Source organism: Hibiscus syriacus, unplaced genomic scaffold (genome assembly GCF_006381635.1).
Source record: "Hibiscus syriacus cultivar Baekdansim isolate YM2019G1 unplaced genomic scaffold, ASM638163v2 tig00111565_pilon, whole genome shotgun sequence".
Classification (NCBI taxonomy): Eukaryota; Viridiplantae; Streptophyta; class Magnoliopsida; order Malvales; family Malvaceae; genus Hibiscus; species Hibiscus syriacus.
This window is the reverse complement of record NW_024063121.1, coordinates 210,493-282,581: the sequence shown is the minus strand read 5'-3', so window position 1 is coordinate 282,581 and position 72,089 is coordinate 210,493. Positions and strand designations below refer to the sequence as shown.

General features: G+C 33.7%; 5 protein-coding genes, 1 long non-coding RNA gene and 1 pseudogene across 6 annotated transcripts in view; 2 read left to right on the top strand and 5 right to left on the bottom strand.

Moving 5' to 3' along the window:
• Positions 1 to 23,252: 23,252 nt before the first annotated feature.
• On the bottom strand, positions 23,253 to 26,215 carry LOC120164989 (PAP-specific phosphatase HAL2-like). The gene is made up of 3 exons (XM_039174601.1): positions 25,887 to 26,215; positions 24,074 to 24,758; positions 23,253 to 23,926 (listed from the first exon to the last, which is right to left on the bottom strand). Exons 1-3 carry the CDS (start codon positions 26,044 to 26,046, stop codon positions 23,623 to 23,625), a joined length of 1,149 nt encoding a protein of 382 aa, XP_039030532.1. The 5' UTR covers positions 26,047 to 26,215; the 3' UTR covers positions 23,253 to 23,622.
• Positions 26,216 to 27,536: 1,321 nt separating this feature from the next.
• Positions 27,537 to 27,785, top strand: LOC120165003 (annotated as a pseudogene).
• A 9,238-nt stretch (positions 27,786 to 37,023) lies between these two features.
• On the top strand, positions 37,024 to 47,213 carry LOC120165001 (receptor kinase-like protein Xa21). The gene is made up of 6 exons (XM_039174608.1): positions 37,024 to 37,936; positions 38,396 to 38,467; positions 39,106 to 41,058; positions 41,142 to 41,469; positions 46,107 to 46,564; positions 47,047 to 47,213. The coding sequence occupies exons 1-6, from the start codon at positions 37,024 to 37,026 to the stop codon at positions 47,082 to 47,084; spliced, it is 3,762 nt and encodes a 1,253-aa protein (XP_039030539.1). The 3' UTR covers positions 47,085 to 47,213.
• Positions 47,214 to 48,169: 956 nt separating this feature from the next.
• Positions 48,170 to 48,729, bottom strand: LOC120164987. The gene is made up of 2 exons (XR_005519770.1): positions 48,564 to 48,729; positions 48,170 to 48,470 (listed from the first exon to the last, which is right to left on the bottom strand). It is a non-coding gene; the product is annotated as an uncharacterized LOC120164987 (long non-coding RNA).
• An 18,711-nt stretch (positions 48,730 to 67,440) lies between these two features.
• LOC120164983 (probable LRR receptor-like serine/threonine-protein kinase At3g47570) lies at positions 67,441 to 68,237 on the bottom strand. The gene is made up of 2 exons (XM_039174596.1): positions 67,887 to 68,237; positions 67,441 to 67,795 (listed from the first exon to the last, which is right to left on the bottom strand). The coding sequence occupies exons 1-2, from the start codon at positions 68,194 to 68,196 to the stop codon at positions 67,449 to 67,451; spliced, it is 657 nt and encodes a 218-aa protein (XP_039030527.1). The 5' UTR covers positions 68,197 to 68,237; the 3' UTR covers positions 67,441 to 67,448.
• An 88-nt stretch (positions 68,238 to 68,325) lies between these two features.
• LOC120165000 (receptor-like protein 38) lies at positions 68,326 to 68,962 on the bottom strand. Its single transcript, XM_039174607.1, has 2 exons — positions 68,584 to 68,962; positions 68,326 to 68,384 (listed from the first exon to the last, which is right to left on the bottom strand). Exons 1-2 carry the CDS (start codon positions 68,960 to 68,962, stop codon positions 68,326 to 68,328), a joined length of 438 nt encoding a protein of 145 aa, XP_039030538.1.
• A 28-nt stretch (positions 68,963 to 68,990) lies between these two features.
• The window catches only part of LOC120164999 (probable leucine-rich repeat receptor-like protein kinase At5g63930), a 9,640-nt gene continuing 6,541 nt past the window's right edge, over positions 68,991 to 72,089 (bottom strand). Inside the window, exons 4-6 of the mRNA XM_039174606.1 lie at positions 70,423 to 71,200; positions 70,114 to 70,185; positions 68,991 to 69,889 (exon numbers count right to left, since the gene is read on the bottom strand). Of these exons, the coding sequence (XP_039030537.1) occupies positions 68,991 to 69,889; positions 70,114 to 70,185; positions 70,423 to 71,200 (1,749 nt within the window). The remainder of the gene's footprint in view (positions 69,890 to 70,113; positions 70,186 to 70,422; positions 71,201 to 72,089) is intronic.

Here is a 72,089-nt window from a genome sequence, read left to right as displayed (position 1 = left end):
TGCAAAACTGACTTTCTTTTATTTGCCAAAGATACAATCCTCACATAGTCGACATCTATATTCTAGATCCGACAGCTTCCCTTTTGAAAAAAGTGTCTTCATCCATTTCTCGCTCATATGGCCAAGCCTTTGGTGCCAAAGGTTTGATTTTCCATCAGCATCTGCTACTGCAATAATATTCTCTAAATTTGAGGTTACATAGAGAGTGCCAGTCTTCTACCACGAGCAATGACGAGTGCTCCTTTGGTAATCTTCCATTCACAGCCTGAAAAGGTTGTACTATATCCTTCTCCATTAAACTGTCCTACATAAATCAAATTTCTTTTGAGGCCAGGAATATGTCTCACTCCTGTCAGCTTCCAGGTGGTATGGTTTGGCAACTTTAATCGGATGTCTCCTTTTTCTACGATCTTCAAGGTTTCATCATCAGCTAGATGAACCTTCCCAAATCACCACTGACATAGTTCTCATGATTTCTTGGCATGGGGTGGAGTGGAAAGATGCCCCTGAATCCAAGATCCATGATTCAATCAGACTGTTGACGCTTAGAATCATTTATCACCTGTCTCCTCTATCACGTTGGTAGATTCCTATACGCCGATATTTTTCTTCGGTGCTCGACAATCTCTTTTAAAGTGACCATTCTTTCCGCATTTATAATAGGTAAAATCTTTCTTTCCCGTTCTTGATTTTCCTCTTCTGGATTTGAATCTATCACGATTTGAATTTCTTTCTGAAGTTCTCCCTCTAGACTCCGTGTGCAAGGATGTGGAGGTTGATGCTTCACCCGATTCTCTCCGTCGAATTTCTTCGCTCAATACCAGATCCCGAACATCGTCAAATTTTAATATATTGTTTCCTGATGAGCTGTTAACTGTTGTAACAGTAGCATTCTAACTGTCTGGTAGAGATGATAAGAGAATTAAAGCTCGAACTTCATCATCGAACTCAATTTCCACGGAACTCAACTGGGTTGTGATTGTGTTGAGTTCATTTAGGTGTTGAGCCACTGATGCCCCTTCTGCCATTCGCAAATTGAATAATCGCCTCATCAAGTGAACTTTGTTTGAGGCTGATGACTTCTCATACATACTGGAGAGAGTCGCCATAAGACCTGCCGTGGTATTTTCCTTTGCTATGTTGAAAGCAACATTTCGGGACAACGTCAGTCGGATAACTCTGAGGGCTTGTTTGTCGAGAAGAGCTCATTCTTCATTCTTCATGCCCTCTGGTTGCTTTCATGATAGATGTTGATATAGATTTTTCTGGTACAAAAAATCTTCAATCTGCATCTTCCAAAAGTCAAAGTTTGCACCATCGAACTTTTCAATTTTCACTTTCCCTTCGTCTGCAACCATCACTCCCACTCGAATCTGACTTTGTTTGGATCGTTTATGATAATTCTTGCAAACCACCGTGTATTAGAACACCTCCGTCGACAAATTCGTATCGCCGACAAAATTTTTACTATTCATGAAATTCACTATTCACGTGAATAATAATGAATATTAATGAATAGTAATCTCGTAAAAAATTGATAAAATTCACAACCAAAAGCTCTGATACCAGTTGTTGGGAAATAAAACAATAACAAGTAATTTCTCTATAATCAGATTTGTGAGAATGCGAAATAAAGCAAAAAAATAATACCCGAAATTGATAATGGAGTTCAGCCAATTATACCTACGTCTCCGGACAACTGCAAATATTTTACTAAGAGAGAAAATTTACAGATGTTTACAAAACACTCACTACTCACAAGGAATCTCTCTAGTATTGGGAGAAAGAAATGATTTTGGATGATTTTGAAGCTAAATGAGTTAGGGTATTTATAGTTGAAGCTTAGGGACTAATCTTGTAAATACCCTAAAATACAATGACTAAAGTTGTAATTACCCAAAAAAATTCAACAAACATTTGCCCCCCTTAGCAGCCACACATGTTGAGCCTCACATGTTGACTTTACACTCTTCTCTGGCCGATCCACTCTTTGCTAAGTTTGTCGCCATTTCTTTTTGGAACGAGGAGCATGGTTGAAACCAACATGTTTAATCCTAGAAATCGCTTGGTCTTTTTTGAATAAGCCCCATCACTTCCATAGTCAATGTAATGCTCTCACGATCCAATTTAACACTATTATTGAATCAGTCAACAAAACCAAATAGCCTCTTCCACTCCACCCTGCTTCTTCAAGAGAAGAACTAAATTGATCTAAGATTGTATGAAAGCTACCTTCGATGAGTGAACTTTTTCAGAATAGTATGAAAGAGATGGTTATAAAATTATATTATTTAGAATTATTTTAATTATCGATAACGTACACTGTGTAATTAATAGTTTTAATCTAAAAACTATAAAAAGAACAATTTATAGAGAGAGAAATAGCATAAAATACACAGACAATACATGTCTTAGGGAATCTCCATATATTCATTACAGTTTCACCAATATAGCTTTGTTTTCCCACAGCATTCAAGGTCGAGACGGAAAAAGATGGCAGCTTGGGTTACACCCGGGACAGTAAACAGGAGGTTGAAAACTCACACGTAGTCGACGAGCATAGATGTTTCTGCAAAATTGAAAGCCCAATCAATATATCCGATTACAATAGAAAAGATCTATTAATTGGAAATTACAATAAAAGCGTTGACGTTCCTTACCCTTCTCGATCGATTCCCGAGCCATAGTGAAAGTGGAGATAAAGAGAGTGGAAGCGAGGAGAATGCATAGTATCGCAAATAATGCTTTCATTTTTGATATATTTTCTGTTCACTTGCTCCGTTGGGTTAAGCATCCCCTCCCTCTCTACTGCTATTAATAGGCCATTGTTTCTGATAAGGTTGAATATCAAAATAAGATCTAAATTATATTTTTTTCGAATAAGTGTCTAAATTATTTTTGGACTCATCCCGATATCTAACGTTTTTTTCATTACCATTTTAGGTGCTTAATATTTTCTTCGTTACAATTTTAATTGTTCGGATATTAACCATTGTTAAAAACCTCATTAAGTGACACATGTCTTGTTCCGATAATTTTGAGAATTGCACTTTTTTAAAATATTTTTAAAATTAAAAAAAAAGCTTGCGCAATTCCAAACCCACCCCCACCCCGCTGCATTACCCTTTCCCTTCGCCGGTGCTCTCCCCGTCATTCCCTTCACCTGTGCTCTCCCTATCATAGTTTCATCCTCATGCTTCAATTAATTATATTTTAGGTCGAATTTAATAATAATTTTGGGATTATGGTTAGGGATTGTTCCCGAGTTTGTAATTTCTCAATATTTAAAAGTCATATAATCGTTTAGGTACCAAGACTTGGGCGTTGTCGGGTGTTCACCTTTCCCCACACGTAATCGACTCCCGAACTCTTAAAAATAAATTTTTGGTGAAACGCATATCATTTTTTGTCTTTTAATGATTTTTCTGAACTCATTAAAATGATGTTTAAGGTTTTCAACCTACATAACTTAAAGGTTGGTGGCGACTCCAAAATCAAATTGTTTTTAAAATTATATTTCATCGCCTTCCCTGAATTTAATTTTTTTAAATCTAAGGGATTCCCGAGGGAGACGTTATGAAAAATATCACAAATAAAGATTTCATTTTGAATAATATTATCACTAATCACTTTGTAGGCCAATATATAGGCCAATGTTTCGAGTAAAATGAAAACCATACTACTTTTCGAATATAATTGACAGAGGAGTGAAGAAATTTCCATGGCAGACAATGAATTCATGACCCAATTTTGTACAAGAAGATGACAAAGTAAACCCAACTGCGTCGCTTTGGTTTATTCTCTCACTTGGAAAAACTTAGAATCAATTGAGCGAAGAAAATTCAAAATATACTTGCAATGAACACCACAGTAATTTTAATTATAATTTCAAAGAAATGATATTTTAATCATTTATAAACTAATTGATGTATTTATAGTCTCATATTATTTGGCGAAATTTATCTATACCCAAACTGTTAAATGAATTGACGGAAGACGCATACAATTCACACTAAAACAGATTTTAAATTTTATCATGATCGTGATGAGCGTGAACCGAAACAAATTCAACTTGTAAAAAATACGAATTTAGTCTCTATCTTTATCAATATTTAAAATATTAAAATATATATAAAAAAGGAGAACAAATTAAACAAGCTAATAAACGAGTCGATAAATGAGTTTGTTCGTGAACATAAACGAACCGAACATACCTATTTGTAAAATTTGATTAAACTCGTTTATAATAAACGAATGTTATATGAACGGTTCACGAATAATTCATCGAACATTCTATTCATTTGCATCCTAATAATATTAGGTAAACCACCTAAATTATTTTCTAGCTTTTAAGACATTAACATTTTAGTAGAAATTTATTATTTTGGCCACCCAAGATAGTTAATTCTTGAACTTAATCCCTTCTCCCAAGATAATGTCTAGATTTTTAATTTTCAATATTATCAATACAAACTTCATTTTCAGTTTTCCAAACACTTAATTGGTTTAGAAATTTGTAGGTTTTAAATCCTCAATTTTCAATATTAAAATATCAAGGTTGAATTTTGTGTGGATTTTCCGTGTTCAGTTGTTGAATTTTTGGGTGTGGAAATTTCTGTGTTCAATCTTCCAAACCATGTCGAAATTTGGTTTCAATTTTATTTGGAATCGAATCATTTTTTTATTTTTATATAATTTTAATTTATAGTTCGAAAATTTAAAAAGTTGACATATGTTTAAATTTTCTAGATGTTTTATTTTCTAAAGTGTCATCGATAAAAAATAGGTAAAGCAGCTTGAATATTAATATATATATATATATATATATATATATATATATATATATATATATATATATATTCCACGTAATTCTTTACTTTTCTCGTGATGAAAATGTTATTTTTATTACCATATATCATAATCTTAAAACATTATATCTTCATAAATTAAGTACGAACAAAATGTTATTAATAATTAAAAGGATGATCATTATCTCTAGAGATACTAAATTCGAGCACCGACTACTATAGAATATTTAAGTTAAGGGAAGGTGTATTTTCGAAGATTTTTTGCATAAATATTTTTTTTGTATTCGATAATTTTCTTTGTTCTACGATTATTTAGTTTGATTAATTTAACCATTTTTCACTTTTATTTTGTTTTGTTTTATTTTATTTTATCTTTGTGAAAAATGAGAAATAACGTCTTTTGTGAGGAGAATCTATAGGAAAGTCTCCTAACACAAAGGAAGCATTCCCGGGGACTATTCACACAAAAAGAAACTCTTTATCCGAACACTTCTATAATTTAATATAATAATATATTTTCTTAAACTATATCATCCATGAAATTAAAGAAACACCATTTGTGAGGGAAATCTATGAAAAAACCTCCTAACTATAAATAAATTGCATTTTCAAGGATTGTTCGTACAAAATAACATATTTTCTCTTATAAAAATAATTATAATATTTTTTATTCTATAAAATATCTTTGGGCTATTTAATCTTTTGGATCCATTGCATTCCTTATTTTAAGTTGTTTTTTTTAAATGGACACTTATTTAAATAAATTTGAATAAATAGAAGGATCATAATTTAAATATTGTTTCCGAGTTTGTAATTGGCCAATATTTAAACGTCATACAATCGTTTAGGTACCAAGACTTGGGCATTGTGGGATTGCTCACCCTTCCCCATACGTAATCGACTCCCGAACTCTTAAAGAGGAATTTTTGGTAAAACGAAGACCGTTTTTCATCTTTTAATGATTTTTCTAAACTCATTAAAATGATGTTTAAGGTTTCCAACCTACCTAACTTAAAGGTTGGTGGCGACTCCAAAATCAAATTTTTTTCAAAATTATATTTCATCGCCTTCCCCGAATTTAAATTTTTTAAGTCTAACGGATCATCGAGGGAGACGTTATGACAACTTGGCGACTCCGCTGGGGACTTAGAGAGTCAAACCATAAACGATTATACATTGTTTTTATTTTTGGGAATTACAAACTTAGATTTTATTTAATTTATGATCATTTTGTTTATTTTGAGTTTCAACATATCATGCATTATTCTATTTTTAACTAATTATTTTTTATTTTAGTGGTCTTCAGATTTGAACAGATTTTTGGAACTTGTGAAAGTGTTGTCTTTTGTCTTGTTTTTCAAGTTTGTAAGTTTCTCCTCATACACAACACATGCATTTACATGCCATAAGCTCACTTACGAGCTTTGTCCCTTTTAAGTTGAGGTGAAAGCTTAGCTTACGTGAGATAATTTGTTTCTCCGCATGGGTTTTAGTAAGTTACCTTTGGGGTTTATATACCTTATGTCTACGTAAGATAAATTGTTTCTCCGGGAATATATCCTTTCGAATTGAACTCAATCCGCACGAGCCTGTAATGGGCCAAGATTGAGGGTTTGCAACCTAAGAAGACACCAACATGGACAATTCGAGTACCTTTTTCTTAGAACCCAATACCTGAACTCTGAAAGTCCAATCCTTCAAAAGCAAACTCATGAACATTACTGGTAGATGTGAAAATTGGATAATAGAGCACATCCGACAAAAGGGAGAAAACGAGTGTTTCCCGTGGCTTTACTCGAGCACATAGATGAGGATAGGATATTAGACACATGTGATCTGGCTACATACAGTCTGGTGATATTCCCAAATACTTTGTTCCACGTGGAGGATGTTGTTGCAGATTTCTTTGACAGATTGGATAGAGGTATAAATCTTGGACCAGCTGTCTTGGCATATACCTTCTAATTCTTAAATAATTATCATAGATTGGAGGGAGGTCAATTCATAGGATGCGCTCAACTACTCACCGTCTGGATTCGGGGTTATTTCTGGAAAGAAGAGAAAGTATATTATCATCGTTTCTCCACCATGTACTCTCCCTTAAAAGAACTTCTTAGCAAGGACTGGCCAGAGTGATTGCCAAGGAGAAGATGTATATCAACCTTTAGTAATCTACAAGACCAAGGCATAGCTTGGTGTGCTCCTTGGTTAAGTTACACTAGTATTTTATTCAGATGTGGAGATCTCGACTATGTCTTGTTGCTGAGATTATGGGGAGGAGTCAGTTATGCCTAGTTAATGGTCTTCAGACAGTATAGAGCGCGCCAATTTGTTCTAGTTACAAGCGGCTTGAGTAAATATGAAATCACATACCATGGAGAGCATGTGATTTATCTCTTAAAGAACCTTCGAACAAGAGCTAGCCAACGGGGCTGAGGTCATTCTACTACACACTAGTTTATCCTCTAAGTATAAAGAGAAAGTTGTTGCGGTCATGACTGAGATCATGGAGCTAAATAAAAGGGCCAAAATGTATTTGTAGATTGATATTTCTTGTAATGATGAAAACTCTTTTAGATTAATGAAACTCTTTCTAAGAATGATTACTTTTGGAAATCGATACCTTTTGCATTTACATTCTGCACTGCATTTATTTAAACATTTTTACATGCATCATTCATGAAATTTAGGAGTAATTCGTGGAGTATTCCATGACAGAGATTAAAAAAGGAAAAATTTGGAGTCAACTTGGTCTTCTTAGCGAAAGGTAAGAGCCTTGAATGGGATTTCGGCACGTGTTAATAGAATCGAGAAACTCTAAGAACAACTTGTTAAGATTTAGCAAGAAATGAATGATCAAGAGAAGAAGTTTCAGGACGAGTCAAGAAAGTAGATGTATAAATTGATGCATATGGTGATTGTTTTGATTCATGGAGAGAAGCCACCAAAGGATCCTACTGTAAAGACTTTCAATGATACTTTGAACGTGGGTTGTGCAACCAAGATAATGATAACAGATGATCAAAAACCTCTTGAGAAGTATGGTAATCCAAGTCAACTCCAACAAACGGGTGTGATTCCAGAAAATATGACAAAGATCGTGCCAGGAAAAACGAAAATTGAGGGAGAAACTTCTAACATGAAAGTTGAGTCTGAATTAAAGAAGAGAGGCATAGAGGAGGTCTAAATGGCAGTAAAGAAGGATAAAAGGAACAAGAAGAAAAAGAAAAGATGCCTATCGTTCCGATTCCAAGATCATATTCAGACTTTTTACATTTTCTCTTTGAAAGTGGCCTTCTAACACCTATTCCTCCAAGGCCTAATAGTTATTTGCGTCCAGATTGGCGAGGTATCAAAAATTCATTCAATTATCATTCTTGATATTTTAGCCACTCTACATAAACTTGTGCGATTATGAGACTAAAGGTTCGAAACCTCATCACAAGGGTTGTTATGCTTTGAAGATGAGAAGCCTAAACCCCTCGGAAGCTCAAAACTTATCGATAATGAGAGATCTGCAAACCAATGTCTCCCACAAGATGTTAGTCAAAAGTTAAACGTTCAAAATGAATATCTCAATGATTATTCATTAGGACTTCAAGATGATCATAATAGTGAAAAAGAGAAAATGAAGTCAAAAGAGCTCTTAATCAATTTTCTTTCATCTTCATACAACAAATTGTATCCCAAGTTGCTCGAAGCCCAATTGATTACTACGCGTCTGACTAAGCATCTATTACCCCCTTATTCGAGTTGGTATAATGAGAAAGTTTCATGTGAATATCATACTGGATCCCGATGACACTCAATTGAGAATTGTGGTAACTTCAAACGACAAGTCCAAGATCTTTTGGCTCATAGAGTTATAGAGGTGGATGTCAACAATCAGCCAGTTTCAGTCAAACAATTGGGAGTCGAACCATAGAATGGAGTTGATAGGGTCAAAACAAATGAAGTACATAAAGAAAAATGTAAAATCAAGGAAAGTAGGGCTTGTGAGGTAGAGTTTAAGGATTCAATTCTTGAGACTTTTTTATACCGAAAAATGAGAAAGAAGTGGGAAACAATGAGAAGGAAATCAAAAGAGAGGTAATCCGAGACGGGCCGCAAAAGATGTCTTGGAAAAATACGACCCTCAAGTTTTTTCAAGTGCTCATTTCTGACTTGTTATCTCCTTTAGTCAAGAATCAGTACCTCACTCCTAGGCCCTTGAGAATGAGGACTAGCCCATCTGCTTATGGCTATAACCCGAAAAGTGCTTGCTATTTTCATCTGGGGGCACTGGGCCATGCCACTGACAAGTGCATACCATTGATGGAAGAGATAGAAAATCTTGTTGAAAAAAGAGTCCTGACACGAGAAATGATTGAGATATGGGGAACAAATGAGGGTAAAGAACCTAATCCAATTAGACACCCAACATTCTAGGAATAATAGGACATTCTAGATAAACAAGTGGAGATTGTTATCCACTACATTTGCACCTTACGCTGAGAACGTTTTGTTAGAATTTGTTTTTGTCCTTTCTCAACTTTCTTGTAAGGATATTTAAATGAACTTATGCTACTTTAAGGATTGTGAATATTGAATCAAATTTCCAACCTTGAAATTTTTTAAATATCAACTGAATTAAAGGTTCTTTAAATAATTAAAGTTATAAATCTTTGACAAAGTGACAAGATTGAAAACTGATAAAACAAGAACCCTTGATCATACCCCAGAAGATACACTCAAATACATACCCTTCTCTTGCAGGGACTGAGCTAGCTTCTTCTCGCATGAAGAGACAGTTAAGGGCTTGGCATTCAAGTATGTGAGGACGTGGACAAAATGGGGCATATTTCATACGAGATTGCAAAGATGATTGGGTTCTACTTTCGTTAATGACGTTTAATGATGATCATGATCTTTACAGATGGAATAGTAATGCATGTGAATCTAGTTTGGGCCAGTTTCTTGGAAATTAAACTCTAACGGCGATATTTTCTGACTTTCAACAACACCTAGACTATAACAGGTTCTTTTTGACAAGCTTAAAAAATTGAATCTGTATACCCGAAATGTAATTATATATATATACAATAAAGTTGAGCTATTCTGCTAAAGAAATTGGTTATAGAGAAACTCAAAAGACCTGACTTTATGAATAGATTACATTTAAACCATGACACTGATCGGGTACTTAGTAAATCGATGTTTGCTCCACTGTGATTGTCAAGTTAAAGACTTTGTGACGACATGAATACTTCAGCTAGCCAAATAAAGGTAATTATAAAATATATATGTACAATAAAGCTGAATTCAGCTATCCAAACAATGGCAAATTAAATTGAATTTACTAAATAAGGAGTTTCGGTGAAGATAGACTAAGGGAGTTGAGGAACACCTGTTATAGTCAATTGTGCACGAGCACTCGGAAATTTCATTTTTAGACCGATATTTCTGTATTACCTTCGCTAAAGGAGTCCACGAAGCTTGAAAAAATGGAAGATTTCAAAGAACTGAAACATAAATATTCTGAAAAGTTTAGCAATTGAATATGCTAGTTGTTTTATTTTAACTTCATCGACTCAATATGCCAAATCGAGAAAGAGGGGCATATCACATGGTTCACGTGGGTATAAACAAATGATGATATCTCAATGACTGAAACCTTAGAAAATAGGAAGCCAACCTGAAGTTAACCCATCAGTCATGACTCTTGTCAAAGAAATATATTTTTGAAAATTTAAAGAGCAATTTATTTTTTTGATATTCTGTGAACTTGTTTACGATTTTCTTCATTTTTGAGCTTGAATTGAAGGGCAATATTTTTCAAAAAATTTAAAAATGCTTTCAATTCATATTTTTCAAAATTTTGAAAATAGTGGGTTCTCAGACACAAATCTCGAGTTTAGAATCAGTGCTAAAACCAGAAATGATAAATGTTGGGCATTTATGAAGGCTCATATCTTCTAGAAAGATAAGATCATTGCAGTGAGTGGACATTTATGAGGTAAAAAGGCATGAAAATGAAAATGGTGAAGCAGAGACAATGGAACTTACTATATATGATCGTATTGTCCATCATCACAACAAACAATTGTATTTTCTGGTGATTTCCCATTTATTAATGATGGCAAGCCAAAGCGTCCAACTTATATTACCATTGATATTTGCACTTCGGTGTCCTTGCAACACTATACAAAACCTTTGAACATCATGTAAAGAGTTTTTCTGGTTAGAAATCTAAATAGAAGCCACAAAAAACGATGAATAAGTTATTAAATATATCACATACAATAATTATGGTATTGGACCAGTGATTCGATCATATAATGTTTCTAAATTCCAATTTCACTCAAATGGAATGTCGTGTTCCTCTGGTGCCAAGGTTAAAAGTGATGAAGTTTAATTGTCACAGAATGAGCGATGAAATCTTAACAGAAAGAAACTAGTTGAGCCAATTAAGATTGAACGATGGGCTGTTGTTAACTTCTCAACATGATGTGATACAAATAGCCTCATTCGATAATCAATTCTGATAGATCCTCTATTCAAGGAGAGTCAAGAGCCCAATCAGAGCAAACACTACTATCTTGTTGAAAGAATTTAAAGTAATGATCAAGGAAACCAAATCTGAACTTCCTGAAGCTCCATAGTTCCACTTTTGTATTTTACCTTATAAGAAAAATTATGATCTTTATGAATCTTGTCGAGTTTGGCATAGTGACACAGTGTATGGTTCCAATTAGGGTCAATGATCAATACCTTATGAAGTTGTTTCCAAAAATCAATGCAAAGCTTAGAAAACTGAATTTGATGTTAGCAATTGAGCAAACACCTTCAAATCCAATTGTTTCTAAGGGTCTAACTATCATCCATGGCATAGATGTGTCTCATGGTTCTTCGGGACAGTCTGATATTCCATCAATTGTTGCGGTGGTTAACTCCAGGAAGTGGTCTTTGATTTCCCGCTATAAGGCAGTTATGTTTGCACAATCTCTAATGCTTGAAATGATAGATTATCTTTTCAAACTATCTGGCAGGGATGATGATGGTATCATAGGGAAAGCTCTATTGTATTTCTATATAAGTCTAGACAAAGGAAGACAATTTTTATTAGGGGCAAAAATTTGTTAGGGCAAGAAAAAATTGACACAAGTCAAGAAGTGGAAGAGTGCACACTAGAGAAAACAAAAAGGTGAAGACAACCGAATCAGAGAGAGAATGAAGACTGTTCATGCAACCATTCCCATCACAGATAAAAAAACATGCATCAATATAAACATACACATCACATGAATTTGCACATTTGCATAATACATTCATCATTGCATGCAATAAAAAAGGTTTTCCCTTTTAGTAAGGATGCTTTTATAATCTCTTTTGAGAAATTTGTTTCGTCTTTCTCAAGATTGTTTGTCCGAAAACATTAACCTAGTCTTTCATAAGACTATTTTTCCCTGAAATCCTTATTTCTTTCTTAAAAGATATTTTTCTCCTCTCACGAGGACATCATCTAATTTTCCTCCCTCAAGGTCATTTTCTCCTCTCATGAGGACGAATTCAAAAGGCCATTCATTTTTATCAAAATAAAAATCAAATCAAATACATGAAATGAACTTCATCATAACATTCAAGATAGTCACTCATAAATGCATCATTTTTACATTGATCTTTCAAGAAATAAAGTTTGGCGATGACTAAACGTCCCAAACATGAAGGAACAATGTCATCCATAGATTTGACATCCTGAAGTGAATTATCAGATCTTCCAAAGGCAACTAGATCACCTCAGCATGCAGGAGCAGTCTGTCCTTCACCTTAGAGATTGTTTATCCCGAAACAAAGTTTCATCTCGTTTGAGATAATTTTTCTTGAAACAAAATTAATCTCACTTGAGATTGTTTCTTCTAAAAACAAATTTTTTCTCGCTTGAGACAATTTCTCTTGAAACACAAATCCTTGAGAGTGTTTCTCTCAAAACAAATTTCGTCTCACTTGAGACAGTTTTCCTCAAAATTTGAAATTGATTCACTTGAAACAAAATTGATCTCGCTTGAGATATTTTTCCTAAAAACTAATTTCGTCTCACTTGAGACAATTTTCCCTCAAAACACAAAAACTGGAAATTGTTTCACTTGAAACAAAATGATGACATTTGAGATTGTTTTTCTTAAAAGCAAATTTCTTCCCGATTGAGATAGTTTTCCCTTGAAACATAAATTTTGAAATGTTTCACTCGAAACAAAATTTTATCTCACCTGAGATAGCACTTCTTGAAACAAATTTCCTTCCAGTCATTTATTTTAATTCAAATATTTGACAGGAATTCGACGTTATCAAAGACTTCATTCCACAATTCCATGGTGGAAAAATAAGATTTCATTTCAAGTAAATCATTGGCAACTATGACCCGATCTCCTCAAAGCGAAGCAGTAGTGTCAACATCAGACAACCAGACTTCCTCAACGAGAAGGAACCGTGTTGTCTTCAAAATTATCTCCAGATTGACCCGATTTCCTCAACGAGAAGGAACATCGTCATCTTCAACAAACAATTTAATTGAAAGCGATCAAATCTCTAAAACATGGATGAGCAATGTCATCTTCAACACAAAATTAACCCTATCTCCTCAACACGAAGGAATCGTGTTATCTCCAAATTATCTCCATATTGACCCGACTTCCTCAATCAAAAGAAACAACGTCATCTTCAACAAACAATTTATCTGAAAGAGACCATATCTCTTCAACACATATGAGTATAGTTGTCTTCAACACCAAATTATCTCCAGATTGACCTGATCTCCTCAACACGAAGGAGCAGTGTCATCCTCAGACAATCAGACTTCCTCAACGCGAAGGAATCATGTTGTCTCCAAATTGACTCGACTTCCTCAACGAAAAGAAACAACGTCATCTTCAACAAACAATTTATCTGAAAGAGACCAGATCTCTTCAACACGGATGAGCAGAGTCATCTTCAACAACAAATTATCTCCAGATTGACCTAATCTCCTCAACATGAAGGAGTAGTGTCATCATCAGACAATCAAACTTCCTCAACGCGAAGAAATCATGTTGTCTCCAAATTATCTCCAGATTGACCCGACTTCCTCAACGAGAAGAAACAATGTCATCTCCAACAAACAATTTATCTGAAAACGACCATATCTCTTCAACACGGATGAGTAGAGTCGTCTTCAACACCAAATTGTCTCCAGATTGACCTGATCTCCTCAACACGAATGAGCAGTGTCATCCTCAGACAATCAGACTTCCTCAATGCGAAGGAACCGTGTTGTCTCCAAATTATCTCCAGATTGACCTGACTTCCTCAACGAGAGGGAACAATGTCATCTCCAACAAACAATTTATTTGAAAGCGACCAGATCTATTCAACACGGATGAGCAGAGTCGTCTTCAAAACCAAGTTTTTTCCAGATTGACCCAATTTTCTCAATGAGAGGGAGCAGTGTCATCGTCAACAAACGATTTATTTCAAACTACGAGAGACCGAACAAAAGTAGTGTCTTTGATCTTTGTCTTATTCCCGTTACACGACAATGGATAAAGAGAGGAGCTGTAGACCCTATATTTTGCCCGGGTTACAACTAGGCCCAAAGCACGACATGCCCCACATAACAACCAAATATTAAATATTTTTTTAAAAATAAATTTTATACTTGGTTTATAATTTTCCTTTGAAATTGAAATCAATTATTATATAATGAATAGTTCATGTGTTTCTTCTTTCCGCAAAGGTGCCATATGTTTTCACTTAATTGTCACTGTATTTTGATGGGTTGATTTGATTTTTCCCAAGAAAATCGTAACACCAATAATAATGTAAAGTCTTAATACAAAATAAGTATTTAAATTATACTTTGATTCTCGGATATGCGTCTAAAGTATTTTTTGACTCATCTAGATACTTGACATTACAAACGTTATTCATTTAGATGTTCGGGCCGTCAACGACGCTAATTTTTTCAGTTAAGTGACACATGTCACAATCTAATGATTTTTATTTTTTAAAAAAAATATTATTATATTTATAAAAAAAACCTAATTTCTCTTAAATTATAAAAAAGTCACAAAATACATAATATCCACAAATCTTATCCTTAAGCCGCCGCCGCAGTCTTTCTCGGCCATGACCACCGTCGCCGACATAATTCCTACTATCCTCCTAGTCATACGCAGTCGTAGTTGTTGTCGATTGGCTTTCGAGATTACGTGGAAACGCGCTTTTCATCCTAAGGTTCACGTGGTATAAAACGTAGATCGGCTATCGATCGATCATAATTTCATGGAAATTTTGGTAGTCGGGGGAGATGAGGTCGGGTGGAGCTTCGTCGACGGAAAAAGGCGATGATTGGCGTGGATTTATGGGTTGAAATGAAGGTTTTTAAAGTTTAGGGTTATTTCAAAATGTTTATGTTTTACTTTAAAATATATATAGTTTTTTTTTTAATTTTAATAAAAATTTAAAAGCGTAAGATTGTGACACGTGTTACTTAACGAGAAATTAACGTCGTTGACGGCCTGGACACCTAAATGGATAATATTTGTAACGTTAGACACCTGTATGAGTAAAAAAAAATAGTATAGTTTGGGCACTTATTTTGATGGTTAAAAGAATCATTGTTGTTCTTAGAGGTCACATGTTCGAGCACCAGCTACTGCAGCAGGGTAATTGAGCGTTTATTGTCAAACGGTTTAGAATATTTAGAACATATACTACTTTGTAATCACTTTAGCTTAATAAAAAAAACTAAATTTATCGATTATAAAAAAATTGTTGTATTTACCACATCGAAAAAGAGAATATAATTATAAATTTCAGAGTTTAAATTTTCCCATTTTTTAAAAAATTTATTACACAATTCGGATCTATTATGATTTCATGTAAAAAATCCTTAAATAAATTGTGGAACAACGTTGCATTGGTCCCAAGGACGTACCTAACCCTTGCATACTCCAATTCAAAGAATCAAACCTAACATTGACTTGTCGGAAGTTCTGCGGTGCTTAAAAAAAAAAAAAGCTAAAAAACGACGTGATTGGTTAAATAAGTGATCGGTTAAAATTTAGATCGGTTATGTTATATCATTTAACCATAAATATTATCAAACACAATAACATATTAGGTACCGCTTATATAATGTAATAGGTAACGCATATATAATAAAATAGGTTAATTACTAGAAACATTATCAAGTATAATAAAATATTAGGTTATATAACAAAATAGGTAATTACTTAATTTGTTATCAGTTATAATAAACTTACCTTAGAAATAAATATTAATAAAATTTAAAATACCTATTACATTAAAATACCTACCATTTTTAGGTTGTTAATAATGTAAACGGTTAAAAAAAAATAGGCGCTACCTATTACATTAAACTACCTACCAGATATGTTGAAAGTATCGATTCCATTTAAATAAGAATCGACACTTTTGGAATTTAAAAGAAAAGCAGTAATAGCGCCTATAAAGTATCGATACTTTATAAAAATGTATCGATATTTTACAATATAACATGTACAAATATGACAAAACCAATTTCATTATGACAAAAAGGGTAAAATTTACATGATATGTTGAAAGTATCGATCTTTTTATAAAAATGATAGATACTTTATAATATAACAAGTAAAAATATGACAAAACCAGATTCATTATGACAAAAACGGTAAAATTTACCTGATATGTTGAAAGTATCGATCATTTGATAAAAAAGAATAGATACTTTACAATATAACAAGTAAAAATATGACAAAACCAGTTTCATTATGACAAAACCAGTAAAATTTACCTGATATGTTGAAAGTATAGATACTTTTTATAAAAATGATCGATACTTTTTTGAAAGTTATGTAATTTATGTTTCAAACATTTTTTATAGTGTTTTATATTTTCCACCTACAATATTAATTTAATAATTTCATTTTCACAAAAAATTATTTGATTGTTTTGATATTTTTTAAAATATTATTTAGAATTTAAATTTAACAATTTTGACCGAAGATAATAATAAATATGTAATATCTATGTTTATTGTTTTTAATTTAATAATAGTATATATCGTAACATAAAAAATAAATCATTAGACACGTATAATTACTAAATTAATATCTTAAATCTTACTCAAAAGATAAATTTAAATTAATGTTTTTCACAGTGAAATACTTACCTATTACATTAAACTACCTACCGGATATGTTGAAAGTATCGATTCCATTTAAATAAGTATCGAAACTTTTGGAATTTAAAAGAGAAACAGTAATAGCGCCTATAAAGTATCAGTACTTTATAAAAATATATCGATATTTTACAATATAACAGGTAAAAATATGACAAAACCAGTTTCATTATGACAAAAACGGTAAAATTTACCTGATATGTTGAAAGTATCGATCCTTTTATAAAAAGGATAGATACTTTACAATATAACATGTAAAAATATGATAAAACCAGTTTCATTATGACAAAAACGGTAAAATTTACCTTATATATTGAAAGTATCGATCCTTTTATAAAAAAGGATAGATACTTTACAATATAACATGTAAAAATATGACAAAACTGATAAAATTTACCTGATATGTTGAAAGTATAGATACTTTTTTATAAAAATGATCGATACTTTTTTGAAAGTTATGTAATTTATGTTTCAAAAATTTTTAATAGTGTTTCATGTTTTCCACCTACAATATTAATTTAATAATTTCATTTACACAAAAAATTATTTGATTGTTTTGATATTTTATAAAATATTATTTATAATTTAAATTTAATAATTTTAACCAAATATAATAATAAATATGTAATATCTAAGTTTATTGTTTTTAATTTAATAATAGTATATACCGTAACATAAAAAATAAATCATTAGACGCGTATAATTACTAAAATAATATCTTAAATATCACTAAAAAGATAACCTTAAATTAATATTTTTTACAGTGAAATACTTACCTATTACATTAAACTACCTACCAGATATGTTGAAAGTATCGATTTCATTTAAATAAGTATCGACACTTTTGGAATTTAAAAGAAAAGCAGTAATAGTGCCTATAAAGTATCGATACTTTATAAAAATGTATCGATATTTTACAATATAACAGGTAAAAATATGACAAAACCAGTTTCATTATGACAAAAATAGTAAAATTTACCTTATATGTTGAAAGTATCGATCCTTTTATAAAAAGGATAGAAACTTTACAATATAACAGGTAAAAATATGACAAAACCAGTTTCATTATGATAAAACCGGTAAAATTTATCTGATATGTTGAAACTATAGATACTTTTTATAAAAATGATCGATACTTTTTTGAAAGTTATGTAATTTATGTTTTAAAATTTTTTAATAGTGTTTCATATTTTCCACCTACAATAATAATTTAATAATTTCATTTGCACAAAAAATTATTTGATTGTTTTTATATTTTATAAAATATTATTTAGAATTTAAATTTAACAATTTTAACCAAAGATAATAATAAATATGTAATATCTATGTTTATTGTTTTTAATTTAATAATAGTATATACCGTAACATACAAAATAAATCATTAGACGCGTATAATTACTAAACTAATATCTTAAATCTCACTCAAAAGATAACCATAAATTAATGTTTTTCACAGTGAAATACTTACCTATTACATTAAACTACCTACCAGATATGTTGAAAGTATCGATTCCATTTAAATAAGTATCGACACTTTTGGAATTTATAAAAAAAGCAGTAATAGCGTATATAAAGTATCAATACTTTATAAAAATGTATCGATATTATACAATATAATAGGTAAAAATATGACAAAACCAGTTTCATTATGACAAAAAGGGTAAAATTTACTTAATATGTTGAAAGTTTCGATCCTTTTATAAAAAGGATAAACACTTTACAATATACCAGGTAAAAATATGACAAAATCAGTTTCATTATGATAAAAAGGGTAAAATTTACCTTATATGTTGAAAGTATCGATCCTTTTATAAAAAAGATAGATACTTTATAATAAAACAGGTAAAAATATGACAAAACCGGTAAAATTTACCTGATATATTGAAAGTATAAATACTTTTTATAAAAAAGATCGATATTTTTTTGAAAGTTATGTAATTTAAGTTTCAAAATTTTTTAATAGTGTTTCATGTTTTCCACATACAATATTAATTTAATAATTTCATTTACACAACAAATTATTTGATTATTTTGATATTTTATAAAATATTATTTAGAATTTAAATTTAACAATTTTAACCAAAGATAATAATAAATATGTAATATCTATGTTTATTGTTTTTAATTTAATAATAGTATATACCATAACATAAAAAATAAATCATTAAACGCGTATAATTACTAAATTAATATCTTAAATATCACTCAAAAGATAACCTTAAATTAATATTTTTCACAGTGAAATACTTACCTATTACATTAAACTACCTACCAGATATGTTGAAAGTATCGATTCCATTTAAATAAGTATCGACACTTTTGGAATTTAAAAGAAAAGGAGTAATAGCACCTATAAAGTATCGATACTTTATAAAAATGTATCGATATTTTACAATATAACAAGTAAAAATATGACAAAACGGTAAAATTTACTTGATATGTTGAAAGTATCGATCCTTTTATAAAAATGATCGATACTTTATAATATAACAAGTAAAAATATGACAAAACCAGTTTCATTATGACAAAAACGATAAAATTTACCTTATATGTTGAAAATATCGATCCTTTTATAAAAAAGATAGATACTTTACAGTATAACAGGTAAAAATATGACAAAATCAGTTTCATTATTACAAAACCGGTAAATTTATCTAATATGTTGAAAGTATAAATACTTTTTATAAAAATGATCGATACTTTTTTGAAAGTTATGTAATTTATGTTTCAACAATTTTTAATAGTGTTTCATGTTTTCCACCTACAATATTAATTTAATAATTTTATTTACACAAAAAATTATTTGATTGTTTTGATATTTTATAAAATATTATTTAGAATTTAAATTTAACAATTTTAACCAAAGATAATGATAAATATGTAATATCTATGTTTATTGTTTTTAATTTAATAATAATATATACCATAACATAAAAAATAAATCATTAGAAGCGTATAATTACTAAATTAATATCTTAAATCTCACACAAAAGATAACCTTAAATTAATGTTGTTCACAGTGAAATAAGTATGAACACTTATATATATTTATCGATAGTTACCGATAACCAAAGTTTATCGGTTACCAAATTTTTTTAATAGTTTTTCATGTTTTCTACCTAAAACATTATTGGTTTGTCAACATAATAGGTAGCGCTAAATCGAATTTATTAAATATCTTTTAATGTATCTGGTAATGTTGTATATTAGTCTTATATTAGTCGCATTTCCTGAGACATGGGCTTGACTTGTGTTTTTAAAATATTTATGAAAATTAACCTTATTTTTTCAAAGTCTAAACATGGAATTCAACCGTGTTTTTTCCCAAAAATCACTCAAATATTATAATATTACATCTCAGGCACAATTTCTCCAAATTTTACGATCTAACACTAGATAACGTAATAATAAGACGCGTTACGTGAAACACGCCTTAATTTAGGTGGACCGAAGGCTTATCTCTTGGAGCACGTTTTCCTGAGGAAATATTTACATGGCACTATACGGAAAAACGCCTTTCAAGGACTGCACATTTCAGGTTTTCTTGCCACATCATATTTCCTAAACGCATTTAAAAAAAATACTTTTAAAAAAGTTGAAAAATAAAACTATAAGGACTAACAACATAATTTGATACATATTAGTTCCATGAGTTAAAGAGCTCAATGGTGTTAATTTATATAGAAATATTGGAGTGTTTAGGTTATGTTTCTTGACAATGTAGGATAAAAGCTAAATTGTGTATTCCTTAACTTTTTTTTATCTCTATATCTAATTAATCCACTTATACACTATTGTTAAATTACATTAGGTTAATATTTATTATTAAAAATTTATATTAATTAAGATTAGATATTTTTTATATGTTAATATGTTTAAATACTTATTTTTTTAATTATGAGTTCAAAAAATTTAAGTAACACAAATTAAAAATATTTCAACATATAAATGTATTATTTATTAAATATGATTAATTAGATTGTTATGTGATCCTAATTGTATGATTATATAACTTATAAAAATATTTATATTATCATTTTAAACTAATTTATATTATCATTTTAGCAGTAACAACTAATGGCGTTATCATTTATATACATAAATTTTGTTCTATGATTTTTTTAATTATTCATGAGAACAAATTTCTATATAAACCTTACATCTTACATGTTCATGTCACCAAACAATATTTTTTTCATATTTTTATATCAGATTCAACTTAAATTATAGATCTAATTAAATCATATTCAATAAATAATACATTTATATGCCAATGAAATATTTTTAATTTGTGTTACATAAATTTTTTGAACTCATAATTAAAAAATAAGTATTTAAATATATTAACATATAAAAATATCTAATCTTAAATAATAAACCTTAATAATAAATATTAACCTAAAGAAATTTAACATTAGTGTATAAGTAGATTCATTAGATATTAGATATACAGATAACATAAAAAAAGTTAAGGAATACTCATTTTAGCTTTTATCTCACATTGTCAAGAAACATAACCTAAACACTCCAATATGTTTATATAAATTAATATTATTAGACTCTTCAACTCATGGAACTATGTATTAAATTATAGAGAAAATAACCTCAGTGACCAAAAATCCCAGATAATATACGATTTTGACCAACTTTTTTTGGATTTGCGAAAATGACCAACAAAATCGCAATGTGATCTCTAATTCGCGTTGCATTTCGCGTTGCGATTTTCCATTTCGCGTTGCGATAGTCTACAGTTGTCGTTGCGATTTTCCAAATTCGTTGCGATAGTTAAAAAAAAGATTTTGTTTCTTAAGAATTTTCTCTAAAAAGATAGTATCCGCGCGGACGTGTCGAAGACACGTATTACCACGACCACGACCACGACCACGACACGACACGACACGAGACGAGACTAGACGGCGGCGACGGCGGCGCGCGAGAGTCCCCATTGTTCTCTTTCACTCAACAAGGAAGTGCAAAATCCAAGCCTTAAATACCATTCCCAATAGTATTTCCAATACTATGTGGGATTGAGCATTACCAATCCTATTGTGAAGATTGTTGCTTGAAGAGTTGAATAACGTTCATTGCCACAAGCGTTGCATGATTGGTTCTGGTGGAGGTTCTGTCGGGTTTGTATTCTTATACTTGAAGAAATGATGATAACCTATGCTACTTAAATTAAGCACATGATATCTACGTATATTACTCTTAAGAATGTAAGTTGCTATATATGCAAGCAAAGTCATCAAAATAAAGGACTACTTTTACTTGTTTCAAAACATTGTTAAAAGTAAAAAATTAGAAAAAGTGGGGTAATGCTCAATCTCACATAGTATTGAAAACACTATTGGGAATGGTTTTTAAGGCTTGGATTTTGCACTTCTTTGTTGAGTGAAAGAGAACAAGGGGGACTCTCGCGCACCGCCGCCGCCACCGTCTGGTCTCGTCTCGGGTCGTGGTCGTAGTCGTGGTAATACGTGTCTTCGACACGTCCGCGCGGATACTATCTTTTTAGAGAAAATTCTTAAGAAACAAAATCTTTTTTTTTAACTATCGCAACGAATTTGGAAAATCGCAACGACAACTGTAGACTATCGCAAATCCAAAAAAAATTGGAAAAATCGTATATTATCTCGGATTTTTGGTCCCTATAATTTTACTTTTTTAAATATATTTTTAAAATATGTTTTAACAAAATCTGATGTGGCAAGATAACTTTCGAAGGCACGCCCCCAACATTTTTCTTGGAAAGTGCATTTAGGGGATGTGTTTTTGGTAAGATTGATAAAATTTGGGAAACAATAACTAATAGGTAATGTTATAATATTTTAGTGATTTTTGGGTAAAAACGCCGAATTCAGCATACTATTTTGTCAACGAAAAGATAATTAAAATCTGAATTTGGAAGATAGCTGCAGAGGATGCTTCCTTTCGTAATTGGAGCAGTTCATTATCTTAGCTGTCACCGGGAAATATATAATCAAAAGCATCGACTTGGGATGAAGTGTGCAGTTTCCAGGAATGTCATGAACTCGAAACCATATCTATGTCGAACGCGGTGATTGATTCTCGATTTAATTTGCAATATCGAAGAAGCCGGTGTTTAAAACGGTCCGCATAAACCACGTGCAGTCACACAAACCGAAGTTGTCAGTAGGATGAATGGATGAGGCAGCATTCATATGCTTTCCCGGAAAATGCAGGAACAAAGAAGAAAATACAGAATATACCCATTTTGAACTACTTGAGAAACATAGAAGAAAATATGTATTTCTCCGAAGCGAAAATCATATATGAGTATGCGTCCAAAACATTATGTATCGGTTCAGTTCCGTAAGCTTAGCATAGGATAGAAGCATCAGCTTAAGCTTTCTCATACTAAAGAATCTCCATTGATGACAGTAAAATTTCCCTTAGAAAAGCTATAGTAAGGGAGCTATTGCTAATAAAAACCAAGGAATCTGTGATGGTAAGATCGGAACTGAAGGTGAAGTAAATGATCAGACTTTGGAAATTTTCATACCCTTAAAACGGATGCACATCAGCATCCTTCTCAGAATACGCTCACCCTGACATAGTTAGATGTGGGATGACTGCATTGGCAAGATATAGGAAGTCTCACAGATTTGAAGAATCCCAGCTTGCATATACAGCTCCGATGATTTTATCATGCAGTATTGGTCCAGAGCAAGCAATAATCCCCCGGTCAAGACCTTTTAAGTACAGTCCCCAACGGAAGTCCAACGGGCTACCTCCTGCATCAGTTACAACCCCACCAGCTTCTTCTACGATAACAACACCGGCAGCATGGTCCCATATCTTTTCTTTGTACCCGGATCTTGCAAACTTTATAAAAACCTCAGCGTCACCCCGAGCTATTGCTGCATATTTTACCATGCTATGGACTCGCATAGGTTGGTTTCTGCCATTAGAATGAATGAAAACATGTATTAGAATCAAACAAGATGGCCTCGCAGACACTGTATAATTTCTAACCAGTATACTTGTTTATTCTTCTCAAACATTAACAGGTAGAAATGAACTAGGAGTGAAAATAAAAGTAACACACTTGACACCTATGCTGTTCGCAAGCCCCGCCGTAAACAAGTGGTTTGAATTTGCCTTTTCCACAGGTTCGCAAAAAGTTGCCAGTGATGGATCATCAACGGCAGAAGCCTTTACCAATGTAGCAGAATTTGGCCATTCAAATTTTGTATCCCCGTGGATCAATGGTTGCATCAATGCCCGACCACTTCCTCTCCTTGCATACATCACACATCCTTTTTGCCAAATATCAGAAGATGGCGAAGCCTTTGGCATAGTTTGATTGCGCTGATGATTATAATTCAAGAGCTCCTTTTTCATAGGGTAATTGGGGCAACCAAGAACTCCGAGAACTAGCTTCCCGTCCTCGATCAAAGCTAGAGCTACAGCATACTGGTCACCACGTATAAAACCCAATGTCCCGTCAACGGGGTCCAGAACCCAATGTCTTCCAGTTGGGCCCCCTGTTGAGTTGCATCTACTGATAGCCTCAAGGATTTGTGAAGTCCCGAGAGCTTTCTTTGGCAGCTGGAGACCATATTTTGGTGCTTCGGCTAAGCATTCGTTCACAGTGTTGACAACAGCTTCAAGTAAACTTGCTGCATCAGACTTTGAGAGTGTTTGGACATCTTCTTCAGCAACTATGGATACACTCTGCCCTTCCAAGAACTCGGAAAGCAGCCAACTAACAGTTGCTTGGACACTCCAGTCTGTTAAGATTGAGATGATAAAAAAATCAATGAAAAATCAAAGTTTCACAAACACCATGCAAATAATTAACACAAGTACATAAACAGTAGACATTGAGTAAAAAAGGACTGTAACAGACAAGTATATACTACATAAGTACGATGATCAGTTATGAAACCATTTACTGTAAACTGCATTTCAAGTACAAGACCCTCTCCGCACAAAGCTTTTTCCTTCCCGAACGTAGAGGGAGAAAGTTTGATTCATGAAAGAAAAGGGAAAATAAAGAATCGAGGTGGAAAGCCAAATGATTTGTGAGGCAACTCCATTGTATTACCTTTAATCACTCAATCAATTAAACCTCCAGCAGTACTAGTGCACGTCTAAGCAATGGATTACAATCATGTTCAAGCACCGACGCCTGCATTTCTGCATACTAGCACACGACAAACATGATTTGCAATCAACATAATCTACAACTGAACTCTAACGAATTTACTAATCAGTTTCGTAATCCCTTTGAATTGGAAAACATACACCCTAGCTTCCCCGACATATAAAACAAACAAACGACTGCTATTTTCATATTAACCGTGTTTAATTTCATAGGACCAGCTATGTACTTTTGCAATTATCAAGAGGGTTATGGAGTTCCTTTCCATTATTCACTAATGTCAGTGAATCCGGACAAACCGCGGTCGAAATATAACCGAAGGCCCTGGTTTCCGAACCAAACTGATCATCTCAGAAATTAAAACTGAACAGCCAATAACAATCTTTACCTCATTCCCTAAGTTTGCACTATCAAATCCATTCAGCAGTATGGGAACAAAGTTCTCAACATTTTCCTTTTCAACAATGTATTTCCTTAGACAAAAATTACAGAAAGGAAGAACCAAAATGACAATACTCGAACAACCTAATGAAAATTTTCCAATCACTCGAACAATAATAAAAGTTCCAAATTTTCTCTTAATTTTTCTTGCAAATTCATACCCCTCAATCCCCAATTGAAAAAACAAAACAAACCCACTGTCAAGAGCCTCATTCAAATCAAACCCACAAAAGAAAATGCAAAGATAAATACCACCCAATTGAAGAAACCAAATGCCCCCAAACACTATAATTTGATGCAATAAAAAAGGTACCTGCAATAGTAACAGGAGAATCATCATCCTTAGCCAAAATATGTCGAGAAGCAGCAGAAACCAAGCTTTGTTGCACTTTCTGACATAAAGAGCAAGCCATATGCACAATTCTAACAGCCAAATCCAACTCTTTGCCGTACTTGTCATTCTCCTCCGTCATGCTGGAAACAATCTTTCTCAACAGCAAACAAAAAGAACAAAGAACCTTCCAAAAGGGGAAAAAACTTTGGGAATTCTGCAGAGAGACTCGGGGTATATTTGGTTGTCACTGTTTTTGACTTGTGCTTCAATGCAAAGGCATCAATGGCTTCGGCTTTAAAGTTCGTAACTTTAAATTTAAACCAGTGAAGCCCTTCTGAAGACAAAAAAAAAAATAGTGATTCTATTTCCTCTTTTTTTTAAATGATTTTCGGGGAAAAGTTTCCATTTTGAGCAACCTTTTCTTGCCACGTCAGGATTTGAATGAATAAAGACCGTCGATGTCATGGGATATGATGGAAGGTGTAAAGCTTCGGGGTAAAGCGACTTTTAGTCCCTGACTCTAGAACACCTTTCAGATTAGTCCTGTAGATTTTCTGTCTGCTTTAGTCTTGAACTTGGATTTTCATCCATTTTTAATCATTTTGAAGAAATTGTACTTTCCTATTTCAGTGTCATATCATTATAAAGTTTGAAAATAATAAAAATTATCAAAATTAAAAATATCAAGTTTAAAGGTTAAAAATTATTGTATTAGTAATAATAACGATAAATCATAATTGTATAGTAAAATAGTCTGTTAAATATTTGGTTCACTTACTATTCTTTTATTATTTCGTAAAACATTTCATTCGATAGAGATAATGATCTTTTATGAATATTATTGTATTCTTTTAAAGTTGAATCATCATTTTCAATGAAAGATTTTTTTTTCTTTGCATGTTTAAATTTAATATTTTTATTTTTGTATGAGTATTTAAGCCCATTAATTATATAAAAGATTAAGGAGTGAAACTAATTTTTTTTAAAACAATAATGAAATATTGAGGACCAATCTTATTGTTATACCAAAAATAATTTGATTTATTTTCCTCAATAATCTGATGGCTGCTTAATATTGACTTCATCTTCCATTTTTGTATCAAATCCTGACTTTGCCCCCTCAATGTGAAAAGAAAGAAAGCACGAAAGAAGAAATATTTGAAAAAAAGGATCTTGTTCCTCCATTTTTACCATTTAATCAAACCTCCCAACTGTTTCCTTCAAGTGAATCATCTTATTGTCAATGGCAGCTGCACACTTGGTTGAATTAAATGGATGTGTCCAATGGTTGTCAATGTTACATACAGAGATGGACGGAGGGGTACGGTAGTACCTCTAAAAAGTTTAAATTTTCTTACGTTTTAAATTTTTTCTTCATATTTTCTATTGGTTAACTAATTTCGTACCTCCTCAAATTTTATAACTTCGCACCCCCTACAATTTTTAATATAACTTCTTAAGTTTACATCCTCCAACATAAATTCTTGCGTTCGTCCATGGTCCATGGTCCCTGGTTTAATATAGTTGTCATTTAATGAAACATTTGGTCTGTATAAATCTCATATCCTCTTGAAGTTTGGATTTGACAATGGTTGAGGTTTCTTTCTTTTTTCTTTGTGTGGCTTGACAATGGCGTGCTTTTGTTTCCTGGTGGACCGGAAGAGGGAACTGACGAGAAACAAACCGGTTGCCGGGACGCGCTGCCGGGGCGGACGAGGAGCAAGCGTCGGGGACGTGAAAACGATTACCCGATTTTGTTATGTTCCATTTTAGTGTAGATCTTGGAATGCTATAATTTGCACATTTTGTGAAGCTGTTCTCAATATATACACATTATTTGATACACCAGCATTAATATTTTTCAGTTCAATAAACTGAAGTAAAAAAAATTAACCGTAAATCCGTAATTAATTAGCCTTGTAATTATTGTTGATGGTCATCAGGTTAGGTAATGATTTAGTGTATTTTGAAGTAGATGGTGGGTTGATTGATTGATCGACCGCGATTCATCTCTTTTAATGGGATGGAGGGCCATACTCAAACAGTAGAGAATGGAGATAAGGTCCGAGAGAGAAGAGAAAGAAAAATCCCATCAACTCTTAGCAGTCGTAAGAAAGACCAAAATGATAATATGCTAAATTTAACAACAATTATTTATTACAAATAAAGTATAAGTTGAGATCTATACGCAACTTGCAGAGTATTATCTATTTTAACTCTTAAATCTCTCTCACTTGCTCATCATATTAAAGGTTTGGGTAAATAATCAATATGGCAATGACGGCTGGGGTAACAGATCTGGGTAGGAGGTTGTTCTACAAAATTAAAACCCCATGTTATACATAATTAAAATCGTCCACACACATATATGGATATTAACACTAGAAGTATTACATGTGTTGATGTTACTTACTATTGTATTCTTGAGCCATGCTGAAATTGGAGACAAAGAGGATGAAATCGAGGAGAATGCATAATATCACAAATAAAGAGTGTTAAAATGTGTAATTAGGCTAAAATCCAATTATAATTTAACTTTTCAAATGTGCCCTGATTGATTATATAAGGAGTGTTAAAATGTGTGTAAAGCAAATTTAGGGTAATGGACATAAATGGTCTATCTATTATAAGACGTTATTTTGTTGACTTTCCAGACTATTCCAAGTTACAAAATAGTCCCTCCATTATAAGATGTTGCTTTCTTAAGTTCTCTAACTATTAAAAGTTACAAAATGGTCACATGCCTATTTATATGTTCCAAGCTTGTCTTTTTTGTTAAAGAAAATGAAAGTCGTCTAAGTTAGATGTTAATATAATGACTGAGATATGATAAAATCATTTTTTAATGATGTATATTGGCAACGTTGTTGGTTTAAAAGCATAGGCTTGACGATATAATGTTTAAAACACTTGATCGACGTCATAATGCAAAAAAGACTCGATCCAAAAAAACAACTCAAATAATACTAGGACAAGATTTTATCATATACCAGTGAACAGGTTAATGTCCAGCTCAAACAGACTCCAATTTTTCAAAAGAAAATGACGAGTCTGTAACATATGATTAGTCATGTGACTATTTTGTAACTTTTAATAGTCAGAGACTCAACAAAGCATCGCCTTATAGTTATAGAACCATTTGTAACTTTCAATAGTCAGGAACTCAACAAAGCAATACCCTATAATTAGCGGACCATTTGTGTACTTTACCCATATATATGTATTAGTCGCATGTTCTATTCTCATGTAATGTTTTAAGTTGTTCTAGTTAAAGGTTATTATTTTGTATCCGTATAAAAAAAAACTCATAAAATAATATTAGGGTAAACCACTTGAATAATTACTCAACTTTCATGATGCTAATGTTCTGGTCATCCGAAATAAAATGTACGTAAACTATTTAAACATTGATTGAATTATAAAAAGGAAATGAATTTATTAAAGAAGAAGCAGTGTTTGTTTTAGATACATGGGAGAGTAGTTAAGTCTTAAAGAAGCCACGGACGAAAGCTCTTAACTGTAACTTGTAAGGCATTAACGTTTGAAATCTCTCAGTTCCCCATGACATTCAAGGTTTAGGTAAAGATCGATGGCAAGGAGGGGGGTGCCTACAGTACTGGACAGGAGGTTGCAATTCTGCAAAATTAACACAAACAACTCAACTTATTTTCTATTGCTTATGTATAAAACTAATGAGAAACTACTACAAAAGTGCTGAAGTTACTTACTCTCCAATTGTCGAGCCATGCTGGAGACGAAGAGGGTGGAAGCGAGGAGAATGCATAATAATATCACAAATAAAGATTTCATTTTGAATAATATTATCACTAATCACTTTGTAGGCCAATGTTTCGAGTAAAATGAAAACCATACTACTTTTCGAAGGTAATTGACAGAGGGAGGAGTGAAGAAATTTCCATGGAAGACAATGAATTCATGACCCAATTGTTAAAAGTCAAATAAAATTAGGCACCAAATTAGGGACCGAAGGGTGCATAGTCAAACTCAAAAATTAGGCACCTAATTTTTGTTGAAATTGAGTAATGGTAAAATTTTAATTTTAGTCATTGTACTTTAGGGTATTTACAAGATTAGTCCTTAAGCTTCAACTATAAATACCCTAACCCATTTAGCTTCAAAATCATCCCAAATCATTCTAGCTTTCTCCCAATACTAGAGAATTTAGAGAGTTTTCTTGAGAGTTGTTTTCTCTCTTTTATCAAGAGAGAATTGTCATTGTTTTCTCCTTGTTAGATCGAGAGAGATTGTAATTCTTATATTCTCATAGTGAAATTCTTCTACTGTTGCCCGTGGTTTTTACTCTATATTATTTAGGGATTTTCCACGTAAAATTTGTGTCTTCTCATTTTTATTTTCTCAAATTATCAATTGCAATTTTGCTTTATTCGATAGTCGTATTCCTCAACAATTGGTATCCGAGCCATATTTGAATGTGTAATATATGCTTATTGTTTTTGTGGTTGCTACCAAAAGGTGGATCCTCCAACATAAGAAAGTAAAAAGGTATTACTCATTCTTTGAAGGTTCCAGAGAACTATTCACGATAGTGAAATAGTGGGAGCTATCCGTAATAGAAGCTATGGCAATGAAATTTGATATTGAAAAGTTCAATGGGAGAAATTTCTCATTGTGGAAATTAAAGATGAAGGCCATCCTGAGGAAAGACGGTTGCCTAGCAGCTATCAGTGAAAGACCGGTGGATTTCATAGATGACAGCAAATGGAACGAGATGGATGAGAATGCTATGGCAAACTTTCATCTAGCATTAGCAGATGAAGTATTGTCAAGCATCGAGGAGAAGAAGACAACTAAGGAGATATGAGATCATCTCACCAAACTGTACGAGGCCACATCGTTGCACAATAAAATTTTCCTTAAGAGGAAATTATACACTCTCCGTATGTCAGAATCTACTTCAGTGACGGAACACTTAAACACACTAAACACTTTATTTTCTCATCTTGCATCCTTAAGGTGTAAAATAGGAGAACAAGAACGTGTTGAACTTCTACTTCAAAGTCTACTGAATTCGTATTATCAACTCATCATCAACTTGACAAACGGTAATGTCACCAGTTTAGTATTCGATGACGTTGCAGCTGTTGTTCTACAAGAAAAAAATCGGTGAAAGAACAAGGAAGACAAACAAGTAAATATGCAACAAGCAGAAGCGTTGACAACGATGATAGGAAGATCAACATAACGTGGCCAAAACAACAGTCACAAACATGGTAGATCGAAGTCGAGAAGCAAGAAGAATTTAAAGTGCTACAACTGTGGAAAGAAGGGTCACTTGAAGAAGGATTGTTGGAGTCTAAATAAAAACACTAATCCACAAGGCAATACCGCAAACACTTCAGATGATGGAGATGCTCTATGCTGTGAAGCGTCAACCACCGTGGAAGGTAGAAAAAGATTTGCAGATATATGACTCATTGATTCAGGAGCAACATATCACATGACCTCAAGAAGAGAATGGTTCCATCATTATGAACCTGTCTCAGGAGGATCTGTGTATAGTTGCAATGATCATGCCTTAGAGATCGTTGGTGTGGGAACCATCAAATTAAAGATGTATGATGGAACAATTAAAGTTGTTCGAGATGTGAAGCACGTGAAAGGCCTGAAGAAAAATTTATTATCCTACGGATTGTTGGATAATAATTCAAGCAAGGTTGAAAAAATGAAAAAGAATCATGAAGGTGTTCCGTGGAGCGTTTGTGGTGATGAAAGGCGAAAAGATAACAGCAAACTTGTACATGCTGAAGAGAAAGACTTTGCTAGAAGCAGAAGCCTCTGTTGCCTCGTGTAGTTCAGATTCTACAATGCTATGGCATCAGAAACTTGGACACATGTCAGAACAAGGAATGAAAGTCCTTGTGGAGCAAAAGCTACTTTCAGGCTTAACAAATGTATCACTTACTTTGTGTGAGCATTGCATAACAAGTAAGGAGCACCGGTTGAAATTCAACACGTCAAATTCTAGAGGAAAAATGTTCTAGAATTGGTTCATTCTGACATATGACAAGCACCAGTTACATCCCTAGGCGGAGCAAAATACCTTGTCTCATTTATTGATGACTACTCCAGGAGATGTTGGGTGTACCCTATTAAGAAGAAGTCAGATGTGTTTTCAACTTTCAAAAACTTAAAAGCACGGGTGGAACTTGATTCTGGAAATAAGATCAAGTGTTTCAAAACAGATAATGGAGGATAATACACAAGTGAAGAATTTGATGACTTTTGCAGGAAATAATGCATCAAAAGACAGTTCACAGTGGTGAACACTCCTCAACAAAATGGAGTGGCAGAGCGGATGAACAAAACCTTCTTAGAAAGAACAAGAGCAATATTGAGGGATGCAGGCCTAGAAAAATCATTCTGGGCAGAAGCAGACAATATCGCATGTTATTTGGTGAATCGAACTCCATCAACTGTAATAGAGCTGAAGACACTAATGGAGATGTGGACTGGTAAACCAACTGATTATTCAAACCTCTATGTATTTGGAAGTATTGTGTACGTGATGTACAACTCCCAAGAAATTTCGAAGTTGGATCCAAAATCCAGGAAATGCAAATTCTTGGGGTATGTTGATGGAGTAAAGGGGTATCGCTTGTGGGATCCCACTTCCCGTAAAGTGATCATTAGCAAGGATGTTATCTTTGTAGAAGATAAACTATAAAGAAAAGAAGAAGATGATAGCACTGAAAAGTCAGAGACTACATAGATACATGTGGAAAATGAGGTTGAACAAGGAGATTCTTCTGAAGCAGAACCATCACATGATGAACAAGAATCAGAGAGTTCTGAAGCTCCAACAACTCGTCAACCTGATCGTGTGAGAAGACGTCCCAATTGGCACTCAAATTATGTTATAGAAGGAAATATTGCATACTGCCTTTTAACAGAGAACAGTGAGCCATCAACATACCAGGAGGCAATAAACAGCTCAGATGTTTCACTGTGGATGATGGCGATGCAAGAAGAAATTGAATCCCTTCATAAAAATAATACATGAGACCTTGTGCCACTACCACAAGGAATGAAGCCAATTGGTAACAAACGGGTCTTCAGTCTTCAAAATCAATCGAAATGGTGACGATCAAGTGGAGAGGTATCGTGGAAGACTGGTGGTCAAAGGATATGCTCAAAAAGAAGGTATTTATTTCAATAAAAAAAAATTCTCCTGTGGTTCGACTAACAACAGTTCGAGTAGTCTTGACAATGTGTGCCACATTGAACTTACATCTAGAGCAGCTAGATGTTAAAAAACTTTTCTTCATGGAAATCTTGAAGAAGAGATTTATATGCTCCATCCTGAAGGTTTTGAAGAAGACGAAAAGAAGAACTTGGTTTGCAATTTGAACAAATCTCTGTACGATTTAAAGCAGGCACCGAGGTGTTGGTATAAGAGATTTGATTCCTTCATTATGTGCCTTGGATACAACAAACTTAATGCAGACCCTTGTGCTTATTTCAAGAGGTTTGGTGATAACGATTTTTTTATATTGCTGTTGTATGTGGAATGACATGTTGGTTGCAGGACCCAACAAAGATCATATTGAAGAATTAAAGGCACAACTGGCTAGTGAATTTGAAATGAAGGACTTGGGATCAGCAAACAAGATTCTAGGGATGCAAATTTACCGAGACAGAAGTAATATGAAGATTTGACTTTCACAAAAGAATTACTTGAAAAAGATATTGTCACGATTCAACATGCAAGATTGTAAGCCAATTTTTACCTCTCTTCCTATTAACTTCAAATTATCCTCCAGTATGAGTCCTAGCAGTGAATAAGAGAGGATGGAGATGTCTCGAGTACCGTATACATCAGCAGTGGGAAGTTTAATGTTCACTATGATATGCACAAGACCAGATATTGCACAAGCAGTGGGAGTGGTTAGTCGGTACATGGCGAATCCAGACAAAGAGCATTGGAATAAAGTAAAGATGGTTTTGAGATACATCAAAAGGACCTCAAATGTTGCATTATGTTACGGAAGATCAAATTTACTTATCAATGGGTATGTTGATTCTGACTATGCAGGGGATTTGGATAAAAGCAAATCTACTACATGATATGTGTTCAAAGTTGCTGGTGGAGCTATAAGCTGGGTTTCAAAATTGCAGTCAGTTGTGGCTACATCCACAAAAGAAGCAAAATATTTAGCAGCTACACAAGCCAGTAAAGAAGCAATTTGGTTGAAGATGCTATTGGAGGAGCTTGGGCACAATCAAGAGTATGTCTCTCTGTTTTGTGACAGTCAAAGCGCATTGCATCTAGCAAGGAATCCAACATTTCATTCAAGAACAAAACACATACGAGTTCAGTACCACTTCATTCGTGAAAAGGTGGAAGAAGGGACAGTAGATATGCAGAAGATCCATACCAAAGACAACATAACATATTTCATGACGAAGGCGATCAATGCTGATAAATTTACCTGGTGTCGATCCTCTTGTGGCCTGTCAGAAACGCAAGCAACATGAAAGTACAAGGTAGAAAGAATGTTGTAAAGATATGATTATTCCAATCAAATCTTCAAGTGGGAGATTGTTAAAAGTTAAATAAAATTAGGCACCGAATGGTGCATAGTTAAAGTAAAAATATTAGGCACCTAATTTTTGTTGAAATTGAGTAATGGTAAAATATCAATTTTAGTCATTGTACTTTAGGGTATTTACAAGATTAGTCCTTAAGCTTCAACTATAAATACCCTAACCCATTTAGCTTCAAAACAATCCCAAATCATTCTAGCTTTCTCATAATACTAGAGAATTTAGAGAGTTTTCTTGAGAGTTGTTTTCTCCCTTTTATCAAGAGAGAATTGTCATTGTTTTCTCCTTGTTAGATCGAGAAAGATTATAATTCCTATTTTCTCATAGTGAAATTCTTCTACCGTTGCCCGTGGTTTTTACCCTATATTATTTAGGGGTTTTCCACGTAAAATTTGTGTATTCTTTATCTTCATTTTATTTTCTCAAATTATCAGTTACGATTTTGCTCTATTCGATAGTCGTATTCCACAACACCAATTTTGTACAAGAAGATGACAAAGTAAACCCAACTGCGGTCGCTTTGGTTTATTCTCTCACTTGGAAAAACTTAGAATCAATTGAGAGAAGAAAATTCAAAATATAATTTCACAAGATTTTAGTAAAGAAACAAAATGAACACCACAGTAATTTTAATTATAATTATAATTTCAAAGAAATGATATTTTAATCATTTATCAACTAATTTGATGTATTTATAGTCTCATATTATTTGACGAAACTTATCTATACCCAAACTGTTATATGAATTAACGGAAGACGCATATGATTCACGCTAAAACAGATTTTAAATTTTATCATGATCGTGATGAGCGTGAACCGGAACAAATTCAACTTGTAAAAAATACGAATTTAGTCTCTATCTTTATCAATATTTAAAATATTAAAATATATATAAAAAAGGAGAACAAATTAAACAAGCTAATAAACGAGTTGATAAATGAGTTTGTTCGTGAACATAAACGAACCGAACATACCTCTATTTGTAAAATTTGATTAAACTCGTTTATATTAAACGAAGGTTATATGAACTGTTCACGAATAATTCATCGAACATTCTATTCATTTGCATCATAATAATATTAGGTAAACCACCTAAATTATTTTCTAGCTTTTAAGACATTAACATTTTAGTAGAAATTTATTATTTTGGCCACCCAAGATAGTTAATTCTTGAACTTAATCCCTTCTCCCAAGATAATGTCTAGATTTTTAATTTTCAATATTATCAATACAAACTTCATTTTCAGTTTTCCAAACACTTAATTGGTTTAGAAATTTGTAGGTTTTAAATCCTCAATTTTCAATATTAAAATATCAAGGTTGAATTTTGTGTGGATTTTCCGTGTTCAGTTGTTGAATTTTTGGGTGTGGAAATTTCTGTGTTCAATCTTCCAAACCGTGTTTAGAATTCTGATAACAAGTCCACCATGTCGAAATTTGGTTTCAATTTTATTTGGAATCGAATCATTTTTTATTTTTATATAATTTTAATTTATAGTTCGAAAATTTAAAAAGTTGACATATGTTTAAATTTTCTAAAGTGTCATCGATAAAAAAATAGGTTAAGCAGCTTGAATATTAATATATATATATATATATATATATTTCCACGTAATTCTTTACTTTTCTCGTGATGAAAATGTTATTTTTTTATCATATATCATAATCTTAAAACATTATATCCTTCATAAATTAAGTACGAATAAAATGATACTAATAATTAAAAGGATGATCATTATCTGTAGAGGTGTTAAGTTCGAGCACTGACTATTATAGAATATTTAAGTCTTAAATTTTAAAAATTCATTATCAAATAATTGAGAGTTTTTTCTTTTGAGTCGATAGCTTGGGGTAGTCGTTCTTAGTTTAAATGTAGGGTTGTAAGTGATAGGTCTATAAATTTTTTTAAAGTAGGCACGCTTATATTTATAATATAATTTTTTTTTGCAATTGAATACTTTATAATTTTAAGGTTAGCACAATAAAAATTTAAGATAAACATAATCAATAAAATGAATAATTAAATGAAAAAATTTGAAAATTTATAAAAAGATTTTATATTTTAGAAAATTCCTGGGTGGGCAGTTACCCACTTTTCAGGCCATATACATCCACCACTTAAATGTTTTTCCAAGCATCAAAGTCAAAGAATGTCATTTTAGAAACTTGTAAAGTCAACTCCTTGCAAATCCACATAATTGGGATAAGTGCATACTCTTATTTAGAAAAAAAATGAAATTTAATTTAAAAAGTTAAGGGAAAATAAAAAAACAAAATTTTTACATATCTATTATTTTTACGAAAAAGAATATTAAATTTTCTGATCATATTTTTTAATTTCTGGATTTACGATGACAGTCGATAATACCATACAATTATAGATGAAAAATTATTTGATGGATTGAGTTAAAAAAAAATCAATAATTAGTGCTGCAATGCATGGGTCCACTCTAGTGTGTATAAAGAATGAGTTATCTAGATATCAAACTGGTGCCTTCCTTGGTGGCTTGACTCAACCACCCAAAATCAAATGGGGAACACTTTTTTCATCTTAACTCTTCTTATCATCTTCTTCCATTTTTCTCTGCCTTCTTTCTCCATGAACTTAACCACCATTCTTACAGACCAGTCGGCCCTTCTCGCATTCAAAGACCATGTTATCCACGATCCTCAAAATGTGTTGGCAACCAATTGGTCATCTTCTTCCCCTGTCTGCAATTGGTTTGGTGTCATCTGCGGATCCAACCACCGCAGAGTCACAGCTCTAAACCTTACTGGGTTGGGACTTGTAGGCACCCTCCCACCCCACTTAGGAAATCTATCATTCCTTTCTCTTATTTCCATCACAGAAAACAGTTTTCATGGAAGATTACCAGTCCAGTTATCAAATCTGCACCGGCTGAAACATATAGACTTCGGCAACAACAGCTTCAGTGGAGAAATCCCATCGTGGTTAGGATCATTAACTGAGCTTCGGGTGTTGCGTCTGTACTATAACAACTTCAATGGTGTTATCCCATTCTCTTTAGGCTATTTGTCAAAGGTAGAGGAGTTGAGCTTGTATGGGAACCAGCTTTCGGGTTCAATACCATCCTCCATCTTCAATATATCTTCGGTGCAAATTATTGATCTAGGGACTAATATGTTCACCGGTTCCTTACCCTTTGTTCCAATCGATTTGCCTTGGCTTGAACTCCTCAATTTCAACTTCAATAATCTCACTGGCCATTTTCCAGACGATATGTTCGATCGTCTTCCGAATTTGAAAGAATTTTCGTCGAGTGTTAACAGGCTTTCTGGTAGAATTCCAAGCAGTTTATTCAAGTGCAGAAAGTTACAATTACTGTCCTTGTCAACTAACCAATTGGAGGGGAGTCTACCAGTTGAAATTGGGAATTTAAACATGCTTCAATTCTTCTTTATTGGTGATAACAACTTTCAAGGTAATGTACACTCATACTTCATATTACTTTTTGGTCATCTAATGTTAAAAATACACAAAACCGTTGACGCATCAATTTTTTTCATTTTTTAATGATGATATGGCATTACATTATTATGACACATCAATATTACTATTTATTTTTAACGGTGGGTGGCTAAAACGAAACAAGAACATAGCGTTAGGTATGATTTTGAAAAAAAAAATAGTTGAGTGACTAAAAAGAAATTATAAGAATAGGCTGGTGACTAAATAGGTAGTTTAGCCTAATTATTAAAAGAATTAAAAGAAATTAGATTTGTTTATTACATGAATGAACATATATAGTTAGAAAATTTTAATTATAAATGAAAAATAGACTAATATAATAAAAAGTGAGATACTTTAAATACAAAATCAAAGAAAAATAATAAAAAAAAGGTTTGTAATTTGATTTGCGATTGTTTTTTTTTAATTTCAGGTGGAATTCTAGAAAAGATTGTGAATCTGACTCTTCTCAAAATGATCGATTGTTCTCGTAACAACTTCACAGGTATAAATGGGTAAAAAATACTTTCCATTTTTTCTCTTAATTTATATTTTTTTAATACATATATACAGGTAAAATTCTAATTCTACGATGTTCGAGGAGCACTGCTGAACATCATTAATTTAATTTATAAACTTTAAAATTTTAAAGGACTCAATGTGTGATTATAAATAAGTTAAAAATTTAAAGTTAAATTATTTAAAATAAAATATTAATTACATTATTTTCCATAATTTTTAAATAATTTTTAAAGGTAAATTATATTTTTTATTGTTAAAAAAATTATGAAAAATAATGTAATATTAATATTTTATTTTAAATAATTTACCTTTAAATTTTAACTAATTTATAATTATACGTTGAGTCTTTTAGAATTTTAAATTTTTATAAATTAAATTAATGGTGCTCAACGATACTCATCGTTAATGATGCTTAGAGGTGCTCATCGAGCACGACAAACCCATCCTATATATATAGACTAAACTTTTATTCGTGTTTTGATAAATTCATAATCATAACAGATAGTATAGTTCTTTTATTCTAAATTCTATCTATTTGTAGTTATGTATTTGTTTGATAAAATTTATGTCAGGTACAATACCAGAGCAGATTGGCAACCTAAAGAATCTGGAATTTTTTAGTGCGGGAGATAATAATTTTTGTTGGTCAAATTCCTCCCGTTATATTTAATATGTCGACTCTGTCTACCATTTCTTTTGAAAGTAATCAGCTCTCGGGCAGTCTTCCATCAAACACGGGGCTTTGGCTTCCCAACCTGGAGGAGTTATATCTTGCAAATAATCGACTCGTTGGTCCATTCCCAATGTCCATTTCCAATGCCTCTCAGCTTACTACTCTCGACATCTCTCATAATTTCTTTTCAGGGTCCATCCCCGACACTCTTGGCAATCTGAGAAATTTGAAGAGACTCAACTTGGATGTTAATAATCTCACTTCTTCAAGATTGAGCTTTCTTTATTCTTTGACAAATTGTAGAGGCTTGGAAGTCTTGGACTTCAGCGACAACGTATTGATCAGTGGTGAACTTCCAGGTTTGGTCGGAAATCTCTCGGATTCTCTTCAGAGATTCTCTGCTTCAAAGTGCAACATCAGCGGCAGCATCCCGAGTGGATTTGGCAACTTGAGTCACTTGATAGACATAAAGTTTGGTGACAATAAATTGACAGGGGTGATTCCTACTACCATCGGAGGATTAAAAGAGCTGCAAAGTCTTTCTCTTGGGGACAATCAGTTAGAAGGACCGATCCCCTCTGAGTTATGTCAGCTAAACAAGTTGGGATTCTTGGTTTTGTCGAACAACAAAATGTCTGGACCGATACCTGCTTGCTTGGGTAATCTCATTTCTTTGAGGCAACTACTCCTTGGCTCTAATATGTTTTCTTCTTCAATACCTTCAACCTTGACAGGGCTTACTACTATCCTGATCCTGAACTTGTCTTCAAATTCTCTCACCGGTCCTCTTCCAATTGATATTGGAAACTGGAAAGTTGTGAATATCATGGATTTGTCGAACAATCAGTTCTCGAGTGATATCCCTATTGGAGTGGCAGAACTCGATGACCTCTCTTATTTTTCCTTATCCAATAATAGAATCACAGGTTCTATTCCTGATTCATTTGGTGACTTGCGGGGCTTGGAATCCTTGGATTTGTCGAGAAATATTCTATCCGGAGAAATTCCCAAGTCCTTGGAGAAACTCCGTTTTCTCAAATATTTCAATGTCTCTTTCAATAGACTTCAAGGAGAAATTCCTGGTGGAGGAACGTTCAGAAACTACTCGATCGAATCATTTAAGGGGAATGGAGCATTGTGTGGTGCAGCCCGATTTCATGTTCCAAGCTGCATAACTACACCTCTTAGAAATAACAAGGCAAGACGTAAGCTCATAAGATATGTAGCTGTAGCACTGCCGATAGCCTCTACAATTTTGGTGGTGGCTCTAATTGTCATTGTCTTCCGAACTAGGAAGAAGAAAGAAACATTGGAAACTCAAGAAGACTTCCTACCTTTAGGAATGTGGAGACGATTTTTATATCGAGAGCTTCATCAAGCTACTAATGGATTCAATGATAGCAGATTGCTTGGTAGTGGGAGCTATGGTTCAGTATATAAAGGGACTCTCCCAGATGGAATGACATTTGCTGTAAAAGTCTTCAAGTTAGAGCTAAAAGGAGCCTCCAAGAGCTATGACGTTGAATGTGAAGTTCTTCACAACATCCGTCACCGGAATTTAACCAAAATCATCGGTCAGTGCTCTACTAATCATGATTTCAAAGCCTTGGTACTTGAGTTTATGCCTAATGGGAGCCTTGATAAATGGTTGTATTCCAACAATCATTTTCTGGATATCCAACAAAAGCTGAACATACTGATAGATGTTGCATCTGCTCTGGAATATCTTCATCATGGTCTTAAAACACCAGTGGTTCATAGCGATTTAAAGCCCAGCAATGTTCTATTAGATGAAGATATGGTTGCACACTTGAGTGATTTCGGAATCGCAAAACTCTTATGTGAAAAGGATTCAATGATCCAAACCGTGACCCTTGCAACCTTTGGATATATGGCACCAGGTGAGGCCTCTTCTTTTCTTTAGATAATTTATAACATATCTTTTATTGAATACTGATAATTTTTTTTATAAACGCATATACAGAGTATGGATCAGAAGGAATTGTTTCAATAAAAGGTGATGTGTATAGTTTTGGTATTCTTATGATGGAAATGATCATGAGAAAGAAGCCAACGGATGAAATGTTTTCCGAAGAAATGAGCTTGAGGAGTTTCGTGAAAGAGACGTTACCATATATGCTGAACCAAGTTGGAGACACAAATTCTGTAAGCATTACGAGGAGGAAACATTTATCAGCCAACAATTCTGCATTTTTGATTTTGCAAGTAGCCTTAGAATGTTCAGTAGAGATACCAGATGAAAGGCTTGATATGCAAGAAGTTGTCAGAAAGCTAGAAGAGATCAAAGTCAAGTTATTGACAGATATGGAATGAGTTGATGATCAGTCATTTGTTATTTTAACTACAAAATACAAGTACCATATGTTAGTCATTTTTAGGGTCTTTCTTGTTTTGAAGCAATGTATTTGATAAGTATTTTATGGTCATACTAATATCCAATCTAATATTCACCTCATGTATTTTCTGCAACATTTGTTTAATATAAAAAACTACAGGCATATTTCTCCATCTAACCTTGTAATCTTTTCATGTAAGACTAGAGAAACACTTCTAAAGAATCAGTTTCCAAAATGACATTCTCATATTTACTGTTTTCTGCTAGAATCACCCCCTGTTCAGCTGCTTTAATCTCATCCATTAGAATCCATTGAATGGTCTCGATAGTAAAATGAAATATTGTTCTCCTTAGAAGTCCTAGATTCGAGCAACTGCTTTTGTAGGGTCTCTGCGCTATCAATAGGCTAAGAAAAACTCTAAACGGATACCAAACTGACGAATGTTGTTTTTCACGTCAAAATAAATTCATTCTTCTCAAAAAATAAGGAAATTAAATATAGTATAGGAGAAGTAAGGGTCGATCCTACAAAGACTAAAGAGAAATTCTTTGTTCTTGACTTTGGACCTTGGCGTGTATTGGAGTTGAAAGAAATGAAATGGGGGAATTGTGTAGTTGGAGAATAAAATAAGTAAAAAGTAAAGAATTGTAAAGAAAAATTAAGAGGAAAATAGGTTTAAAGAAAGTGTAGAAAAATAGAACATGGAACCTTAATTGGAAAAACCAGCTTTGGGCGTTAGCTCTGACTCAACTTCTTCGAATCATCGAACAAGATTTACTCTTAGGGATTCACGTCGGTTACTTTTTCTACAAGGACAAATCCTTGCGACTAGCTTTGTATATCGAATACCCCAAGCGTAATTCTTTGATCTCGGCGTTGGAAATTGATCTAGGTAACAACAGTGTTGTAGACCAAAATCTTTTAAGTGCATAAAAATTGGCATTGATGGTTCTTTCAATTAAAACCGTTTCTGACCTCAATCTCATCTTTAGAAACAACTTGCTAATTGTGTTCCCAGGAAGTCAAATGTGCTATCAATTAGCCGATCTTTCCTACCACATGTTTAGTCGCAACAATATTCCGACCATCGCCTATCTTTGGTTTTAGAAATTGTTTTGATTTGAAATAAGTGCAGAGAAGTGAGAAATGTATCCGAAGTTACTTTAGTGCTATTCAATACTCATGTTACAATTGAATCATCGTTTTTGCCCTCGACTTAGAAGAAAATTATCTAAGCATGACAAGAGTCATACTTAGCTTCTTCTTTTCTTTCTTTTCTTTTTCTTTTTTGAAAATGAGAACATAAAAGAAATGAACAAAGTAAAGCTAAAGAAATTTTTTAAAAATAAACAAGAAAAACAAAGAACAAGAGAATAAATATTTTCGATAATTCTGAAGAAAAAAAATGATGAAATAGACTTACTTTAAGAGGGTATTTATAGCCTTTAAAACCCTAAATTATACTAAAAATTAAAAAAGATAAATCCTAAAAATATTTTGAATAAGAGTGACATAAATTAAGTATAGAATTTACCTCTTCCTTAGCAATGAACGTCTAATTACCTGATCCAAGCATTGCTTCCACAAATAAGGATCGTCCCAAACATAAAATATGGAATTTTGCTTTAACCTTTTAATTTCAGACTTATGTAAATCTAGAGGCAATTTACCTGTGGCCAGATAATTTACCATGTCCACATACCAAGGAATTGATTTTTACGCCAACATCAGATGCTCCTCTGGGAATTCTTCTCGAAGTGATGGACCGGTTAAGGAAAGCATAATGTGGCTCAAATGATCTGCAACAAGGTTCTCGCATCCTTTCTTGTCCTTTATTTCTAAATTGAACTCTTGAAAAGAAGGATCCATCAGATAAGTCTTGGTTTCGCCTATTTTTTACTCATCAGGTACATTAAAGTTGCATGATTAGAAAAACAACCACTTTAGTTCCTAATAAATAAGATCTAAACTTATCTAAAGCAAAAACAATAGAAAGTAATTCTTTTTCATTGGAGTAATTTTTTTGAGCTGAATCTAAAGTCTGTGAAGCGTAGACGGTAACATATGGTTCTTTTCGGATTCTTTGATCAAGAACGGCTCCAATACTTGTATCCAATGTGTCACACATAAGCTCGAAATCGTAATTCCAATTTAGAGCTTTAACGATTGGTGTCGTGATCAATTTCTCTTTAAGCATATCAAATGACTTTATCTTTTTGTAGTAAATCACACATTGGCTGCGCAAACTTTGAAAAATCCTTAATAAATCTCTGGTAAAAACCTGCGTTGGCCAAGAAAGGATCGAACCTCCCTCACAGTTGTAGGGTAAGGTAATGAACGTATAACATCTGGTTTTTCTTTATCAACGACAATACCATGAGATAAAACAATATGGCCTAGAATTAATTCCTTATCAACCATAAAATGACATTTTTTATAGTTCAAGCAATATTAAATTCTAGGCATCTCTGAAGCACTTTAGTTAAATTATCATGACACTCATTAAAAGCATTACCTTATACCGTGAAGTCATCCATGAAGACTTTGATGCCCTCTTCTACATAGTCGGAAAAGATGCTCAGCATACATCTCTGGAAGGTAGCCGGTGCATTAAAAAGACCAAAAGGCATCCGACGATATGCAAAAGTGTCAAATGGAAAAGTAAAAGTAGTTTTTCTTAATCTCCAGACGCCACTGGGATTTGGAAAAACATGAAAAACCATAAAGACAATAGTAATGAGTTTTCTCATCTAATCTCTCAATCATTTGATCTATAAAGGGAAGATTGAAATGATCTTTTCTAGTGAGAGAGTTCAACTTCCTATAATCAATGCAAACTCGCCATCAGTTTTGAACTCTTGTTGGTACTAAGTCCCTTTCTTGATTTTCAATTATTGTAACTCTCGTTTTCTTGGGAACTACATATTGGATTTACCCAATTACTATCTGAAATTGGATAGATTATGTCGGCATCAAGAAGTTTCTGAATGTCTTCTTTTATTACTTCCATCATTGGTGGATTTAATCGATGTTGCCTTCTCGTGATGGATTTGCTCATTCTTCAATTTTTTATTTTGTATATTCAGGTCGAGGGACTAAGCCCTTTGATGTTTCCAATTGTCCATCCTATGGCTTCCTTATGCATGCAACACCTTCACTAATGCCTTTTCTTCAACTTCAGATAACTTGTTTGAGATGATTACGGGTAAAGTCTCATTTTCACCTAAAAAGGCATATTTCAAATGCTCCGGTAATTTTTTTATATCTAACTCAGGTGCCTGCAAAATAGAAAGGTAACATTTTAGTATTAGACAAAAGTAAAATCAAATTAGAATTAATCGAAATTTTTTAAACTCCATTTCTTCGTCTCTGCAGCAAAGTTCAAAATCCCTACAAATATTATAAGAAAAATTAGCCTCAATAAACTCATCAATTAAAGGATCAACAATATCGAAAAAATTAATTCTTTCAACTCGATCTAGGTATTTCATAGCCTTATAAACATCGAATTTGAAGACCTCACCATCAAACTCCATAGTCAATATACCGCTTTTTACATCGATTTTTGTATGCGCGGTGCTTAGGAAGGGTCGGCCCAATAGTACTTCAGAACAAGTATTTGTCCCGTCATTTTCCATATCAATTACATAAAAGTCATTAGGAATAATAATAATATAGACCCTTCCTAAAATGTTTTCGAGCACTCATTTCGGGTAGATGACAGAGAGGTCTGCCAACTGTATAGTCACTCTTATTTTTTCAAAGGCTCGTTAGTAATCATTTTATAAATAGAAAGAAACATAATGTTAATAGAGGCTCCTAAATCACACATTGCACGTTTAATTGGGAAATAACCTATTTTTACAAGGTATGACGAACATACCTTGATCCTTCATCTTTGGCGGCAGCTTCCGTTTCCAGACCACAAAAACATGCTCTCATATTCACCTTCTCTTGACCAATCAATCTCATATTTGTGGTACAAAGTTCTTTAAAAAATAGGGCATACCTCAAAACTTGTCGAATAAATTTGAGGAGAGGTATGTTAACTTGTACTTTCTGAAATATTTCTATAATTTCTTTCTCCTCGGCTCTTTTATCACGGCTCAACAATCTTGATACGAAGGGTGGTGCATTTTCATGGGGAGAATGAGAAAAAGGAGGAAGAGCATTTTTTAGAAGAAAAAGAAGAAGACAAAGGTGAAGAAGTCATACCTTGATCGTTGGCTTGTGGCGTGTCTTTCTTTTCTTTGGAATTTACGACCTCCTCTTCTGGGACTTCTGGATTGATAATTGTTTCGCTTCGGAGTGTAATAGCACTAACATTCTCTCTCGGGTTTGACTCCGTTTGAGAAGGTAGTCTTCCCTACGACTCAAGTCTGCCCATATTTTGAGCTAATTGGCTCACTTGTTTATCCAGCTCTTGCAGATGCACTTCAGTTTTCCCTTGGAATTTTTTCTGAAGGCAATGAATTCTTCATGTGAAATTACCAACTTCTCCACCATCGCATCCAATTATTTCTTTTTGCATTTATGGTTGTGGAAGTGGCCACGATTGATAATTCAACTTCAATTTTTGTGCGTAATTGAAGTTTAAATTCTCTCACCGGTCCTCTTCCAATTGATATTGGAAACTGGAAAGTTGTGAATATCATGGATTTGTCGAACAATCAGTTCTCGAGTGATATCCCTATTGGAGTGGCAGAACTCGATGACCTCTCTTATTTTTCCTTATCCAATAATAGAATCACAGGTTCTATTCCTGATTCATTTGGTGACTTGCGGGGCTTGGAATCCTTGGATTTGTCGAGAAATATTCTATCCGGAGAAATTCCCAGGTCCTTGGAGAAACTCCGTTTTCTCAAATATTTCAATGTCTCTTTCAATAGACTTCAAGGAGAAATTCCTGGTGGAGGAACGTTCAGAAACTACTCGATCGAATCATTTAAGGGGAATGGAGCATTGTGTGGTGCAGCCCGATTTCATGTTCCAAGCTGCATAACTACACCTCTTAGAAATAACAAGGCAAGACGTAAGCTCATAAGATATGTAGCTGTAGCACTGCCGATTGCCTCTACAATTTTGGTGGTGGCTCTAATTGTCATTGTCTTCCGAACTAGGAAGAAGAAAGAAACATTGGAAACTCAAGAAGACTTCCTACCTTTAGGAATGTGGAGACGATTTTTATATCGAGAGCTTCATCAAGCTACTAATGGATTCAATGATAGCAGATTGCTTGGTAGTGGGAGCTATGGTTCAGTATATAAAGGGACTCTCCCAGATGGAATGACATTTGCTGTAAAAGTCTTCAAGTTAGAGCTAAAAGGAGCCTCCAAGAGCTATGACGTTGAATGTGAAGTTCTTCACAACATCCGTCACCGGAATTTAACCAAAATCATCGGTCAGTGCTCTACTAATCATGATTTCAAAGCCTTGGTACTTGAGTTTATGCCTAATGGGAGCCTTGATAAATGGTTGTATTCCAACAATCATTTTCTGGATATCCAACAAAAGCTGAACATACTGATAGATGTTGCATCTGCTCTGGAATATCTTCATCATGGTCTTAAAACACCAGTGGTTCATAGCGATTTAAAGCCCAGCAATGTTCTATTAGATGAAGATATGGTTGCACATTTGAGTGATTTCGGAATCGCAAAACTCTTATGTGAAAAGGTTTCAATGATCCAAACCGTGACCCTTGCAACCTTTGGATATATGGCACCAGGTGAGGCCTCTTCTTTTCTTTAGATAATTTATAACATATCTTTTATTGAATACTGATAATTTTTTTTATAAACGCATATACAGAGTATGGATCAGAAGGAATTGTTTCAATAAAAGGTGATGTGTATAGTTTTGGTATTCTTATGATGGAAATGATCATGAGAAAGAAGCCAACGGATGAAATGTTTTCCGAAGAAATGAGCTTGAGGAGTTTCGTGAAAGAGACGTTACAATATATGCTGAACCAAGTTGGAGACAAATTCTGTAAGCTTTTCGAGGAGGAAATATTTATCAGCCAACAATTGTGCATTTTTGATTTTGCAAGTAGCCTTAGAATGTTCAGTAGAGATACCAGATGAAAGGCTTGGTATGCAAGAAGTTGTCAGAAAGCTAGAAGAGATCAAAGTCAAGTTATTGACAGATATGGAATGAGTTTGATGAGAAGGCATTTGTTATTTTAACTACAAAATACAAGTACCATATGTTAGTCATTTTTAGGGTCTTTCTTGTTTTGAATGTATTTGATAAGTATTTTATGGTCATACTAATATCCAATCTAACATAGTCAAAGAAATAGAGACACTATTTGGTTCACCACCACGCATTGAACAGCTCTTCTCTGGCCGATCCACTCTTTGCTAAGTTTGTCGCCATTTCATTTTTGGAACGAGGAGCATGGTTGAAACCAACATGTTTAATCCTAGAAATTGCTTGGTCTTTTTCCACGAATAAGCCCCATCACTTCCATAGTCAATGTAATGCGCTCTCGATCCAATTTAACACTATTATTGAATCAGTCAACAAAACCAAATAGCCTCTTCCACTCCACCCCCTGCTATGTCAAGAGAAGAACTAAATTGATCTAAGATTGTATGAAAGCTAGCTTCGATGACTGAACTTTTTCAGAATAGTCTGAAAGAGATGATTATAAGATTATATTTATTTAGAATTATTTTTAATTATCGATAACGTACAGACTGTATAATTAATAGTTTGAATCTAAAAACTTTGAAAAGAACAATTTATAGAGAGAGAAATAGCATAAAAAACACAGACAATACATATCTTAGGGAATCTCCATATACTTCATTACAGTTTCACCAATATGGCTTTGTTTTCCCACAGCATTCAAGATCGAGACGGAATAGGATGGCAGCCTGGGCTACACCTGGGACAGTGGCAAACAGGAGGTTGAGGGCTCTGACCTAGTCGACGAGCATAGATGTTTTCTGCAAAATTGAAAGCCCAATCAATATATCCGATTACAATAGAAAAGATCTATATTAATTGGAAATTACAATAAAAGCGTTGACGTTCCTTACCCTTCTCGATCGATTCCCGAGCCATAGTGAAAGTGGAGATAAAGAGAGCGGAAGCGAGGAGAATGCATAGTATCGCAAATAATGCTTTCATTTTTTATATATTTTCTATTCACTTGCTCCGTTGGGTTAAGCATCCCCTCCCTCTCCACTGCTATTAATAGGCCAATGTTTCTGATAAGGTTGGAATCAAAATAAGTGTTTATTTTTTAAATAAGTGTTTAAATTATTTTTTTATTTATCTTGTGATGCAGGGGATCCAAGACATATGATGTTGAGCTGTCAGATTACACCTTAATGGCGCTGAGATACCATGAGTTGGCAGATCAACGCAAAGGCGAGAATTGATTGTAATATGTTCCTCGTTAGGGCCGTTTTGTGTGTGTTTCAGTCTTTTGGCCATAACTTTGGCTACGAGTATCAGAATCGCGCATAAGATCTCAATCCGGAAAGTTCTTTTCGACGTGCACGATGTCCACATCGAGCTACGCTCCATATGGCCTTTTTTCGACCTCATATTTTGCTGTTTTCCCTCCGAATCAATAGATTTAGATATTTTTTACTATTTATGGTAATATTTCGATTGTCAATTAGGAAGTCACTTTAAATCTAATTTCGGCCGGATTTTTTGCAGATTGCTTATTTTATTTTGAATTTCAATTTATAGTGATTTTCGGGATTTTGCTATTTTTGGTAAAATTCCGATAAACAAGATTTTTTTTGCTATAACAGTCCGGCTTGTGAACTGATTTTGGTATTGATTAATTTTATGATATTTTATTAAACCTTAGAGACTTTTTTCTCTGATTTTTGGGCGAATTTTCTCTTGTGCAACTTCTGTTAGAACTAGCATGCAGGATAATCACTATTCTGTCCGGCATCATCTTGATACCTGACGTTTTTTCTGTTACCATTTTAGGTGTCTAATATTTTATTCGTTATCATTTTAGGTGTTCGAGCATTAACCGTCGTTAAAACCCTCATTAAGTGACACATGTCTTATTCCGATAATTTTGAGAATTTTACTTTTTAAAAAATATTTTTAAAATTTAAAAAAATTCTGCACAATTCCAACCCCACCGCCACCCCCACCCTGTTGCATTCCCCCTTCCCTTCGCCGGTGCTCTCCCCGTCATTCCCTTCACTTGTGCTCTCCCTATCATCCCCATGCTTCAATTAATTATATTTTAGGTTCAATTTAATAAAAATTTTGGAATATGGTTAGGGATTTGAGTATTAGGTCTAACTATTTATGTTTAGGAATTTATATATTTAAGGGGATTTAGTGTTCGATCGGTTACGAAAATATGGAAGTTCTGTTTGTGGGTGGTTGGCCAGTTACATGTCGTTGGGTGTTCAGTCGATTGACAGTGTTGATGGCGGTCGACGGTGGCAAAAAGATTAAAATTAAGGTTTTAAAAGTTTTGGTTTTTTAAAAAAAATTGAAAAAATAGTTTTTAAAGATTATATTTTTTATTTTTTATTTTAAATAAAAATTCTCAAAATTACCAGAACGTACATGTATCACTTAACGTGATTTTTTAACAGTAGTTAATATCTGAGCACCTAAAATGATAATGGAAAAAATGTTAGACACTTAAAATAATAACGAAGAAAACGTTAAACATTAAGATAAATAAAAAAATAGTTTAGACACTTGATCGATAAAAAAATATAATTTAAATATTTATTTTAGTATTAAGCTCACACCCCAAAATTTAAATAGGCTAAGTCACTATACTAGGAGTCAGAGTTCAATCCCACCAAACCCCTATTACTTTTCTTTTTTTTTAGCTAAATAAGGTTGGGCAAAATAGGGTTTAGACCCCTAATTTTCCTAAAGGTTATAGAATGATCCCCAAACTTCTAAAGTATATCAATTTAGCTCCAAAAATTAAGACAAAATAAATTTAAATTCAAATTTTGGGGTGTGACAAAGCCTTCTTATAAATATAGACATACATGATTGTATGTCATGAGACATATTTATAAAATTTTAAGAATTTTAAGCGAAGGTGCATTTATATAATTTTAAAAATATATTATTAATAAAAATTTTAAAAAATGTATGATATACAAATAGTCCTCGTTTATAGGCATCGTTTTATTTAACTTTGACTATTAAAAGTTATAAATGGTTACCTGATTATAGCCTATTGTTTTGTTGAGTTTTCTGACTATTAAAAGTTATAAAATAATTATCCGAGTATTCATATATTCCAAGCTCATTAGTTTCCTTTAAAAATTTGTTGTTCGCCTTAACTAGACGTTGACCTTCTGAATGCGATATAATAACATCTAATCTCATAAATATTTGAGCTATATTTTATAGATTGACTCTCCGTTTATATTATACCATTAAACCAGTCAAACCAATACTAACAAATTGACAAAGGAAGGACGAAGAAATTTCCATGGCAGAACTAAGTATTATTTCTTTAGTTTATATTCTCTCACTTGGGAAAAAAATTAAAATTACCGGAGTGAAGAAATTCCAAAATTCAAACTAAAGAAAGCTCAAATTTCTAATCAAATTGTAATTAATAAATAACATGTGTCTTTACTGAAAAAATATAGTGATATATGTCAGCTGGATGTTAACCAGCTCAAATTTCCAATGTTTCCAACAAATTCTCTATTATTCAACTTTATAAAAACCAGGAAATTTGACAAAGGAAGGACTGAAGAAATTTCCATGGCAGAACTAAGTAATCTATATTATCTCGCTTGGAAAAATTTAGAATTAATTGAGTGAAGAAATTCCAAAATTCAAACCAAAGGAAGCTCAAATTTCTAATCAAATATTAATTAATTAATAATGTGTCTTTATAGGCGTTTTTACCCAAAAAGCACCTAAAGAATTAATAATTACCTGTCAGACACACATTGACCAAATTTTACTAGTCTAACACCCATTTGCTGACATGGATGGAAGTTGCGGATCACCAAACGCGCATTCCCTAGGTTTTCATCAGAGCTGGCGCCACGTCGGCAAAGTGCGGATCACCATCCACGCCATCGTGGTAAAGCTAACACGCACCATCTCCGCCTTCCATAAATACCCCCAACTGTCTATTGCTCCCCCTTATTTACCACCTATGAAAACTGTCGTTTTGATGTCAAAATAAAGTTATTCTTCTCAATTGATAAATGAAGAAAATGCGTAGTAAAGAGAAGTAAAGGTCGATTCCACAGGGACTTAGAAAATTATAAATTTCTGTCTGATTTGTTTAAGACAGACGTGATGTAGTAACATGGGGGTTTTGGTAAAAAAATGATTGAGTAATAAAGAGATTAAATAAAAAGTAATTAGAGTAAAAAATAAGAGAATAAAGATTGTAATTGATATGGTAAAAACAACCTCAAGCTTCGCTTTGACTCAATTTCCTTTAGATCATCGAATTAGATTTTCCCTTTGGGATTCACGTCGGTTACTTTGTCTACAAAGGCAATCCATGTGACTATATTTTGTATATTGAATACCCAAGGCAATCTTTGATTCCGGCTTCAGAAACTGATCTAATCAACATCAATTCTCATAGATCAATTATTGTTTAAGTTCGTGGAGACCGACTCAGATTGTTGCTTTAATAGCCGTTAATTCCGATCTCAATTTCCTCTTGGCAAATCTATCTCGCCAAGTGTGTTCCCTGGAAGTCGAATGTTCTTTCAATAAGCTGACCCTTCCTCCCACATATTTAATCGCAACAACCTCTTGACCAAAGTCTATCTTTGATTTTGAAAACTATTTTGATTTTGAAAAATAAGCGCAGAGATTGAGAGAGATATTCCGAAGATATTAAGGGCTCGTTTTACCACTAGTTCTGGAAATTAAGGATATGCACGAAAATAAACATAACACAACCAAATCAGCAGCAATAAATCCATAAGATCAAAGAATTAACGAGCAAATACTACCGATTTTGAACACTCATCGAATTTCACCTCACTTATCTCATGCTTGTCCTCAAGTGTGATATAATCAAATAAGTCAAAATTTTCATTTACCGTTCTTTGTCAAGTTTCACATTCAAAGAAGCAAGGTAGAGACCACAAGAATTATTCAAGTCAAGAAATCAATCAATTGAACATCACAAATTGGAACAAGTCAAATGCAATTGTAACATCCATTCATTCATTAATCTCAATCCTATAACTCAATACCTTACCGGGATTCACTCAAATCACTCAATGTGTTTGGGGTATAGAAACACTCAATGTCAGAACCGACACGATATTACCATAGGCATACAAGTAAATTAAATATCCACTACTAATAAGAACACGATGCATAAATCAAATGGTCTTTTATTGGTTGTAACGGGGCTTAGGTAAAGGTAGGGATAAGGCTAAATATATAGCTAAAAATTCAAGGCAATGTAGTAATAAATAACAAGTTCAACTCCATCAAAACATTAAGCACAACAAGATAGAAAAACAAACTATCAAACAAAAAAAATCGAAATGCATTTGATTTTTTCTTTTTCACACTTTTGTTGTTGTTTTATTTTTTATCATGTCTTTTCTCTTTTTTTTATTTCGAACAACTTCTTCTCTTTTTCGAAATGCTGTTGTTTCCTCTTCTTCTTTTTAATTTTTTTTTATTTTTCATGAAGCATACATCGGTTAAAATGTTCACTTGCCCTGAAAAGGGTAGAAAAGATTAGAAAAGAGAGGTAAAATAAAAGGCTCGGGTTTATAAATGTGGTGAAAACAAAGAAATGAGAATAGACTCAAAAGTGGTTAACTAGGGGGAAAATGCATGGGTAGGCAATTTTAGTGGGGAAAACGAAATGGTTAATCCTAAAGTGCCCAAATCATTTTTAAGCATCATGTTCATGTGTAGCCTCGACAGTATTTAAAATGCAGGTTCTAGAATACCAATGTCAAATTTGACACACTCAATCCAAGAAAATGAGAGCAAAGTGATATGCTCGTAAAGACTCAAATCTTACCAAATTGTTTTCATGCATTGAGCTAATCACATTTCAACTGACAAAATCATGGAATATCAAAAAAAATACCAACTTGATCATAATTCATGCTATCCATTATCAAGAACATCCTAACCTAAACAATCATGTGTTCCCAAACAAGCATAGCATACCAAAAATATTCAACAAGACAAAGAAATTCAATGAAATTTCCGCAAATCCAATCAACACATACTAGCATCAAAACATCAAGATAAGCAAAGGGAAATTCAACCTACACTCTAATCCCCTTCACTTAAAGCGTTTTGCCTCAAAACGTAAAATTAAAGTACAAGAGAAGGAATAGAGTACTCTCCGGATTTAATATCGACCAAGGTCACGGCCTCGGCCGCGGTGGGAGGCACTGGAACGGAAATAGGAAATAATCTCAATAATGTTCATCTCAATGGAATGGAGGCAGCTGTGTACTTCATCCATTTGAGACTGCATATCCGGGTGAGGTGCTGTAGGTAGTGGTTGTGGTGTATTACGACGAACGAAGACTTGCTTGCGGCGAGGAGTGAGTATACCCGGTGGAACGAAGTATGGTGCGCTCGGGGTTCCAGTAAGTAGGCTCATCGAATCCAAGCATCGCTCATCTAAAGCATTTGTATAAAAAACATAAGTAAACCGTGTAACGTCAAAATTAACGATACGAGAGGCTAAATGAGTAATGTAAGAGCCAAGGATAAGTGGGCGATTGGATCGAATAACGATCTCAAAGGCCCGAGCAAACTAAAATCCCAAGTTCACCCGTTGGCCGGCTGACATGCACCATAAAAAAAATAATTCAACTCGGATCAAGGAGGAAGACGAGTCATTCTGGCCGGAATAATTGTAGGCGAGGAAGCGATGGATGTAGCGCAAAGCCGGGTCGTGGATAAGATGAGCTCGAGTCGAGCGAGCGTTGAACGTATGGCCAACCAAGCTGGTAAGTGTCTCATAGGCCACATCGGTATTGAAGTCCTGCGAAATCTCAAGTAAAGCAGTCAAATAGGCATGATTTATGACATTCGTCACGAACCCCATAGCAAGATTAAATTCTGATATAGACATTGAAAAATAACTTCCGCATAGTCAGATTGTAATGACATTGGGCGAATTAATATTAAGAAGATGATTTGGTGAAAAATTAAAAGTGGCGTAAAATTCAAAAACAAGCTCACAAAACGTTCCACAGTTAATCATCGGATATAAAGTCCAACCAATGGCAGTAAAATACGTATGAACAGACTCATGTAAATGCAAAGTTTCTAAAGTCTGATTCTGAATATATTTATCTACATGGAAGAAACGATGTCTTACCTACTCAAAACGTACCAATTCGTCATCTGAAAATTGCAAGTACCCATGTAGGGATGGCAATGGGTCTGGTCGGGTCAGGTTTTTGGGCCACCCTACCCGATCCGAGAAGAAAGGGTCATCCACCCGTGACCCGACGAAATTAAAGTTTCACCCGACCTGACCCGACCCGAATATATGACTTAGAAACCCGACCCGACCCGAAATAATAAAAAAAATATTTTTATTCAATAAAAATAGTGACTTAATTGAAAAAAGGTATATATAGAGGTGTATTATTGTAATTATCCCTAAATAAATAGGATAAAATTATATATATTTTTCGGGTCGGGTCGGGTCGGATTTTTTTTCACCCTAAACCCAACCCGACCCGAACAGTACATAAAAAAAAACCAAACCCGACACGAACCCGATTTTTTTTAAAAAAAATCTGACTCGATCGGGTCAGAACCCGTCGGGTTCGGGTTGAGTTGCCATCCCTATACCCATGTAGCGTTTCTTCGACAGGGACATCGTATGATCGACCCCTTCGGTTGCGCTCAGGGTTTTCGTGGGCAGGCGATGGACTGTCAAGAGCAGGTGCATCACCCGGGCTAGGGGAACGGGTCACGAAGCATGACGCTCGGGCTGCTTCTAAGAGCTCAACGTCGTAGGAGAGGGATCCGGGGATGGAAAGACAACATTAAAGTCCTCTGTAAAACCATAAATTAGATGGTACATTAGTAAAGGCTGAATCGGAACAGGACTAGAGTTTACCTTTGGAGCGTTGTCTGATGCCGTTGAACGCATCGAATACGATAGGAAACTCATCGGTTGCGGATGAGACGAAGATGTAGCTACTGTCGGCATTGAGTGGAACGATGGAGATGGGGAGCGTGGTGGTGACGTACGACGAGAGGTGCTCGACCCGGGACGTAGGGAGGCGGTCGGCGCAAAAGCCGAATGGTACGGTGACGTTGAAGCTTGGCCACGACCTTGCGTCGGGCGAACAGGTGTTGGTGGTGGAACGGAATCGGAATCGGAATCGTTGGGCAACTCAATGAATGATGGCGAATTGAAGCGGTGACGTCCTCCAAGGACGATGGCCGGAGGAGCGTTGGCGTTGTCCGGTCGGTTTTGCGTGCGCACCATCGTGGAGTGAAGAGGTTGAAGCATGTTAGCAAGGAAATAGTGGTTCGGTAGGTCAGCGACGGTGAGGAGAGGAAGAGACGGTGGATGCGTGTTGTGAGAGAGGCAATCGATTTGTAGAATGAAAAAAATGAGGTTGGGTTCTTTTTAGCTCTGCTGTGCGTGGGGGTGTTTGAGTTTGAATGAAATTTGGTTTTTGATGAGAAAAAGGGGTTTTAAAATTATAATGGGAAGTGATAGAGATAGGGATATGGGTAGGGTCCACGGTCATCTTAGAAGTGTGCTAATGTGCACCGTAAGGAGTCAACGATATCGATACCGTTAAAGGGGAATCGATACTACTATATAGTAGTATCGATACCATTTGATTATATCGGTACTATATTTTGATATGTTTCCACGGTACCGATACTACCTAAGCAGTATCGGTACTACACTGCTTTGCACAACATTACATGCTCTTGGGGTCTAAATTTGGCATTGTTCGGATGATAATCTCTCAATTCTTCGTCATTTAAGTTTGATATTCCTGCAAAATTAAATGAAACATGCTCAATAAGAATAAAAAAATTAAAAATTAAAATGTAACGGGATTAAAAACAATGGGTTGCCTCTCATGAAGCGCTTTTGTTTAACGTCGTTAGCTCGACGACCTTATTCAGACTATAGGTTCTTCTAAGTCGAGATCTTCAATTAAGCAAGCTTGGCTATTCATATAATATGATTTAAGCCTGTTTCCATTAACTTTAAATCGAGTACCTGAACCATCTTCAAGTTCGACTGCGCCATGAGAAAAATTTTCAGTTACCGTGTAAGGTCCGCTCCACTTAGATCGTAGTTTACCTGCAAAAAAGTTTTAACTTTGAATTAAAAAGAATAACTTTTTGTCCGACAAAAAAAATTTAAAAACAATTTTTCGATCATGGAATTCTTTTGTTTTGTCCTTATATATTCTGCGTTGTTGTAAGCATCTCTTCGAATCTCCTTAAGCTCATGTATATGTAACTTTCGTATTTTGCCAACCGCTTCTAACTCCATATTGCATTGTTTTACAACTCAATATGCCTTGTGTTCCAGCTCGATAGGTAAATGGCATGGCTTACCGAATACGAGGCGATATGGCGACATGTCGATAGGTCCTTTATATTCAGTTTGATAAGCCCACAAAGCGTCAATCAATTTCAAGCCCAATCCTTGCGATTTGGCTTGACTATTTTCTCAAAAATTATCTTTACTTCACGGTTTAAAATTTTTGCTTGTCCGTTCGTTTACGGATGATAAGCCATGCCAATCCTGTGATTTACTCCATGTTTTTTCATAAATGCATTAATTAATCGATTGATGAAGTGTGTGTCGCGGTCGCTTATTATCGCTCTTGGTGTACCAAACCTAGAAAAAATACAATTTTTTAGAAATTGAATAGTAGTTTTGGCATCGTTGTTTCGAGTGGATTTAGCTTCTACCCACTTTGAAACATAGTCAACCGCAAGAATTATATAACAATTGCCGAAAGAAGAAACAAGAATGACTCATATAGTCAAGCCCCTAAACAACAAATATTTCGCATATATGAATAGGATTAAGAGGCATTTCGTTTCTTCGACTCAAATTACCTGCACGTTGGCCAGTCACATGTCGTTGGGTGTTCAGTCGATTGACAGTGTTGATGGCGGTCGACGGTGGTAAAAAGATTAAAATTAAGGTTTTAAAAGTTTTGGTTTTTTTAAAAAAATTGAAAAAATAGTTTTTAAAGATTATATTTTTATTTTTTATTTTAAATAAAAATTCTCAAAATTACCAAAACGTACATGTGTCACTTAACGTGATTTTTTAACAGTAGTTAATATCTGAGCACCTAAAATGATAATAGAGAAAATATTAGACACTTAAAATAATAACGGAGAAAACGTTAAACATCAAGATAAATCAAAAAATAATTTAGACACTTGATCGATAAAAAAATATAATTTAAATATTTATTTTAGTATTAAACCTCTCATACCCCAAAATTTAAATAGGCTAGGTCACTATGCCAGGAGTCACAGTTCAATCCCACCAAACCCCTATTGCTTTTCTTTTTTTAGCTGAATAAAGTTGGGAAAAATAGGGTTTAGACCCCTAATTTTCCTAAAGGTTATAGAATGATCCCCAAACTTCTAAAGTATATCAATTTAGCTCCAAAAATTAAGACAAAATAAATTTAAATTCAAATTTTGGGGTGTGACAAAGCCTTCTTATAAATAGAGACATACATGATTGTATGTCATGAGACATATTTATAAAATTTTAAGAATTTTAAGCGAAGGTGAATTTATATAATTTTAAAAATATATTATTAATAAAATTTTTAAAAAAATGTATGATATACAAATAGTCCTCGTTTATAGGCATCGTTTTATTTAATTTTGACTATTAAAAGTTATAAATGGTTACCTGATTATATCCTATTGTTTTGTTGAGTTTTCTGACTATTAAAAGTTATAAAATAATTATCCGAGTATTCATATATTCCAAGCTCATTAGTTTCCTTTAAAAATTTGTTGTTCGCCTTAACTAGACGTTGACATTCTGAATGCGATATAATAACATCTAATCTCATAAATATTTGAGCTATATTTTATAGATTGACTCTCCGTTTATATTATACAATTAAACCACTCAAGCCAATACTAACAAATTGACAAAGGAAGGACGAAGAAATTTCCATGGCAGAACTAAGTACTATTTCTTTAGTTTATATTCTCTCACTTGGGAAAAAAATTAAAATTACCGGAGTGAAGAAATTCCAAAATTCAAACTAAAGAAAGCTCAAATTTCTAATCAAATTGTAATTAATAAATAACATGTGTCTTTACTGAAAAAATATAGTGATATATGTCAGCTGGATGTTAACCAGCTCAAATTTCCAATGTTTCTAACAAATTCTCTATTAGTCAAATTTATAAAAACCAGGAAATTTGACAAAGGAAGGACTGATGAAATTTCCATGGCAGAACCAAGTAATCTATATTATCTCACTTGGAAAAATTTAGAATTAATGGAGTGAAGAAATTCCAAAATTCAAACCAAAGGAAGTTCAAATTTCTAATCAAATAGTAATTAGTTAATAACTTATCTTTATAGGAGTTTTTACCCAAAAAAAACACCTAAAGAATTAATAATTATTTGTCATACATCCATTGACCAAATTTTACTAGTCTAACACTCATTTGTTGACATAGATGAAAGTTGCGGATCACTAAACGCGCATTTCCTGGGTTTTCATTAAAGTTGACGTAACATTGGCAAAGCGCGGATCACCATCCACGCCATCGTGGTAAAGTTAACACGCACCATCCGTGCCTTCCATAAATACCCTCAACCATCTGTCGATCACCCTTAATTATCACCTACTTCTCCCCCTATAAATACCACATCATACAACTCTCAAACCACACACACAAAAAACACTATCTTTCTTATTTTTATCATTCATTCTAACAAGCTTCAAGTGGGTTCTGTTATTGTTTTTAGAAGGTAAAATTATTTTGATTATATTATAATCATTAAATAGTTTATTATTTTATTATATTTTACTGTGCTAATTGTTTTATGTTTTGCAGTTATAAAGTGGAAGGCGAGTTAATGTGTTTAGATAAAGATCATATCTCGAGTCATTTTGCAGATACGGTAACAATTTTAAATTTATTATGTTAATTATTGTGAATGTTTTATTTATTTAATTTTTTAATATTAGTTTATATTTTAATTTGTATACTATTTATTTAATTAAGAGAATGAACGTATATTAGATCCATTTATTCGTAACGCTAAGTTAAAGATACTGAATCATGTATGGTTGTATTTAGCCGAGACTGGATTCGGTTATATAGCTAGATATGAAGGGCATTGTAACCTTGAATCCAACCTTATTTATGCACTGATTGAGAGGTGAAAACCAGAGACACACACATTCCATCTACCGTGTGAGGAGTGCACTATTACGCTAGAGGATGTTTTTTTACATTTGAGGCTTCCAGTAGATGGAGATGTCATTTCTGGTGTGGCGGATGGTGATTGACATTCTTTGTGCGATGACTATCTTGGAGGTATTCTGCCTAATTTCAACGATGGTCGAATATTGTTATCATGGTTGACTATATATTTTCGACAGTTGAGCGACAACTGTTCCAAGGAACATGCTAAAATATTCATCTAGGCTTGCATATTATGACTCATAAGAGGGATTTTGATGCCCAATAAATCTCGCAACCAAGTTCATTGAATGTGGTTGCGTCACTTCGTAAACTTTTGAGTTGTCGACTCATTTAGTTGGGGCTTCACGGTTTTGACATCTTTGTATAGAGAAATGTGTCGAACATCTGATTATCGAAAAAATACTATCGGCGGATGTCCCATTCTTCTGTAGTCATGGGCGTGGTATTGCATGCTCTTTTTATGTCCAGTCTGAAAAACCTGTTAGTCTTCCTGTTATTGTTGAGGTAATTTCAATACTGAGTTCGTATATAAATAATATTTTGAGTATATAATGAAATCTTTTTTATAGTGAATAGGTGGTCGTGTATAAGGAAAGATCATCGTGATATACCAGACGAATTGAAAGAAATTCAGTTACTCATTAATCACAAAAATGGTACACGGGTATGTATTTAAATTTTATTACTTACCTTTAATTATCGTTATATAATTAAAATATTATTTTGATAAGAATTATATATATTTGTTTTAGTTTCAATAGCCTACTTATGCTACTGAAGAAATGAGGCATTACATCTCACCTCACTTAAATGGCCCATTAGATGTAGGATGGTGGTAGCCCCTCTATTATGTTATGATATTATCAAGTGGCATCCCACTGATTGTGTGCTTCACCAATTTGGTTTCGTACAATCTATTCCTGAAGCACCTAGGAATCTCGACCATTTGCATAACATCGATAAATGGGGGCAAAAAAGAAGTCAGATGGATGATAAAGCACAATGAGTGGTAATGATCTAGGAGGATCAACGTAGACGTATTCCCCATAGGTAGCCAATTTATGTGGATCATTATTCAGTTACGGATGATTATTATCAGTGGTTTAACACGAACAAAAAGTCATTCCTACTTTCCGAGGAAGCACGATAACTGTTTACATGGATGGAGAATAGAAGCTTTCGGTTCATCCTCAGCTGCAGCACCATAACCATCACACCAGCCATCATCTACATTGGTTTACATTCCGTAGTTGTTTCAGATGCCACCGTAGTCGGATATTATAGGGTTTTATGACACCTCCTGACGGATATTATAGTTCTATGCATGTAGATTTTGCGTGGGCTTCATATGCTACTTATTTGGCAGGTGATGTTTCACCACAGACTCATCCATCTTTGGCCAAGTTTTCGCAGTCATCAATGTCAATGTTTTCACAGTTTTTCACAGTTTTCTATGAGCGATGGGATGGTTAGTCATACACCTCCAAGGTCCTTATTCTATGAAGGTGCTACATTATCATCCATCCCTTATCAGCAAAATGTAGATGCTACTGTTGATGATGATGACGATGACAATGAGAGTGAGGAGGAAGAACAACTTATACGAAGAAACCCTCATTGAAATAGACAATCATCGCTCTGTGGAACACATTCAAGATGTAAAAAACGATAAACTTGTTTAGTATGTAATGTTTTAATTTAATTTTATTTATTTATCAACAAATGTAATGTTTTTATTTAATTATTGACCTTTTATTTATTTTGTTTGTTAATATTTTAATTATTTAATTATTTGAATTGTATCGTTTTGTATTTAATGTTTGTATTTAATTATTTTTATGGTTTTTATTATTTAGTTTGTAATGTTTTTTCTTAATTTTTACTTGAGTAACTCATTATTTAGTGATGCTCAAATGACATTAATGCAAGGAAAACAAAAATGAAATAACACAAGCTGAGATTTCATAAACAACAATTTCATCGTCACAACATCAATGGTTATGTAATGATAAAAAAGATTGACATTTTTCCTATTATGGCCTAGGTTTCTACAATGCCCACATATTTTGTTTTCTTTGGACGTCTCTCTAATATCCATATCACAATGAATTTGAGTGGATTTTGGACGATCTGTCTCCCTTAATAAGGACGGATATGGTACAACTAGAAGCCAATTCTAAAACTCACCTGGGTCTTCCGCATTAACTATGGGGGAAACTCAAATTCATATACCATAAATATTTATGAAAGTTGGTATACGAGATCCAAAAAAGGTTATAATCTTGACGGGTATAAGAGCAAGCTGTTATGACATGGGAGCATAGAAACTTCAGAGCTTGAAAAAACCCACAGTCACACCACCTGTCTTGTAGATTAACTCTGAACGAGTTAGTTTCAATCCCTTAAAGAGGTCGTGACATTTATGTGACACTAAATAATTCATGGGTTCGAGAGAAACTTGTTACAGACATTCCATTTAAAACATCAATTCTTTTTTGTAGATCTACAACTAATCTTGGGTGATAAACATGACCATTTTGTATCCAAGTTTCAGCTTGTCCCCGAGCTTGGAAAAAAGCACCCCAAACGAAAATACTTCATTTTAACTAAAAATGTTATTAGTAAATGACACCCCATTTAAGTTCGAATTGATAGTCTCGGCCAAGTTGGTCGTCATGTGTCCATATCGATATCCACCATCATATGCATTTATCCACATTTCTTAATTGATAAGGATGATGTAATTGTATCATTGCTTATTTTTCCTTGCAAATCTTGAAGCATGGACTCAAAAGTTTAAGAAAGTAAGTCGTAACTAGAGCGTCAAATGTAGTACTTAATGTTAAGTTCCCATAAAAAAATTAAAATGATGGAGAAGTGAAATTAGGAATTGTAACATACCCATGCGTACAAGTAATTATCGTTCATCATTCTTCTTGTACTTTCCATGATAGTTCGTGACAATATGTCGGATACAGTACCGATGTTGGACATAGGGTGATTGCCACATTGGACCTAAAGAATTCATTGCTTCTTTGATCCCAGCTCCGCGATATGAAATGACACAAACTTTTCCCCTCGTGACAATATGTAAGCGTAAGTTTTTGAGGAAAAAACCCCAAGAATTTGTATCTTCTCCATCAATAAGGGCAAAAGTAATTGGAAGAATGTTGCGATTACCATCTTAGACAACTGCCAATAGTAGAATTTCCTTGTATTTTCCATACAAGAATGTCCCATCAATTTGGATCACAAGTTTACAGTATTTCACATCATTAATGCACTGTGGGTAAGTCCAAAAAAGCCAGTAGAAATGAACTCGATCGCGAAACACTCAATCATTGTGGTATGCATGGCAAGTTTCAAAGTCGACTATTATCATAGGATTCAGTCTGCGCACTACCCTAAACCATCTTGGTAGTTCATTGTAAGATGAATCTCACTCACCATGAAGTTTTTTTAATGACATTCTGCTTTGCCTTCCATGTTTTCCTGTAAGAGACGGTGTACCCATATTGAGACTGTATAATTGAAATCAGCACCGCAATGGCTATTTGAGAGCTTGCTTTGACCATGGGCATGATGGCTTGGCAGATAATGTCACAGTTAAAGTTGGGATGATCCTGGTTGATCTCTCTAGCACAATATGTATGAGGACCTTTGTATACTGTTAGTTCTCATATGTTATTTTTCCTCTTCCTCTTCGATACACGAGCCATCCAGTTGCATCAGTTATCACATTGGACACAATAGCATACATAATTTTCGGTAGTGGATCGATCGACTCTGGAGTGAACAGAATTACAAATATTGTAATTCTTAATTACAATCATCGCTTCTTCTTTCGATGAAAACTTCATTCCGATATATAACTCACTATCATCGACTGATGAATTAAATCCATAGTCACCAATATTAGGTATATCCGCAAATTTTGGCCAATACATTGAACCATAGTCAACTTCATACATGTATGTTGAAGGTTCAATGTGTATCGTATTTGTGGGAACTTGATATACATCATCATTATCGGAGTTCATGTTGAATTGTGGTGATTCTGGCTCAACGAATAGTTCAGTCTCAGCACCATCCTCACCTAGCTCACGAAGATGTTCTTTTGGTGGAGATGATGGTTCCTCTATAATGTCAATATTTAGGTCGAATAAGCTGGTAGTTGAATGCATTCCCCTTGAACTTAAAGCATCATGTCATATGGGTTTTGAACTGAGTCTTGTGTCGCAGCCATCTTGACATTGAGGTCGAAGAAGCTCGTAGTTGAATGTCTCCCCTGGAACTTGAAGGTATCGTGTCAAATGGGTACTGAATACATTGTTGTGTCGAGGGTATCCCCATATTCAAGTCAAAAAAATTGGCAGATGAATGTCTTCCCCTTGAACTTGAAGCGATGTTTCCATACGAATTGTTCATAGAGCCACCTCGATAGAGATCGCAACAAGTTGGTGATGAATGTCTCCCCATTGAACTTGATGGGATGATACCAGGTTGTGGATTTCCCATTAACGAGTTAAAATCATTACACATTACTTGAGTTGGGTTGTCAACTGGATCAGCTTGTTGAGCCAGCCATAGTGGGAGCATAATGACATACCACGAACTGCAGACACTTCAAAAAATGTCGCATACATTTCTGTATCAGAGTCTGAATTTTGATTCTAAGAATCAACCATTATAGCAACATCGTCATCGTTAGAGAGTTCGAACGCTGTATAAGTTAACAAAAATATTGCAGTTGAAAATATGTAATGAAGTGAGAATATTCTTCTAATACTTCTAACATGAAACTTCCTTGAAATTTTAGTGATCAGCTCCTCAAGAGTGATGTTTCTCTTGAAGAATATTCTGACAAAATGATTTGATGCGAAGAAAACGTCGGTTTCATCTTCCCGGATTTCTCCATCATAGTAAATAATAGTTGAAATACGCCTCATTTTGAGAGTTTGAAAGTTAAAAAGATTGAGAGTCTTATATCTGCAAAAATAATAGCTGAAATACTCCTAATTAAATAAATAGTATACAAATTAAAATATTAACTAATGCTAAAAAATTTAAAAAAAGTTCACTGTAAATTAAATAACACAATTTAATATTATTACCGTATCAACAAAATGTCTCTATATTTGATCTCATCTTTCATTTTACAATCACAAAAAATAATACGAAATAGTTAATACAAAAAATTGGTTAAATAATTAAATATAAAATAAATATAATATAATAAAAAAATAATTTTACATTCTAAAAACTATAACAAAATCTACTTAACGTGATACAAGGAATTGATATAAAGAAGAACGTAAAAGTAATTTTGGTGTGGTTTGATGTTTGTATTCGAGAGTATTTATAGGAGAGGGTGATGGGTGAGTCACTTAACTTTAAGGCTCGGATAATAATAGAATATCCAATAATTCAGGGTAAATAATAAAAGTCACATATGGTGATCTGCTTCTTCCTCCGCGTGTCAACTTTACCACAATGATCCACGTTTTGCCCGCATTAAATTAACTCGGACGAAAATTCAGAGAATACACGTTTGGTGATATGCACCTTTCGTTCATGTCAAATAATGAATAAAATTTTATCAATAAATGAGTGACAAATAATTTTTGATTCTTAAGATATTTTTGGGTAAAACCGTGGTCTTTATAAAAAGATGATAGTGACGTATGTGAGTAATATCAAAGTCCATGTATCTAATTTGACTCACCAATCCAGAAAAACAACCAATAATTTTATAATTTGCTCTTTCATTACCTTGAAATTTGTGTCATAGTCTCTCTTTCTGATTTCACTGTCTACAAAGTCAAATCCATTGACCTATAGCAATAGTGCAACGTCATCACAGTTAAAGAACATTAAATATTCATCTCAAGTTCCCAACAAAAATATTGTGCAAGATGAGCTGTATAACACACTTGAATGGTTGCCTATACTGGCACGCATTTGACTGGTAAGGTATGGTTTTTTCCTTTGAAATCAAATCGATATATAAAAACTAATTTTATATATAAGCATCATCAATCTTTCATTTAAATGCCTCCGTTTAAAGTTTTATATTTTTGGCTTAATACAAAAATAATTATTTAAATTATACCTAAAAAAATGTTTTAACGCTTAAATTTTTTTTGTTAAAAATAGTTTACTAATGTTTCCTCAATTAAATGTTTAGGTGCCTAATGTTTTATTTTTTTAATTTTTTAATAATAAAAATATATTTTTTAATTAAAAATATAACATTTTTCGCTAAACACCCATTTTTTCTGAAATTATAAAAAATCTTAAAAAACTTAAATCTCTCATTTTAACCCCAATTACCAACCATTGCCGGTCATCTCTGACCACCATCGTCATCGTTGAATGGTCATTCACCCGTTGTCACCCACCCATTGATCAATCGTCGTCCTTAAAATCCAAAATCCAAATCTTTAATTCCCAATTTCAATTTCCCAACCCAAACGATCGTCAGCTATCTCCGGACATCATTGTCATCGTCGAACGATTGAGTTTTGATCGGAATTGTACAGCGGTTCAAATGGCGGCGATGGTGTGGCTTATGCACATCGAAATCGAGCGGAATCGATGAAGAACGGAGATGGTATCCAACGAACCTTTGAACATTTCTCTACAGTAAACATTGGCATATTAAGAGGAAAGGTCAACGGGGTTTTGATTGGGGGTCGATACCTGTGCTAATGACGGTGGCGGTGATGATCACCTCTGGCTAGCCGACGGCTATGAAAGGGAGAAGGGGGAGAGTGGGGGCTGTTGCTTCTGTTTTTTTATAAAAAATATTTTTATTTTTAAATTTTTTTAAATAAAATCTAAAAATTATCAGAATATGACATGTGTCACTTAACGGGAATTTTTAACGGCGGTTAATGTCCGGACACCTAAAAATATAACGTTTAAACCATCATACACCTATTTTTAACTTTTTAACGAAAAATTCTTTGGACACTAAAACGTTTTTCGAAACATAATTTGATCACTTATTTTTGTATTAAACCGTTTTTTTATGTTGCTCTAAACTTGGCGAGAGTTGATCTTTTGATCTCAAATCGTTCAAAAAATTTGAAGAAATGATTAAATTTATTCGAGATCATATGAAAGCTATCTTTGATCTATAAAAGTCTCCAAATAGATATCAATAATGTATTATTGGATTAAACTTGGTAATTGTGGACAAATATGTATAATGTATAATATAAAACTAAATGAATAATTATGTTATATATGGGGTATTAAAGTATCATAAAAACAAAAAGTAAATATCATAGGCTATATTTATAATTTGATGATAGATAAAATTATAAATATAAAGAAGTGGTAGTCTCAAAAGAAAATACGTTAACTTGTGTTTCTTCCCATTCCTGTTAGAGAATTTTATGATAAAAAATATATATCTTCTTGGATGGTTAAACTAAAATCTTCTTGGATGGTTAAACTAAAATATTCAAGGATTTTAACAAATGCCTTCTTCATCAGACTCATTAAATATCTTTCAAGAAGTTGAGTTTGATCTTTTCTAACTTTGTAATAACTTGTTTCATGTCAAGCCTTTCACCTGGTATCTCCACAGAACACTCCAAGGCAACTTGCAGAACTGATAATGCACAAATGTTGGCTGCTACATGTTTCCTCCCAGCAGTGCTTACATAATTGGTGTCTCCAACTTGGTTTACCATAGATGTTAACGTCTCTTTCACCAATCTCCTCAAGCTCATTTGTTTGGAAAACATTTCATCTGTAGGCTTCTTTCTCATGATAGTTTCCATCATAAGAATACCGAAACTATAAACATCACCTTTTATCGAAACAATTCCTTCTGATCCATACTCTACATATGAATTTATATAAAAAAAAATTATCAATATTCAATAAAAAAGATATGTTACAAACTATTTAAAGAAGAAGAAGAAGAACCTCACCTGGTGCCATATATCCAAAGGTTGCAAGGGTCATGGTTTGGATCATTGAATCCTCTTCGCATAAGAGTTTTGCGATTCCGAAATCGCTTAAATGCGCAACCATATCTTCATCTAATAGAACATTGCTGGGCTTTAAATCGCAATGAACCACAGGTGTTGTACGACCATGATGGAGATACTCGAGAGCAGATGCAACATCTATCAGTATGTTCAACTTTTGTTGGATATCCAGAAAATGATTGCTGGAATACAACCATTTATCAAGGCTCCCATTGGGCATAAACTCAAGTATCAAGGCTCTGAAAATCATGATTATTGGAGCTCCGACCGATGATTTTGGTTAAATTTCGGTGACGAATGTTGAGAAGAACTTCGTATTCAATGTCATAGCTTTTGGAGGCTCCTTTTAACTCTAACTTGAAGACTTTTACGGCAAATGTCATTCCATCTGGGCGAGTCCCTCTGTATACTGAACCGTAACTTCCGCTACCAAGCAATCTGCCATCATTGAATCCATCAGTTGCCCGATGAAGCTCTTGGTATGAAAATCGTCTCCACATTCCTAAAGGTAGCAAGTCTTCTTGAGTTTCCAATGTTTCTTTCTTCTTCCTACTTCGGAATATAATGAAAATTAGAGCCACCACCAAAATTGTAGAGGCAATCGACAGTGCTATGGCTACGTATGTTATGAGCTTACTTCTTGACTTGGAATTTCTATGAGGTGTAGTGTTGCAGCTTGGAATATGAAGTCGAGCTGCACCACACAATGCTCCATTCCCCTTAAATGATTCAATCGAGTAGTTTCCAAATGTTCCTCCATCAGGAATTTCTCCTTCAAGCCTATTGAAAGATACATTGAAATATTTGAGAAAACGGAGTTTCTCCAAGGACTTGGGAATCTCTCCGGATAAAATATTTCTCGACAAATCCAAGGATTCCAAGCCCCAAAATTCACCAAATGAATCAGGAATAGAACCTGTGATTCTATTATTAGATAAGGAAAAATAAGAGAGGTCATCGAGTTCTGCCACTCCAGTAGGGATATCACTCGAGAACTGATTGTTCGACAAATCCATGATATTCACATCTTTCCAGTTTCCAATATCAATTGGAAGAGGACCAGTGAGAGAATTTTGAAGATAAGTTCAGGATCAGGAGATTAGTAAGCCCTGTCAAGGTTGAAGGTATTGAAGAAGAAAACATATTAGAGCCAAGGAGTATTTGTCTCAAGGAAATGAGATTACCCAAGCAAGTAGGTATCGATCCAGACAATTTGTTGTTCGAAAAGACCAAGAATCCCAACTTGTTTAGCTGACATAACTCAGATGGGAATGGTCCTTCTAACTGATTGTCCCCAAGAGAAAGACTTTGCAGCTCTTTTAATCCTCCGATGGTAGTAGGAATCATCCCTGTCAATTTATTGTCATCAAACTTTATGTCTATCAAGTGACTCAAGTTGCCAAATCCACTCGGGATGCTGCCACTGATGTTGCACTTTGAAGCAGAGAATCTCTGAAAAGAATCCGAGAGATTTCCGACCAAACCTGGAAGTTCACCGCTGATCAATACGTTGTCGCTGAAGTCCAAGATTTCCAAGCCTCTGCAACTTGTCAAAGAAGAAAGAAAGCTCAATCTTGAAGAAGTTAGATTATTAACATCCAAGTTGAGTCTCTTTAAATTTCTCAGATTTCCAAGAGTGTCGGGGATGGACCCTGAAAATAAATTATCAGAAATGTCAAGAATAGTAAGCTGAGAGGCATTGGAAATGGACATTGGGAATGGACCAACGAGTCGATTATTTGCAAGATATAACTCCTCCAGGTTGGGAAGCCAAAGCCCCGTGTTTGATGGAAGACTGCCCGAGAGCTGATTACTTTCAAAAGAAATGGTAGACAGAGTCGACATATTAAACATAACGGGAGGAATTTGACCGACAAAATTATTGTCTCCCGCACTCAAAAATTCCAGATTCTTTAGGTTGCCAATCTGTTCTGGTATTGTACCTGACATAAATTTTATCAGACAAATACATCAGACCAATATGGAAGGAAACTGGGAGGAAGAGAGTTTTATGTAGTGACAATATATGATTTTATAACCTATGAGTATAATAACAGTTATATTCACGTCATTATTTACTTAATATTATTAGAGAAAATAGATAAAAAATTGATGGGTCATGAATTCAAAATTTATGCAAGACAAAAAAAAAACTAGGAACCATCACCTGTAAAGTTGTTACGGGAACAATCAAACTCACTAAGAAGAGTTAAATTCATAATTTGTTTTGGAATTTCACCTGCAATTATAAAATTCACACATCAGATCTAGAATTCCTCTACATTTCTTCATAATAAATTAAAGGTTCAATGTTTAAAATGATCCCTAAAGTATACACTTTTTATGTTTTGAATTTTTTTGAATTACTGTTTTGATTTTTTTTTTAAATGGTCCTCTAACCAAATAAAACACGTCATATGACTTATTTTATATTTTCAGTTCCATGTTTGATTTGATCATTAAAATATAGTATTACCTTGAAAGTGGTTCTTAGCAATAGAGAGGAATTGAAGCATGCTCAAATTCCCAATTTCTACAGGTAGACCCCCCTCCAAGTGGTTATCTGATAAGGATAAACTTCGTAATTTTGTGCACTTGAATAAACTAGCTGGAATTCTTCCTGAAAGCATGTTATTACTCAAGTACAAATCTTTCAAATTCGGAAGACGATCAAACATATCGTCTGGAAAATGACCAGTGAGATTATTGACGTAGAAATTGATGAATTCAAGCTGAGGCAAATCGATTGGAACAAAGGGTATGGAACCGGTGAACATATTGCTGCCTACATCAATAGCTTTCAACGAAGATATGTTGAAGACGAAGGAGGGTATTGAACCCGAAAGCTTGTTTCCATACAAGCTCAACTCCTCCAGCTTTTGCAAGTATCCTAAAGAGAATGGGATAACACCATTGAAGTTATTGTAGTACAGACGCAACACCTGAAGTTGAGTTAGTGATCCTAACCACGATGGGATTTCTCCACTGAAGCTGTTGTTACCCAAGTCTATATGTTTCATCCGGTGCAAATTTGATAACTGGACTGGTATTCTGCCATGAAAACCGTTATCTTTGATTGAAAGAAGAGAAAGGAATGATAAATTTCCTAAGTGGGGTGGAAGGGTGCCTACAAATCCCAAACCAGTAAGGTTTAGAGCTGTGACTCTGCGGTGGTTGGATCCGCAGCTGACACCAAACCAATTGCAAACAGGAGTAGAAGATGACCAATTGGTTGCCAACACATTTCCAGGATCCTGGATAACATGGTCTTTCAATGCAAGAAGAGCGAACTGGTCTGTAAGAATGGTGGTTAAGTTTGATGAGTGGTGGAGAAAAATGGAAGATGATGATGAGAAGAGTTAAGTTGAGGAAAGTGTTCGCCATTTGATTTTGGTTGGTTGAGTCAATGGAAATGGTGTTTGTCAAGCTACAAAGGAAGGCACAACCGAAATAGCCTGATAATACATTCTTATATACAATATAATGGACCCATGCATTTCTGCACAAGTACATTGTTAATTGAAGGTTTTATAATACCTAAAACATCCCCTCTAATCTAGTGAAAATTTCACTTAGCCCCTTTTATTATTCTTTATCAGTTTAACTCCTAAACTTAGAACACGCGAATAATTTTTATTTTTTAATGTTTTTCGGTGGTTTTTTCCTTGTCTTAACAGTAGCTTTCAACATCACACAACATCACTAGATTGATACATATATAAAGAAAAATGGTTGCTAATTGACTTCAAACTAATTTAGACTTATATTTTGAGAAACTATTGATTAATATAATTTTCAATTTTCAAGAACTGATAAACGGAACGGTCCAAATAAGATTTTAAGAATTTTATTTTAATGACCTATACGTGCTTGTCTTTTACTACGGTGACGTTGCACCATAGTTAAAGGTCAAGGGATTTGATTTCGTAGACGGAGAAATTAAAAGAGAGACTATGACACAAACTTTAAGGTAAGTGAAGAGCAATTCTTGGTTTTGTTTTTCTGGATTTGTTAGTCAACTTAGATACATGGACATTAATGCTACTTTACTACTGACATAGATCGCTATAATTCTTTATGAAGACAAATGCTATTGATTAATTACTATTTGATTGGAAATTTGAGGCTTCTTTGGTTTGAATT

Excerpts from the sequence above, each read along its gene's own strand:
- LOC120164989 (XM_039174601.1), bottom strand. The coding sequence starts at position 26,046 with ATGACGGAGGAGAATGACAAGTACGGCAAAGAGTTGGATTTGGCTGTT. Across the intron at positions 24,759-25,886 it reads TTCTCCTGTTACTATTGCAG|ACTGGAGTGTCCAAGCAACT; the intron begins GTACCTTTTTTA and ends CAATCTTAACAG. Across the intron at positions 23,927-24,073 it reads GCGAACAGCATAGGTGTCAA|AAACCAACCTATGCGAGTCC; the intron begins GTGTGTTACTTT and ends TTCTAATGGCAG.
- LOC120165001 (XM_039174608.1), top strand. The coding sequence starts at position 37,024 with ATGGGGAACACTTTTTTCATCTTAACTCTTCTTATCATCTTCTTCCAT. Across the intron at positions 41,470-46,106 it reads CTAGAAGAGATCAAAGTCAA|TTTAAATTCTCTCACCGGTC; the intron begins GTTATTGACAGA and ends GCGTAATTGAAG. Across the intron at positions 46,565-47,046 it reads ACGTAAGCTCATAAGATATG|GTTGCATCTGCTCTGGAATA; the intron begins TAGCTGTAGCAC and ends ATACTGATAGAT.
- LOC120164983 (XM_039174596.1), bottom strand. The coding sequence starts at position 68,196 with ATGATTTTCAGAGCCTTGATACTTGAGTTTATGCCCAATGGGAGCCTT. Across the intron at positions 67,796-67,886 it reads CTTTGGATATATGGCACCAG|AGTATGGATCAGAAGGAATT; the intron begins GTGAGGTTCTTC and ends ATTCATATGTAG.
- LOC120165000 (XM_039174607.1), bottom strand. The coding sequence starts at position 68,962 with ATGGATTTGTCGAACAATCAGTTCTCGAGTGATATCCCTACTGGAGTG. Across the intron at positions 68,385-68,583 it reads TAGAAATTCCAAGTCAAGAA|ATTGCTTGGTAGCGGAAGTT; the intron begins GTAAGCTCATAA and ends CAATGATGGCAG.